At 41.2% G+C, this 72089-nt stretch overlaps 1 protein-coding gene across 1 annotated transcript; it reads left to right on the top strand.

Annotated features, from left to right (window-relative positions):
• Nucleotides 1-37048: 37048 nt before the first annotated feature.
• Nucleotides 37049-39800, top strand: LOC103351972 (Xg glycoprotein (Xg blood group)). Its single transcript, XM_008273213.5, has 7 exons — nucleotides 37049-37198; nucleotides 37755-37796; nucleotides 38009-38032; nucleotides 38137-38175; nucleotides 38642-38689; nucleotides 38826-38942; nucleotides 39538-39800. Exons 1-7 carry the CDS (start codon nucleotides 37138-37140, stop codon nucleotides 39552-39554), a joined length of 348 nt encoding a protein of 115 aa, XP_008271435.1. The 5' UTR covers nucleotides 37049-37137; the 3' UTR covers nucleotides 39555-39800.
• Nucleotides 39801-72089: the final 32289 nt, after the last annotated feature.

The raw sequence follows: 72089 nt of genomic DNA, 5'->3' as shown, positions 1-72089 counted from the left end.
AAAGGTCTTCCTTTGCCGTTGGTTCACCCTCCAATGGCCACCGCGGCTGGCGCTCTGCGGCCGGTGCACCGCGCTGATCCAATGGCAGGAGCCAGGTACTTATTCTGGTCTCCCATGGGGTGCAGGGCCCAAGCACTTGGGCCATCCTCCACTGCCTTCCCAGGCCACAGCAGAGAGCTGGCCTGGAAGAGGGGCAACCAGGACAGAATCTGGCGCCCCGACCGGGACTAGAACCCGATGTGCTGGCGCCACAAGGCGGAGGATTAGCCTAGTGAGCCATGGCGCCGGCCCCAACATATAATTTTTTAAGAACTCCTGAAAGTGTGGAAAGACAGAATAGATCAGAAGGCCTATGCTGTGAAATAATTACAGAAAACTTCCCCAATTTGGAGAAAGAAAGGGATGTCCAAGTACAGGAAGCACATAGAACCCCTAATAGATATATCCAGAAACAATCTTCACCACACCATATGATAGTCAAATGTTCAACAGTAAAACATGAAAACAGAGTCTAAAATGTAAAAGAGAGAAATGCCAGATTACCTTCAGAGGATGTCCAATTAGAATGACAACTGATTTCTTATCAGAAACCCTGCAGGCTGGGAGAGAAGAGACATAGTCCAAGTCTCAAAAGAGTAAAACTGTCAGCCCAGAATAATAGACCCTGCAAAGCTCTCATTTATGAATGAAGGTGATATAAAGACCTTCCATAACAATCAGAAATTGAAAGAATTTGTCACCACTCATCCAACCTTACAAATAATGCTTAAGGATGTGCTACACACAGAAACACACAGAATGACGCTCATCATTATGAAAGAGAGCTGGATCAGAAGTGGGGCAGCTGGATCGAGAACCATTGCCCATATGGGATGCCGACACTACAGGCAGCAGCTTTATCTGCTGCGCCACAGCATCGGCCCCACATCTGGCTATTTAAAAGCAATGTTAATGGATCTAAAGGGAAATGTAGACTCCAGTACAACAATAATGGGGAACTCCAAAACCCTCCTTTCAGCAATGGACAGATCAACTAGACAAAAAAAAAATCACCAAGAAAACAACATAGCTAAGCTACACTATGGACCAAATGGACCTTATTGATATATACAGAACATTTCTTCCCATTGTTGAAGAATACACATTCTCTTTATCAGTGTATGGACATTTCTCTAGAATAGACCATATGCTAGGCCATAAAGCAAGCTTCAACAAATTAAAAAAGTTGAAATCATACTATGTATCCTTTCTGACAACAATGAAATGAAGCTGGAAATTTACAACTAAAGAAACTCCAGAAAAGTATGCAAACACATGGAGACCGAACAACATGCTCCTGGATGAACAATGGGTCATAGAAAAAAAAAAACAAAAGGGAAATAAAAAAATTCCTGGAAATGAATAATGATGACAACACAATATATCAAAGCCTATGCAATACAGTAAAATCAGTCTTAAGAGAGAAGGTTATCACAATCAATGTACATCAGGAACTTGGAAAGGCATTAACAACACATCTCAAAGACCTAGAAACACAAGAACAAATCAAATCCCAAATTTATAAGAGGAAAGAAATAAAATTAGAGTAGAAATAAACAAAATTGAGATAAAAATGATATAGAGATCAGTGAAATGATGGCTTTTTTTAAAATAAACAAAATTGATATACCACTGGCCCAACTAACCAAAAAAGCTAGAAGACCCAAATTAATAAAATCAGAGATGAAATAGAAAATGTTTCAATGGATACCACAGAAATAGAAAGAATCATCAGGAATTACTACAAACAGCTATATGCAACAAATTGGAAAATCTACAAAAATGGATAGATTTCTGGACACATACAACCTACCACAATTGAGTCATGAAGACATAGAAACCTAAATAGGCCAATAACTAAAATGGAGATTAAATCAGTAACAAAGACACTACCAAAAGGGAAAAGCCCAGGACCAGATGGCTTTACACTGAATTCTAACAAACTTTTAAAGAAGAACTAATTCCAATGGTTCTCCAATTATTCAAAATAATTGAAAGGGAGAGAATCCTCCCAAACTCCATCCACAAGGCCACCATCACCTTAATTCTAAATCAGAAAAAGATAAAGAAAGAAAACTATAGACCAACAACACTGATGAACACAGATACAAAAATACTCAACAAAAATACTAGGTAACTGAATCCAGTGATGCATTAGAAAGATCATTCACTTAGATCACATGGGGTTTATCCCTGTCATGCCTGAATGGTTCAACATATGCAAATCAATCAGTGTGATACATATCATTAACAAATTGCAGAATAAAAATCATATGATTATCTCAATAGATGCGGAGAAAGCATTTGATAAAACACAACACCCTTTCATGATGAAAACTTTAAACAAATTATGTACAGAAGTAACATTACTCAATACAATCAAGGCAATTTATGACAAACCCACTACCAGCATCTTATTGAATGGGGAAAAGTTGTAAGCATTCCTATGAAGATCCAGAATGAGACAAATATGCCCAGTCTCACCATTGCTATTTAATATAGTCCTGGAAGTTTTAGCTAGAGCCATTAGGCAAGAAAAAGAAATCTAAGGGATACAGGTTGGAAAGGAGGAACTCAGCTTACCACTGTTAGTAGATGACATTATTAGATATACAAGGGAACAGAAAGACTCCACTAAGAGACTATTCGGATCTCATATGAGAGTTTGGTAAATTTGCAGGAACATAAAATCAACACATAAAAATCAATAGCTGTTATATAAAAGACAATGCCATGGCTGAGAAAGAACTTGTAACCTCAGTACTATTCACAATAATGACAAAAAATTTAAATACATCGAATAAATTTGACCAAGTAGGTGAAAGATATTTACAATGAAAATTACAAAACATTAAAAAAGGAAATAAGCTTTTCAGCCAGCTCCGAATGCCTTTAGGGCTGATTCTGAGGCCAGAGTGCTATTTAGGACATCTGCCATTCTATGAGTCTGCTGAGTATCTCACTTCCCATGTTGGATCACTCTCCCCTTTATTTACTCCATCGGTTAGCGTTAGCAGGTACTAGACTTGTCTATGTGCTCCCTTTGACTCCCAGTCCCTCCACCATGACCAACTGTGAACTGAAACTGATCACCTGGAACAGTGAGATGGCATTGGTACATGCCACCTCGATGGGATTGAATTGGAATCCCCTGGTATGCTTCCAACTCCACCACTTGGGGCAAGTCAGCCTGAGCATGTCCCAAATTATACATCTCTTCCCTCTCCCATTCCCACCACCATGTTCAACAGGGATCACATTTCAGTTAATTTTCAACACTTAAGAATAACTGTGCATCAATTACAGATCTAAACCAGTCATTAAGTAGAACAGATAAAAAAAACTACTAAGAGGGATAATGTATTAAGTTGTTCATTAACAGTCAGGGCTATGCTGATCAAGCCACCATTTCCCATAGTGTCCACCTCACTCCAAGAGGTTTCCCTCTTGGTGTTCAGTCAGTCGTCACCAATCAGGGAGAACATATGGTATTTGTCTCTTTGGGACTGGCTTATTTCACTCAGCATGATGTGTTCCAGATTCCTCCATTTTGTTGCAAATGACTGGATTTCGTTGTTTCTTACTGCGGTATAGTATTCTAAAGAGTACATATCCCATAATTTCTTTATCCAGTCTATCGTTGATGGGCATTTAGGTTGGTTCCAGGTCTTAGCTATTGTGAATTGAGCTGCAATAAACATTAGGGTGCAGATCTCTTTTTTGTTTGCCAATTTAAATTCCTTTGGGTAAATTCCAAGGAGTGGGATGGCTGGGTCGAAGCTGGCTGAAAAGCTCATGAGAGTATTTCAGGCATGGAAAGCCAAGACACTCTGGCAAAAGATCTCTGTGAGTGAGATCCCAGTGGAAAGAACAGGTCATCAAAGAAGGAGGTACCTTTCTCTGAAGGGAGGAGAGAACTTCCACTTTGACTATGACCTTGTCTAAACAAGATAAGAGTCGGAGAACTCAGAGGGCTTCCATAGCCTTGGAAACTCATGACTGGAGCATAGGGAGATTACTGATGCCATAGACAGGAGTGTCAATTGGTAAAGTCAACAACAGGAGTCACTGTGCACTTACTCCTCATGTAGGATCTCTGTCCTTAATGTGCTGTGCATTGAGATTTAATGCTATAACGAGTACTCAAACAATATATTTCACTTTGTGTTTCTATGGGGGTGCAAACTGTTGAAATCCTTACTTAATGCATACTAAACTGATCCTCTGTAAAAAAAAAAAAAAAAGAAATTATCAATTCCCAACTTGACTCTCACTGGGATTAAACATGACAATAGGTCTGCTCTGATTTCATCATCATTTAAAAAAAATCATCTATTATTTTTCACTTTATGTTTCTGTGTGGGAGCAAACTGTTGAAATCCATACTTGATGTATACTAAGCTGATCTTCTGTATATTAAGATAATCGAAAATGAATCTTGATGTGAATGGAAGGGGAGAGGGAGTGGGAAAGGGGAGGGTTGTGGGTGGGAGGGACGGTATGTGGGGGAAGCCATTGTAATCCATAAGTCGTACTTTGGAAATTTATATGCATTAAATAAAAGTTTAAAAAAAAAAAAGAAAAGAAATTATCAACTCCCAACTTGACTCTCACTGGGATTAAACATGACAATAGGTCTGCTCTGATTTCATCATCATTTAAAAAAAATCATCTATTATTTTTCACTTTATGTTTCTGTGTGGGAGCAAACTGTTGAAATCCATACTTGATGTATACTAAGCTGATCTTCTGTATATTAAGATAATCGAAAATGAATCTTGATGTGAATGGAAGGGGAGAGGGAGTGGGAAAGGGGAGGGTAGTGGGTGGGAGGGATGGTATGTGGGGGAAGCCATTGTAATCCATAAATCGTACTTTGGAAATTTATATTCATTAAATAAAAGTTAAAAAAAAAAGAAGGAAATAAAAGAAGACACCAAAAAATGGAAGAATCTTCCATGTTTGTGGATTGGAAGAATTAATGCCAACAGAATGTCCATACTACACAAAGCAGTTTACAGATTCAATGCAATCCAAATAAAAATTCCAATGACATTCTTCTCAGATCTAGAAGAAAAGATGCTAAAATTCATATGGAAACATATGAGATCCCGAATATCTAAAGCAATCTTAACAAAACCAAACCCAGAGGCATCACAATACCAGATTTCAAGACATAATACAGGGCAGTTACAATCAAAATGTCCTGGTACTGATACAAAAATAGACATGTAGACCAATGTATCCGAAAAATTAATCTAAGCATCTATAAGCAACTCATCTTTGGCAAAGGAGCTAAAATCAGTTCCTGGAGAAAGGACAGTCTCTTTAACAAATGGTGCTAGGAGAATTCCATCTTTACATGCAAAAGTGTGAAACAAGACCCACTAATTACCCTACACAGAAATCAACTTAAAATGAATCAAGGACCTAAATCTACAACCTGATACCATCGAATTACTAGAGGAGAACGTTGGGGAAGCTCTGCAAGACATTGGCATAAGCAAAGCTTCTTGGAAAAGACCCCAGAAGCACAGGCAGTCAAAGCAAAAAATAGACAAATAGGATTACATCAATCTATGAAGCTTCTGCATTGCAATGGCAACACAACAAAGAGAAGAAGGAACCAACAGAATGGGATATTTGCAAACTATTCAACTAACATGGGATTAACACCCAGAGTCTATAGAGAGATCAAGAAACTCAATAACAATAAACAAACAATCCAGTTAAGAAATGGGTGAAGGATTTTTCAAAGAATGGAATTCAAAATTTCAACAGACATATGAAAAAATACTCAGGATGATGGCCATCAGGGAAATTCAAATTGAAACCAAAGTGAGGTTTCACCTTACCCCAGTTAGAATGGTTCTCATACAGAAATCAATAAAAATTAAATGTCGGTGAGGATGTGGGGAAAAAGGTACTCTTAATCCCCTGTTGGTAGGAATGTAAATGGTACAGCGCTGTGGAAGATAGTATGGAGATACCTCAGAAATCTGAATATAGACCTATCATATGACCCAGCCATCCCAATCCTGGGAATTTACAAAGAAGAAATGAAATCAGCATATGGAACAGTTATCTGTATCCCTATGTTTATTGCAGCTCAATTCAAAATAGCTAAGATATGGAATCAACCCAGATGTCCATCAACTGATGACTGGAAAAAGAAAATGTGGTATATATGCATTATAGAACATTATTCAGGTTTAAGAAACAATGAAATTTTGTCTTTTGCAATAAAATGACTGTAACTGGAAACCATTAAACAAAGTGAAGTAAGCCAGTCCCATAGAGACAACTATTACATGTTTTCCCTTATCAGTGGCATCACAGTCCAAGGTCATGTAATGTATATGAGCAAAATTGACATTTTGAGATTTCATTATTGTTTACAGCCCTTGTCGCAGCTGTTTAGGAACAGTACTTAGTGGAGGGTTAAGATTTTGATTATAAAATAAGCTGAAAGTATGTCATTGTAAGAATTAAAAGAAAGACTAAGAAAGGATGGAGGAGGCAGGGTGGAAACATTGGCAGGATTGAGGGAAGGGTGAGAAGTTTCACTATGCTCTTAAATTTGTATACATGAAATACATAAATTTGTTCTCCTCATATAAATTTAAAAATTATTATTAAAAATAAAAATTATTACATAAAAATTGGTGATCTGTTATCAAAGTTGATTGGGGGAATTGAATAATCAGGTAGCTAACTAACAATCTCTGTTACAGAACATAATCTCTGTGTTATTCATTTGTTGTAAAGAATATATGAAAGGGAAAAATAAACACTCAGAATATCTGTACAATGACTTGTAATTTAGAGAAAAGAAAAGACAACTGGGGGAACAGGCATTTTGGAAAGCAAACTGTCTTTGGAGAAAAGTCTTAAGTTTTTTGGAAATTTTTAGTTGAGTCATTTGTTTTGCTATTGAGTTTAGATATTTTGGAAATGATCAGATATACGATCCCCAAATATTTTCTTCCATTCTATAGCATGCCTTTCACCCTGATGATTATTTCCTTTATTGTGAAGAAGTTTTATAGTTTGATATAGTCTCACTTGTCTATTTTTGCTCTTGATGTCTGTGCTTTTAGTGTCATAGCCAAGAAATCATTGCCAGGATCAACATCAAGACAGTTTTTCTTGAAGAACAGTAGTTTTTCTACTTCCTACTTGTTGAATTCTGAATTTAGTGGAGCTTGTGATTATGACGAATATTGAAAATATTCCATTGTAAAAATTAAAAGAAAAATTAAACATGAGGTAGTGTGGGAGAATGAGAGAGGGATGGAAGGGTGTGTAGTATCATTATGCTCTTAAAACTGTATAGATGGGGCCACTGTTGTGGCATAGTGAGTAAAGTCACTGCCTGGAATGCCAGCATCCCAAATGGATGCCTGTTTGAGTCCTAGCTGCTCTGTGTGGGAGTCTAGGAAGAAGCTCCTGACTCCTGGCTTCATATTGGTGCATCCCTGGCCATTGTGGAGTCAACCAATGGACGAATGAGTGAATGAGTCTCTCTCTCTCTCTCTCTCTCTCTCTAACTCTTTCAAATAAATAAATAAATAAATAAATAAATAAATCTTTTTATACCTGGATGTATATGAAATACATGAAGTTTGTTCCCTTTTTAGAAATAAAAAATATTTAAAAGAAAACTTTTAAAATGGGGAGGGGATTAAATGGTGGAGTAGGGAGGGAGGGAGCTGCTCTGGTCTAGGAGAAGATAGTTTAAAAAAGTTGTAAGAGTGAAGTCTCAGGGAAGAGATAGGGAGAAAACAGCAGAGGAACTGTACACAAATTGAAGGAACACAGTAGACCTATGTGAAGGGCAAGGAAATGCACAACTCAGGACCCTAGAAGCTAGGAGCCTCCACAGCAACGTTGGAGAGTAAGGTGAGACCAGACTGCAGCAGCCCAAGCAAATGGTGAAAAAGCTGTAGGAAGAGCATGAAGGGAATCCAGCTTGGATCCCCATGGGAGATAGTTTATCTGCCAAACTAGAGGAGAAAAAACAAAGGGGGAGGGCACATATCTCTCTTCCAGATCACCCAGCAACTGTGCCCTGTAACAAACGTATAGAGAGCAGGCATCATCTTGGACATATGTAACAGTTGCACCAGCTCTTTTCTGTGCCCAGCAACCAGCTGAGTGGAGACTCTTGAGTCTGGTGGAGAGAACAAACACGGGGCTGGGTGCTTGGCACTGTGTGCTGGGGTTGTGAAAACACTGAGGGTGCTCAAACAGTATTTTTCACTTTGTGTTTCTATGTGGGTGCAAACTGTTGAAATCTTTACTCAATGTATACTAAACTGATCTTATGTATATAAAGAAAATTGAAAATGAATCCTGATATGAATGGAAGGGGAGAGAGAGCGGGAAAGGGGAGGGTTGCGGGTGGGAGGGAAGTCATTGTGGGGGGGAAGCCAATGTAATCCATAAGCTGTACTTCGGAAATCCATATTCATTAAACAAAAGTTAAAAAAAAGTCGATTCATCTGAAATCACAATTAGGATTACACTAAATTGAGAAGATTCTATACTGCAAAAACACTCAGGAAAATGAAGAGGCAACTGAAAGAATGGGAGAAATTATTTGCAAAGTATGCAACTGATAAAGGATTAATAACCAGAATATATAAAGAGATTAAGAAACTCCACAGAAAAAAACCAACTCAGTTAAGTAATGGGCAAAGGACTTAAACATTTTTCAAAGGAGGAAATCCAAATGGCCAACAGACTCATTAAAAAAAATGTTCAGGATGAATAGCTGTCTGGGAAATGCAAATCAAAACCACAATGAGGCTTCACCTCACTCCGGTTAGAATGGCTTACATACAGAAATCAACTAACAACAGATGCTGGTGAGAATGTGGGCAAAAAGACACACTAATCCACTGTTAGTGGGAATGCAAACTGGTAAAACCACTATGGAAGTCAGTTTTCAGATACTTCAGAAATCTGAATATAGACCCACCAAATTACCCTACCATCCCATTCCTGGGAATTTTCCCAAATTAAATGGAATCAGCAAATAAAAGAGTTATCTACACCTTCACGTTTATTGCAGCTCAATTCACAATAGTTAACTCATGTAATCAACCTAAATGCCCATCAACTGAAGACTGGAATAGCAAACTATGGGATATGTACTCTATAGAATACTATACATCTGTAAAAAGTGAAAACCAGTAATTTGCAACAAAATGGATGAATTTGGAAAATATCATAGTTAGTGAAATAAGTCAGTCCCTTAGCTGGAGCCGCGGCTCACTAGGCTAATCCTCCGCCTTGCGGCGCCGGCACACGGGGTTCTAGTCCTGGTCGGGGTGCCGGATTCTGTCCTGGTTGCCCCTCTTCCAGGCCAGCTCTCTGCTGTGGCCAGGGAATGCAGTGGAGGATGGCCCAAATCCTTGGGTTCTGCACCCGCATGGGATACCAGGAGAAGCACCTGGCTCCTGGCTTCGGATCAGTGCAGTGTGCCAGCCGTAGCACGCTGGCCACAGCAACCATTGGAGGGTGAACCAACAGAAAAAGGAAGACCTTTCTCTCTCTCTCTCTCTCTCTCTCTCTCTCTCTCTCTCACTGTCCACTCTGCCTGTCAAAAAAAATAAGTCAGTCCCAAAGGGTCAAATTCTATATATTTTTCCTGATCTGTGATAACTAGTAGGTATATACAAGTTATATATTTTTTCATGTATCTGTTGGATGTTTGGATTTCCTCTTTTGAAAAATGTCTATTGAGGTCCTTGGCCCATCTCTTAAGTGGGTTGTTTGTTTTGTTGTTGTGGAGTTTCTTGATTTCTTTATAGATTCTGGTTATTAAACCTTTATGAGTTGCATAATTTGCAAATATTTCCCCCCATTCTGTCGGTTGCCTCTTCACTTTCCTGAGTGTTTTTTGTAGTACAGAAACTTCTCAATTTGATGAAATCTCAAATGTTAATTTTGCCTTTGACTGCCTGTGCTTCTGGGGTCTTTTCCAAGAATCTTTGCCAGTACCTATATCTTGCAAGGTTTCTCCAATGTTCTCTAATAATTTGATGGTGTGGGGTCATAGATTTAGGTCTTTAATCCATGTTGAGTGGATTTTTGGGTCGGTGTAAGGTAGGGGTCTTGCCTCATACTTCTGCACGTGGAAATCCAGTTTCCCCAGCACCATTTATTAAATAGACTGTTGTTACTCCAGGGATTGGTTTTGGATCCTTGATCAAATATAAGTTGGCTGTAGATGTTTGGATTGATTTCTGGTGTTTCTATTCTGTTCCATTGGTCTATCCATCTTGTCTAAACATGCTGTTTTGATTATAACTGCCCTGTAGTGTGTCCTGAAATCTGGTATTGTGATGCCTTTGACTTTGTTTTTGTTGTACAAGATTGCTTTAGCTATTCGAGGTCTCCTGTGCCTCCATATGAATTTCAGCATCATTTTTTCCAGATCTGAGAAGAATGTCTTTGGTATTTTGATTGGTATTGCATTGAATTTATAAATTGCTTTTGGGAGAATGGACATTTTGATTATATTGATTCTTCCAATCCATGAGCATGGAAGATTTTTTCATTTTTTGGTATCCTCTTCTATTTCTTTCTTTAAAGTTTTGTAATTTTCATCATAGAGATCTTTAACATCCTTGGTTAAGTTTATTCCAAGGTATTTGATGTTTTTGTAGCTATTGTGAATGGGATTGATCTTAGAAGTTCTTACTCAGGCATTGAATTGTCTGTGTATACAAAGGCTGTTGATTTTTGTGCATTGATTTTATATCCTGCTGCTTTGCCAAACGCTTCTATGAGTTCCAATAGTCTCTTAGTAGAGTTCTTTGGATCCCCTAAATAAAGAAGCATATCGTCTGCAAAGAGGGATAGTTTGACTTCTTGCTTCCCAATTTGTATCCCTTTAATTTCTTTTTCTTGTCTAATGGCTCTGACTAAAACTTCCAGTTGTATATTGAATAGCAGTGGTGAGAGTGGGCATCCCTGACTGGTACTGGATCTCAGTGGAAATGCTTCCAACTTTTCCCCATTCAGTATGAAGCTGGCCGTGGGTTTGTCATTAATTGCCTTTTTTGTGTTGAGGAATTTTCCTTCTACACCGAATTTGCTTAGATTTTTTTTATCATGAAAGGGTGCTGTATTTTATCAAATGCTTTCTCTGCGTCTATTGAGATAATCATATGGTTTTTCTTCTGCAGTTTTTTAATGTGGTATATCACATTGATTGATTTGCAAATGTTGAACCATCCCTGCATACTAGGGATAAATCCCACTTGGTCTGGGTGGATGATCTTTCTGATGTGTTGTTGCATTCTATTGGCCAGAATTTTATTGAGAATTTTTACATCTGTGTTCATCGGGGAAATCCTGCAGATTTATTTCTAAGGGTACAGGTTAAAAACTTGCCATGGGACCCGAAATCCCACTAAGCTGGGTGATCAAAATGCCATCTTAAGTGTTAAAGTGATCATATACATAGGATTAATTGCTAACTGATCATATAAATAAGATGAAGTTTTTGGTAATAATACCTGATAAAGTAAGTTAATAAGGAGAGAATGTTCCAACATGGGAAGCAGTCCACCCAACAGACTCAGGGAATGACAGTTGCTTTACATAATATTCTGACCTCAGAATCAGCCCTTAAGACTTCCTGTTCTGACTATGAGAAACGGTGACTTGATCAGCCCTCACCCTGACTGTTGATGAGCAGCTTAATATGTTATCCCTCTTAGTATTTTTTTGTTTGTTCTACTTAATACTTTTGGTTGAATACTGTAATCAATACACAATTCTTCTTAAGTGCTGAAACTTAACTGAAAAGTGATTGCTGTTAAATATAAGAGTGGGAATAAGAGAGGGAAGAGATGTGCAATTCGGGACATGCTCAAGCTGACTTACCTCAAACAGTAGAGTTAGAAACATACCAGGGGATTCCAATTCAATCCCATCGAGGTGGCATGTACCAATGCCATCTCACTAGTCCCAGTGATCAATTTCTGTTCACAATTGATCCTAATGATAGGACTAAGAACCAAAGGGATCACATAAACAAGAGTAGTGTCTGCAAATACTAGCTGATAGAATCAAAAATGGAGAGAATGATCCAACATGGGAAGTGAGATACACAGCAGACCCATAGAATGGCAAATGTCCTAACAGCACTCTGGCCTCATAATCAGCCCTTAAAGCATGCAGATCCGGCTGAAATGCCCATGAGAGTATTTCAGGCATGGAAAGCCAAGACACTCTGGGGGGAAAAAAAAAAACCTAAATGAAAGATCTCCATGAGTGAGATCCCAGTGGAAAAAATGGGTCATCAAAGAAGGAGGTACCTTTCTCTGAAGGGAGGAGAGAACTTCCACTTTGACCATGGCCTTGTCTAAAAATAATCAGAGTCAGTGAACTCAGGGAGCTTCCATAGCCTTGGCAACTCATGACATGAGCCTAGGGTGATTACTGATGCCATAAACAAGAGTGTCAATTTGTTAAGTCAACAACAAGAGTCACTGTGCACTTACTCCTCATGTAGGATCTTTGTCCTTAGTGTGCTGTACATTGAGATCTAATGCTATAACTAGTACTCAAACAGTATTTTTCACTTTATGTTTCTGTGTGGGAGCAAACTGTTGAAATCTTTACTTAATGTATGCTAAACTGATCTTCTGTATATAAAGAGAATCGAAAATGAATCTTGATATGAATGGAAGGGGAGAGTGAGTGGATAAGGGGAGGGTTGCGGGTGGGAGGGACGTTATGGGGGGGAAGCCATTGTAATCCATATTCTGCACTTTGGAAATTTATATTCATTAAATAAAAGTTAAAAAAAATTCAAAAAAAAAAAAAAAAGAAACAGCAACAAAAGACTTCCTGTTCTGGCTGAAAAGGCTGTGAGAGCATTTCAGGCATGGAAATCCAAAACACTGAGGCAAAAAATTTTGCACATGAAGGATCTTTGTGAGTGAGAACCCAGAAAAGAAGTGGCCATGAAAGAGGGATGTACTTTCCTCTAAAGGGAGGAAAGAAGTACTACTTTGCTTACGGCCTTATCCATATACTGACAGAATTTGTGGACTCAAAAAGCTTCCATAGCCAAGCCAGCTCATATCAACAGCCTTGGGTGATCACTGATGTCATACATTAAAGTGTTAATTGTTAAATAACAACAGGGTTCTCTGTGCACTAACTCCCCATGCAGGATCTTTTACCTCAGTGAGGTGTATTATGAGAGTTAACTGTAAAACTAATTCTCAGTTTTGGTGTGTGTATGTGTGTGTATGCAAATTGTTGGAATCTTTACTTAGTATAGAGTTGGTCTTCTGTGTATAAAGTAAATCGAAAATAAATCTTAATGGAGAATGGGATTCGGAATGGGACAGCGAGGAGGACGTGGGGTGGGAGTGGTGGTTGGAGGGTGGATATGGTGGGAAGAATCACTATATTCCTAAAGTTGTACTTATGAAATTTGTACTCATTAAATGAAAGATTTCTTTGGGAAATAAAAGGAATGACAGCTTTTCACTTTCATATCTTACATTAAGTCTTTAATTCATTTTGAGTGAAATTTTGTGTATGGTGTAAGATAAGAATTCGTTTTCATTCTTTTGATTGGGATACACAGTTTTGTCACTGAAAAAGCATGTTACTCACCCAGTTATATATTCTTGGCACTGTTGTCAAAGATCTGTTTACCATATGTGAGTCAATTTATATCTCGGTTCTCAGTTATGTTCCATTTGTTTATATACCTATCTTTATGTCAGCACCCAATGAACAAGCATATGAAAAAAATTCATGCAGCAATTAAATCTCCCACCAAAGAAATGTCCACGACCTGATGGGTTTTCAATTGAATTCTGAAGAATATTTAAAGAGCAAATAACTCAAGCACTTTGCAAATTATTGCAAAATATTGGAAAATATGGAATTCTGTCAAACTCTTTTTATGAGACCAGCTTTATTCTATTATCAAAACCAATGAAATCCACATCAGAGAAAGAAAATTGCAGGTGAATATCCTTGATGAACGTTGATGTAAAAATTCTCAACAGAATCTTAGTATACTGAATCCAACATTATATTAATGATCATACATCACAATCAAGTGGGATTCATTCCAGGGACATAAGGGTGTCTCAACATCCACAAATAAATAAATGTAAATCTCATCAACAGAAGGATGAAGAAAAACCATCTTATGAACTCAATAGAGGCAGAAAAAGCATTTGACAAAATTTAACATCCCTTCATGACAAAAGTTCTCAGCAAATTCGGTACAGAATAGCATGCCTCAAAATTATTAAAGCTGTATGTGATGAACCACAGCCAGTATCATACTGAATAAGGAAGTGCTTAAGACATTTCCCCTCATATCTGGAATGAGACAAGGACATCCACTTTCACCACTCTTATGCAATATAGTGTTGGAAGTACTCCAGAGCAATTAGAGAAGAGGAAATAGTAAAGGGCATCAAAATTGGAAAGGAGGAAGTCAAAATATCCATGCTTGCAAATGACATGATGTAGTACATGGAAAAATACAAAATCTCCACCAAAAAGATGTCAGCAATAATAAACCAGTTCAGTAAGTTTTCAGGTTAGAAAATCAACATAAAATGCTAGCATTTTATACACCAATGATGAACTTGCTGAAAGAGAAACTAACAAAGAAATCTCATTCATGATAGTCACAAAATATTTTAAAAATTTCAGGAATAAATTTAACCAAAGAAGTAATAGATATCTACAGTGAAACTTATAAAACATTGATGAAAGAAATCAAGACACACTAAAGATAGAAAGATATTTCTTGTTCATGGATTGCAAGAGTTTATATTAATAAAATGTGCATACTACCTAAATCAGTCTACAGATTGAATGCAATCCTTATCAAAATACCGATGGTATTCTTCACAGAATTTTGATAAACTACAGCACCCTTTCATGATAAAAAAAAAATCTAAGCAAATTCGGTGTAGAAGGAAAATTCCTCAACACAAAAAAGGCAATTAATGACAAACCCACGGCCAGCTTCATACTGAATGGGGAAAAGTTGGAAGCATTTCCACTGAGATCCAGTACCAGTCAGGGATGCCCACTCTCACCACTGCTATTCAATATACAACTGGAAGTTTTAGTCAGAGCCATTAGACAAGAAAAAGAAATTAAAGGGATACAAATTGGGAAGCAAGAAGTCAAACTATCCCTCTTTGCAGACGATATGCTTCTTTATTTAGGGGATCCAAAGAACTCTACTAAGAGACTATTGGAACCCATAGAAGCGTTTGGCAAAGCAGCAGGATATAAAATCAATGCACAAAAATCAACAGCCTTTGTATACACAGACAATTCAATGCCTGAGTAAGAACTTCTAAGATCAATCCCATTCACAATAGCTACAAAAACATCAAATACCTTGGAATAAACTTAACCAAGGATGTTAAAGATCTCTATGATGAAAATTACAAAACTTTAAAGAAAGAAATAGAAGAGGATACCAAAAAATGAAAAAATCTTCCATGCTCATGGATTGGAAGAATCAATATAATCAAAATGTCCATTCTCCCAAAAGCAATTTATAAATTCAATGCAATACCAATCAAAATATCAAAGACATTCTTCTCAGATCTGGAAAAAATGATGCTGAAATTCATATGGAGGCACAGGAGACCTCGAATAGCTAAAGCAATCTTGTACAACAAAAACAAAGTCAAAGGCATCACAATACCAGATTTCAGGACACACTACAGGGCAGTTATAATCAAAACAGCATGTTTAGACAAGATGGATAGACCAATGGAACAGAATAGAAAAAAAAAATAGAAAAAAAAAAGAAGACCTAAATGGAAGATCTCTGCGAGTGAGATCCCAGTGGAAAGAATGCGGCCATCAAAGAAGGAGGTACCTTTCTCTGAAGGGAGAAGAGAACTTGCACTTTGACTATGACCCTGTCTGAAATCAATCCAAACATCTACAGCCAACTTATATTTGATCAAGGATCCAAAACCAATCCCTGGAGTAACAACAGTCTATTTAATAAATGGTGCTGGGGAAACTGGATTTCCACGTGCAGAAGTATGAGGCAAGACCCCTACCTTACACCGACCCAAAAATCCACTCAACATGGATTAAAGACCTAAATCTATGACCCCACACCATCAAATTATTAGAGAACATTGGAGAAACCTTGCAAGATATAGGTACTGGCAAAGATTCTTGGAAAAGACCCCAGAAGCACAGGCAGTCAAAGGCAAAATTAACATTTGAGATTTCATCAAATTGAGAAGTTTCTGTACTGCAAAAGAAACAATCAGGAAAGTGAAGAGGCAACCGACAGAATGGGAAAAAATATTTGCAAACTATGCAACAGATAAAGGGTTAATAACCAGAATCTACAAAGAAATCAAGAAACTCCACAACATCAAAACAAACAACCTACTTAAGAGATGGGCCAAGGACCTCAATAGACATTTTTCAAAAGAGGAAATCCAAATGGCCAACAGACACATGAAAAAATGTTCAAGATCACTAGCAATCAGGGAAATGCAAATCAAAACCACAATGAGGTTTCACCTCACCCCGGTTAGAATGGCTCACATACAGAAATCTACCAACAATAGATGCTGGAGAGGATGTGGGGAAAAAGGGACACTAACCCACTGTTGGTGGGAATGCAAATTGGTTAAGCCACTATGGAAGTCAGTCTGGAGATTCCTCAGAAACCTGAATATAACCCTACCATTCAACCCAGCCATACCACACTTTGGAATTTACCCAAAGGAAATGAAATTGGCAAACAAACAAGCTGTCTGCCCATTATGTTTATTGCAGCTCAATTCACAATAGCTAAGGCCTGGAACCAACCCAAATGCCCATCAACAGTAGACTGGATAAAGAAATTATGGGACACGTACTCTATAGAATACTATACAGAAGTCAAAACCAACGAAATCCGGTCATTTGCAACAAGACTGAGGAATCTGGAAAACATTATGCTGAGTGAACTAAGCCAGTCCCAAAGGGACAAATATCATATGTTCTCCCTGATCGGCGACAACTAACTGAGCATCAAAGGGGAAACCTATTGAAGTGAAATGGACACTATGAGAAACAGTGACTTGATCAGCCCTTGTCCTGACTGTTGATGTACAATGTAATACTTAATCCATTTTAGTATTTTCTGTTTGTTTTGTTCTAGTACTATTGGTTGAACTCTGTGATTAACACACAATTATTCTTAGGTGTTTAAATTTTAACTGAAAAGCGATCCCTGTTTAATATAAGAGTGGGAATAAGAGAGGGAGGAGATGTACAATTTGGGACATGCTCAATCGGACTTGCCCCAAATGGTGGAGTTAGAATCATGCCAGGGGATTCCAATACAATCCCATCAAGGTGGCATCTACCAATGCCATCTCACTGGTCAAAGTGATCAATTTCAGTTCACAATTGATCCCACTGATAGGTCTAAGAGTCAAAGGGATCACACAAACAAGACTAGTGTCTGCTAATACTAGCTGATAGAATCAAAAAGGGAGAGAACAATCCATAATGGGAAGTGGGATACACAGCAGACTCATAGAATGGCAGATGTCCTAAATAGCACTCTGGCCTCAGAATCAGCCCTTAAGGCATCGGATCTGGCTGAAGAGCCCATGAGAGTATTGTATGCATGGAAAGCCAAGACACCCTGGAAAAAAAAAAAAAGAAGACCTAAATGGAAGATCTCTGCGAGTGAGATCCCAGTGGAAAGAATGGGGCCATCAAAGAAGGAGGTACCTTTCTCTGAAGGGAGGAGAGAACTTCCACTTTGACTATGACCCTGTCTGAATAAGATCGAAATCGGCGAACTCAAAAGGCTTCCATAGCCTTTTCAACTCATGACTAGAGCGTAGGGTGATTACTGACGCCATAAGCAAGTGTGTCAAATTGTTAAGTCAACAACAGGAGTCACTGTCTACTTACTTCTCATGTGGGATCTGTCCTTAGTGTGTTTTCCAATGTGAAGTAATGCTATAACTAGTACTGAAACAATATTTTACACTTTGTGTTTCTGTGTGGGTGCAAACTGATGAAATCTTTACTTAATATATACTGAATTGATCTTCTGTATATAAAGATAATTGAAAATGAATCTTTATGTGAATGGAGTGGGAGAGGGAGCGGGAGAAGGGAGGGATGTGAGTGGAAGGGAAATTATGGGGTGGGAAGCCATTGTAATTCATAAACTGTACTTTGAAAATTTATATTTACTAAATAAAAAATAAATAAAATAAAATGTGGACATCCAAAAGAAAATATCTCCCAAAATATCTCTATGTAGAATATATCTCCCAACTTAAGATGGATCAATGACCTAAATTCTAAACATGAAATTATAAAACTACTAGTAGAAAACGTAGTGGAAACATTTCAAAAATTTTCAAAACATTTTCAGAACATTAAAAAACATTTCAAAGTAATTTTTCTGGATAAGACATAAAAAATGTACACACCAAGAGCAAGTCTAGACAAATGCTATTGTATCAAATCAGAAGCTTACACACAGTAAAGGAAATAATAGAGTGAAGAGACATTTGACAGAATGGTTAACATATTTGAAAGCTACTTATCTTACAAAGGATTGATGTCTAGGACATATCAGGAACTCAAAAATCTCAACAAAGAAGCTAGCATTGTAGAGTAGTATGTAATGCTGCCACTTACATCTCTGGTATCCCATATGGCATAAATCTGAGTCCTGGCTTCTCAACTTTTGATGATAATGGCCTAGGAAAGCAGCAGCAGATGACCCAACTGCTTGGCCCTCTGTCACCCATGTAGGTGACATGGAAGGAGCTTCTGGTTTCAGCCTGGCCCAGCTGTAACCACTGAAGCCATTTTGCAGGAGTGAACTAGCAGAGGAAAAATCTTTTTCTGTCTCTCCGTCTCTCTATATAACTCTCACTTTCAAAACAACAAAAGATCTAATTCAGGTGATAAATGGGCAAAGAACCAGAATAGACAGTTCTCGAAAGAAGAAATACAAATGACCAACAAATATATGAAAAATGTTCAATATCCCTAGACATCAGAGAAGTGCAAATCAAAAGCACAGTAATATATCAGCTCACCCATGTTAGAATATCTGCTATTAAAAAGCCAAAGTAACAAATGCTGGCCAGGATAGAGAAGGGTGAACTCTTATACACTGTTGGTGAGAATGTAATTTAGTAGAGCTACTATGGAAACAATATGGAGATTTTTCTAAAAACCGGAAATAGAGCTGACATATTATCCAACGGTTCCATACTGGATATTACATATGTCCAGAAGACATGAGCACATTGTATGAAAGAAATAGCTGCTCCAACATGTTTGTCACAGCACTGTTCACAATAGCCAAGATAGGTAATTAACCTAGGTGTCCATATCAGATCAACAGATCAAGAAAATATGCTATATATACACATAATGGACCACTATTCAGTCATAAAGGGAATGAAATTCTGTCACTTGCAGCAAAATGGGTAGAACTGGAGGACATGATACTAAGCGAAGCAAGCCAGACACAGGAAAGACCAAGTTTTTCATCTTATGTGGAAGTTAAAAAAAACTCAGTTTTAATATATAATGGTGATTACTAGTGGCTGTGAGGAATTGGTGGGGATAGATGGAGTTTGGCTTAAAAAAATAAGCCAAGCTGGGTGTGGTTCACTAATTGTGCTAAATACACCAATATAAAATACTAAAAAGAGAAGGATCTGGTTGTGGATCATTAACTGTGACAAATGTACTGATATGAGATGTTAATAATTGGGTAAGTTGTGTGTGGTTAATTAATTGTGACAAAGATATCACACTAATATAAGTTGTTAATAATAGGGGAAGTTGAGTATGAGATATATGGGAACTCTTTGTACATCTTCACAATTTTTGTTTTTCTTTTAACTTTTATTTAGTAAATATAAATTTCCAAAGTATAGTTTATGGATTACAACAGCTTCCCCCCCCCCATAACTTCCCTCCCACTTGCATCCTTCCCATCTCCCGTTCCCTCTCCCATTCCATTCACATCAGGATTCGTTTTCAATTATCTTTATATACAGAAGATCAATTCAGTATATATTAAGTAAAGATTTCAACAGTTTGCACCCACACAGAAACACAAAGTGTAAAATATTGTTTCAGTACTAGTTATAGCATTACTTCACATTGGACAACACTTTAAGGACAGATCCCACATGAGGAGTAAGTAGACAGTGACTCCTGTTGTTGACTTAACAATTTGACACTCTTGTTTATGGCGTCAGTAATCTCCCTAGGCTCTAGTCATGAGTTGAAAAGGCTATGGAAGCCTTTTGAGTTCGCCGATTTCGATCTTATTCAGACAGGGTCATAGTCAAAGTGGAAGTTCTCTCCTCCCTTCAGAGAAAGGTACCTCCTTCTTTGATGGCCCCATTCTTTCCACTGGGATCTCACTCGCAGAGATATTTTGTGCTGGCCTGCAGCACAATGAACCGGGTTTCCTGAAACAGAGAGTGGGAATGCGGGGACAAGTGCGCAAAGAATGGAGCCAGGACAAATCCTGATCAAGGCTCGTTTATTCAACAAGTCCAGTAGTATTGAAACATGACCAGTTGTACACAAGAAGGCACACAGAGGATTTACACATCTAAAAGACTTTTGGGGTTACAAAGAGTTCCCGATAAAGTTCTTAACAGATCACAAAATGTTATCAATCATAGATTACAAGGGTATAATAAAACACCTAGGTAATAAATGCTGGTTTCAGGCGTGGCTGATTATCTACATCATCTCTTGTGAGAAGTCTAGCAGTGAGATACTGTTCTTTCTGCCTCTTCCTGGAATCTCCTTAGCCTAATTGTCTGTGCCGGGATGTCTCCATCCATATGTTTAAGTGTAAACAAAAGGGCGACTGCCTGTGGCTGCCCACAATCTTTCATTTAGGTTTTTTTTTTTTTTTTTTTTTTTTTTTTTTTTTTGCCAGAGTGTCTTGGCTTTCCATGCCTACAATACTCTCATGGGCTCTTCAGCCAGATCCAAATGCCTTAAGGGCTGATTCTGAGGCCAGAGTGCTATTTAGGACATCTGCCATTCTATGAGTCTGCTTGTATCCTGCTTCCCATGTTGGATTGTTCTCTCCCTTTTTTAATCTATCAGTTAGTATTAGCAGACACTAGTCTTGTTTGTGTGATCCCTTTGACTCTTAGACCTATCAGTGGGATCAATTGTGAACTGAAATTGATCACTTTGACTAGTGAGATGGCATTGGTAGATGCAACCTAGATGGGATTGTATTGGAATACCCTGGCACATTTCTAACTCCACCATTTGGGGCAAGTCCGATTGAGCATGTCCCAACAATTTTTGCTTTGTAAAATAAAACTATTCTGAAATAAACAGTTTATTAAAATATTCCATGTGTTAAGAAAATACAGCATTATGCTTTGACCTATGTATGAGTGTATGTTGTGAAATTATTACAAACCAATTGATTAACAAACCAATTAACCAATCACCTCACAAAGCCACTTAGTTTTTTATTAATTCGAGAGAGATGAGAGAGAGAGAGAGAGGGAGAGAGAGAGAATCTCCCATGCCCTGATTTACTCCTCAAATTACCCCCAACAGGTCGATGGTTCAGGCCAAATCTGGGAGCCAGGAACTCAATTGAGCTCTCAAATGTTCCAATATTCAAGGACTGAAGTACTTGAGCCAAATATCTGCTGCCTCCCAGGGTGCACATTAGCACAAAGCTGGAATTAGGAGTGCAGCTTAGACTCAAACCAAGGCAAACCTATATTGGAAGCTTGCATATCCAGCATTTTAACCACTAGGCTAATGTTAGCCACTCCACACCCCCCCCCTTTTGTAGTGAGAGCACCTAGGGTCTATGTACTGGGCAAATTTCAATACAGTATTATAGTCACCATGATGTACATTAGATCCCTAGAGCTGTACTCATCATAAAACTGAAGGTTTGTGTCATCTGATCACTATCTTCCATTTTCTCTCACTCCCAGCTCTTGATAACTGCCATTCTAGTCTCCATTTACTATGAATGTGACTATGCTTTAGATTCCATATATACATGAGAACGTGCAGTATTTGTCTTTCTGTGTCTGGCTTATTTCATAATATAATGTCTTCAAGTTTACCCATGCTATCACAATTGGAAAGATTTCCTTCCTTTTAAACGCTGAGTAACATTCTATCACACACACACACGCACACCACAATTTCTTTTTGAAACTTTTTATTTATAAAAGGGAAAAACTTTGTGTATTTCATACATGCAGTTTTAAAAGCATAATGATATTTCCCACCCTACCACCCCTCCCTCCCTCTTTTTCACCCTCCTTCCTTCCTTATTCATTAATTTGTTGAACAACACTGACATTGTTTCTATGTCTTCCCTACTGTGAATAATGCTGCAGGGACTGCGGGAGTGAAAATATTTCTTCGAGAATTTGATGTCAATTCTTTTGGATATATAGTCAGATGTAGGATTGATGGATCACACGGTAGTTGTATTTTTGAAGAACCTCAATAAGACTTTGCATGACATCTCTACCAAGCAACATTCCCACCAGGGATGCACAGGGGTTCTCATTCTCCACATGCTTCCCAACATTGGTTTTCTTTTGACTTTTTGTTAATAGCCATATTAACAGGTATGAGGTAATATCTCACTGTGGTTTTTGATTTTATTTCCTTGATGATTAGTAATTTTGATCATCTTTGATTTAAAAAGTTTCCTAACTATTGTACATATTTTATGGGCTACATTGTGGCATTTTAATGCATATATAAATATATACGAATTCAAACAGTGTAATGAACATTTCCCTTTTTTAAAAAATTATTAATGTAAAGAGAACAGATTTCATAGATACAATTCTAAGACCATAATCATAGTTCCCTCCCTCCATCCCTCACCACTTCTCTCCCTCCCTTCCTTTCTTTCTTTCTTGATCGTGATATAAGATCTTTTTCATGTGTTGTTGGATTTGGTTTGCTATTTTTTGTCAAGAATTTCTGCACTGAATTAATCAAAGACATTGGTCTGTAGTTTGTTTTTTATGCCGTATCTTTGATTGGTTTTGGTATCAGAGTAATGCTGGCCTCATAAAAAGTTTGACAGAATTTCATACTTTTCAGTATTTTTGGAATAGTTTGAAAAGTATTGGACTTAGTTCCTCTTTACATGTTTTATAGAATACAGTTGGAAAGCCATCATGTTCTGGAGTTTACTTTGATGGGAATTTTTTAAAAGAAATATTTATATATTTGAGAGCCAGAGTTACAGGGACAGGGAGAGGCAGAGAGAGAGAGATCTTCAACCTGCTAGTTCACTTCCCAAATGGCCACAACTGCTTTGGCTGGGCCAGGCCAATGCCAGGAGCCAGGAGCTTCTTCTGGATCTCCCATTTGGGTGGGTTGCAGAGGCCCAAGTTGGGCCATTCTTCACTGCTTTTTCGAGGCTATTAGCAGGGAGCTGGATTGGAAATGGAGCAGTTGAGACTCGAACTGGGTCCATATTGGATGCCGGTGTCACAGGTGGTGGATGTACTCACTATGACACAACACCGGCCACAATGGAAGATTTTTAAGTACTGCTTCAGTGTTGTTGACTGTTATTGATCTGTTTAGATTTTCTATCTCTTCTTGACTTAGTCTTGGTAGGTTATATGTATCCAGGAACTTATTCATTTCTTTGAGGTTTCCCAATTTGTTAGCATACAGTTGTTCATAGTGATTTATTAAAATTCTTTGCATTTCTGTGGTTTCAATTGTAATATCTCGTCTCCTTTTTCATTTTTTTTCTTTAAATTTTTAACAGACAGAGTGGACAGTGAGAGAGAGAGACAGAGAGAAAGGTCTTCCTTTTGCGGTTGGTTCACCTTCCAATGGCCACCGTGGATGGCGCGCTGCAGCCGGCACACTGCGCTGATCCGATGGCAGGAGCCAGGTACTTATCCTGGTCTCCCATGGGGTGCAGGGCCCAAGGACCTGGGCCATCCTCCACTGCACTCCCGGGCCACAGCAGAGAGCTGGTCTGGAAGAGAGGCAACCGGGACAGAATCCGGCGCCCCGACCAGTACTAGAACCCGGTGTGCTGGCGCCGCAAGGTGGAGGATTAGCCTAGTGAGCCATGGCGCCGGCTCTCGTCTCCTTTTTCGACTCTAGTTTTACTTATTTAAATTTTTTCTCACTTTTTTTCTTTATTAGTCTGGCTAGAGGTTGGTTTATTTTGTTTGTCTTTTCAAAAAAACCAGCTTTTTAAAAAGCTTTTATTTAGTAAATATAAATTTCCAAAGTACAGCTTATGGATTACAATGGCTTTTTTCCTCCCCATAACTTCCCTCCCACCCACAACCCTCCCAACTCCTGTTCCCTTTCCCAATTCCATTCACATCAAGTTTCATTTTCAATTATCTTTATATACAGAAGATCAATTTAGTATATATTAAGTAAAGATTTCATCAGTTTGCACCCACACAGAAACACAAAGTGTAAAGTACTGTTTGAGTACTAGTTATAGCATTACTTCACATTATAACACATTAAGGACAGAGATCCTACATGAGGAGTAAGTGCACAGTGACTTCTGTTGTTGACTTAACAATTTGACACTCTTGCTTATGGTGTCAGTAATTTCCCTAGGCTCTTGTCATGAGTTGCCAAAGCTATGGAAGCCTTTTGAGTTCGTGGACATCGATCTTATTTAGACAAGATCATAGTCAAAGTGGAAGTTCACTTCTCCCTTCAGAGAAAGGTACCTCCTTCTTTGATGGCCCGTTCTTTCTACTGGGATCTCACTCGCAGAGATCTTTCATTTAGGTCCTCTTTAAAAACAGCTTTTCTTCAGCCGGCGCCGCGGCTCACTAGGCTAATCCTCCGCCTAGCGGTGCCGGCACACCCGGTTCTAGTCCCGGTTGGGGTGCCGGATTCTGTCCCGGTTGCCCCTCTTCCAGGCCAGCTCTCTGCTGTGGCCAGGGAGTGCAGTGGAGGATGGCCCAGGTGCTTGGGCCCTGCACCCCATGGGAGACCAGGTAAAGCACCTGGCTCCTGGCTCCTGCCATCGGATCAGCGCGGTGTGCCAGCCGCAGCGCACCCGCCGCGGCGGCCATTGGAGGGTGAACCAATGGCAAAGGAAGACCTTTCTCTCTGTCTCTCTCTCTCACTGTCCACTCTGCCTGTCAAAAAAACAAACAAAAAAAAACAGCTTTTCTTTTTGTTAAACTTTTGTGTTTTTTAAATTTTATGTTCTTTTATTTGTGTTCTGATTCTTACTATTTCTCACCTTCTACTGTTTTGGAATTTGGTATTCTCTTGTTCTTCTAAATCCTTAAGATACAGTGTCAGTCATACTTCAATAAACCTATCATGTGTGTCTTGGGGGTAGATCTGTACTTAATAGTTTCACTTCTCTTAAAGAAAAAAAAAAAACTAAGCAGTCTTAGCTAAGGTTGCTATAATGTACCAGAGACTGGGTGCTTAAACAACAGATAATTATTTCTTGCAATTCTGGGGACTAGAAGTCCAAGATCCAGATACCAGCATGGTTGGTTCTCATCAAAGTCCTCTTCCTAATACTTTCCTCAAATGACCTTTCCTTGGTGAGTATATGGTATACAGAGAGAGAGAGAGAGAGAGAGAGAGAGAGAGAGAGAGATGGTGGGGGGTGAGGGAAAGAGAGGGTGAGGAGAGGGAGGGAAAGAGAGGGAGAGAAAGAAAAGGGCAGAGTAAATATCTTGTGTCTGATTTTTTTATAATGGCACTAATTCTATCATGGTTGCCTCACACTGATATCTTCACGTAAACTTAATTACATTCCAGTGGCCCCACCCCCTAAAAATCTCATTGAGATTTCACCCTCCAACATGTGAATTTTCAGTGGACTCAAACATTCAGTCCATAGCATTCCCCTCCAGTATATCAATCAATTTACATCTACTGGAAAGACTCAGCAGCAAGCAGAAGGGTCCCAATCCCAACTTCCTGCTTCGGTGATAGAGTAGTAATTCATTGCTAGTAGTGATGGTGAAAGACATTGATTTACAGAAGGCACACTGAGGTCTGACACCTAGAGTGAGTGGTATGCTAAGCAGGTATCTAATGAAGAGATACATTATGGGGCATATTGTTCGAGGGAAGAACAGTAAGACTAGATGTTGAGTGTCAGAGAGGGATCTTAGAGCAGCAGTTCAAACATTTTGAATTTTATATGAGTACATTTTTAAACTTTTATTTAATAAATATACATTTCCAAAGTACAGCTTTTGGATTACAGTGGCTTTTTCCCCCCATAACCTCCCTCCCACTTGCAACCTTCCCATCTCCCACTCCCTCTCCCATCCCATTCACATCAAGATTCATTTTCAATTATCTTTCTATACAGAAGATGGATTTAGTATATACTAAGTAAAGATTTCAACAGTTTGCAACCACACAGAAACACAAAGTGTAAAGTACTCTTTGAGTACTAGTTATACCATTAATTCACATAATGAGCACATATATTTTTAAGTGATCTTGCCAACTTTTTATTTTGGTACGCAAAACTTTGTTAAAAACAATATAACCAAATATCTACCCTTTATTAACCCTCTTCTTTTGCCTTAAAATAGTATTTTAAGGCAAAATGGAAGCAAATTAAAAGCAAAGAATAATCATTGGTCAAAATTCAAAACATACATAAGAAAACCATGTTCATGAGACTAGACAAGAAAAGGGCTCCTTTTTATACCCTTTGCTTTCATCACTCAATTTCCTTCCCATAAGGCAACCATCGTTATTTGTTCCTTGAGCATCTTGCCAGAGATACTCAGTGTTTACAAAAGCAAATACACACATGTGTGTGCATGAGATGTGTTTGTACGAAGGTTTCTTTTCACACTGTTTTTTCCTAAAAGAAAGTCTTGAAAAGCATCCATGTCTGTACATAGTTTCCTAATACTTTCTACAGCTGCATAGTTGTCCCTTACATGTATGCACCAACTTTGTTTAAATAGTCACCTTATTATTAGATGTTTCTAACCTTAGTGCTTCAACTGATTACCTTAGAATACTCTTTGAAAGTGGATTAAACAAGGGTTGGCACTGTAGTGTAGTAGGTTAGGCCACTGCCTGCAATGCTGGTATCCCATATGCACACCAGTTCAAGTCCTTGCTGCTCTATTTCCAATTCAGCTCCATGCTAATGCATCTGGGAGAGCAACAGAGGGTGCCCCAAGTTCCTGAGCCCCTGCATTCATGTGGGAGACTCCCATGAAGATCCTGGCTTCCTGGTCCACTCCCCAGTCCTGGCCACTCCCCAATCTGCACCTCATCAAGTCCTCTGCCATAGGAAGTGAACCAGTGGATAGACGATCCCTCTTGCTCAGTCTCTCATCTCTTTGTTACTCTACCTTTCAAATAAATGAATAAATCTTTTAAAAAAGAAAGTGAATGAAACAATGAAAAGCTCCTATTTTACTTCTGTTTCTTTTCATTTCAAAGTTAATTGACCAACACTTTGCTAATAATAGTTCATATATCAGCCTTTGTGAGATACTTGTATACAGTCCTCCATATTCTTGAAGCCATTTAGTTTTTTAAATGGGCTATTTATTTTTGCCTGCTAGACATTTCCTTACAAAATGAGAAAGTCATCCAAAAAGGTGGCTTACCACAGCAGATGGGTCGCCACTTTCCTTTTACCAACTTGTTCTTTTTCTAACTGTTGTCCCTGTTTTTGACTTTTTGTTGTTTTTTTTTTTTTGCTATTATCATTTATAACCAACCATCCCTGTGACATGTAGTTATTTATTATTTATTTATATTTTGATATAGCATTTCAATTTACATGATAATCAAAGGCTTTATTGGGTACGTTAAATAAAAAGTTCAACAAACAAAAAGTTAAAAAAAATAGTCCAGAAGTAACAGGTAAGATAGGTAAGGTTTATAAACAATAAATGTCAAATGAAAAGATGTTTAACTTGACTCATATAAATTTTGAAATAGCAGCACTGTTAATTATAGCCCAAATGTGGAATCTACCATCTTCAGATGAATGCATACATAATATGTGATATACAGATATTTATTATGCATACAGATGGGCTAATTCAAGATGCCAAGTGTAGCAAAAGAAAGAACAAGAGGATTTTACTCTAGCATTTGTGTGATTCTGACACAGTGTGAAAAGTCTACCTTCAAGTACTGGAATATATTAGGCATCTTGTTTCTGCATTTTGGCTTCACTTCTACATTGTTCTAGCTGTCATTACTGCAATCAGTTGTGTGTGTTTCAATATATATCATTCAGGTGTCACTTGAGAATACCTCACCTTATGCCCTTGATGTGTTCTTCCTATCTCCTGCTATGGGATTGACTTGTAAGACTACACCTGATACCTATATGTGTACAACCTGGAAGTATAAATATTTTGGTCAATGGGTAAAACTTTGCCCATTAGGATATAGCAGATGGAAGCTAAGTTCATCCCCCTGGTCATTACCCATGAGTGGGACTGAGTTTACACAATCTCTTTTTTTTTAAATTTTAATTTTAATTTTTTTTATTTTTAACTTTTATTTAATGAATATAAATTTCCAAAGTACGGCTTATGGATTACAATGGCTTTAAAAATGTAATGTATTTAAACAATCAATCTTTTTAACTCAGGTTACTTCAGTAGCACTACTCAAATTGGCTCTCCCTATTTCCTTGAATTCGTTACCTATGTCCTTCATTCTAACTCCTTGAAATTATACTCCAATACAACTTGTACCTAGTGCAAATACAAGCTGATATGAAATAAAACATGATATGATATGAAAAATATGATATGAAATAAGACATGGTAAGCAAGGAATGAATTAAGCAAGCATGATAAAAACAAACAGACAATGCAGATCAGCAATCAGAATCAGGGGCTTAGCAAAAATGAAAGTTTATCTAAGTGTTTTGACAGGGCATGGCCAAGAGAAATCCAGTGAAGTACTCAGCAGTCTAGGCAGGCAGTCATCATTTAGAAGTTTTGATAGTGGAAAGTAATACTCTATGTCAGGTAGGATTCTAATCTCTGTAAAGATGGCAGGAATGCTGCTGGCAAAAGCATTGACCAGAACCCAGGGGACTAATGATGAAAATGTTAGTGATGGCCGGCGCCGCAGCTCACTAGGCTAATCCTCCACCTGCGGCACTGGCACCCTGGGTTCTAGTCCCTGTTGGGGTGCCGGATTCTGTCCTGGTTGCTCCTCTTCCAGTCCAGCTCTCTGCTGTGGCCCGGGAAAGCAGTGGAGGATGGCCCAAGTGCTTGGGCCCCTGCACCCGCATGGGAGACCAGGAGAAGCACCTGGCTCCTGGCTTCGGATTGGCGCAGTTTGCCAGCCGTAGCAGCCACTTGGGGGGTGAACCAACGGAAGACCTTTCTCTCTGTCTCTCTCTCTCTCACTGTCTAACTCTGCCTGTCAAAAAAATTAATGAGGTCAATTGAGGCACATAGTCAAATATGAAATCAAAATTTAATGTCTTGATAGTGAGTCACAAAAGTATTTAAATTTCTTCTATATCCATCTTACCTAAGTTCAGAATAGAAATTGAGATGGAGGTTAGTATGTAGACAGGTGGGCAAAATAGTCCCTGCCATGGGGAAATTAATACTTTCAAGACCAAAGATTGGGAATGACACAGAAATTGATAAGAAAACCGGTATTCCTATACTTTATGACCCCCTGGTGTGTGTGTATGGGTAAACTAGTAACATCTTCCTCATACAGGCTTCACATTTTCTTTGATTCCTACAAATTTCTTCTCCTGTTTGATGAGAATAGTTGGAAGTGCCAGAAAAAAATGGCAATCAGGAATTTACCTTACAATAAATTAAGACGTAATTTTAAATGTATGTTGAACACTACATTGGATTTATAGTCAGGACATCTGACTGTAGGTTGTGACCTTTCATGAGTCATTTGCTTTCACCTAAGTCTCTCTCTGTTTTTGTCTTGAAAATGAGGCGAATACAAAATAAATCTCTGGAAATACAAGTTCTCAGATTTTTTCATTAGACTTGTGTATCAGTATCTATACCTCATCAAGATTATCTAGGTGATTCACAAAGGTTGAAAGGCAAGGGTCTACAACAACCTGCCTTTTAAAATCCGTCTAATTCAATCTTTTCAGCTCTACCTGTAGCCTCTGTTCTGGTGCCCCACCCTACTTTGTTTTGGGGATCTTTATGTATCAATTCCTCTGTCTAGTTTTCTGGACTTGTCAGTTCCATGTATGTATGTATTCCCATACGGGTATGAAATTCCACTTTTTCTTGTGGGTCTTGTTTTGATCCACCAGATTTGTGTTTCTATTGATTTCAATGTATAAATATATATTTCTATATTATACCTATTTCTCTTTAGAACACAATGTCACATCCCTACCCATTCCCCTCAGTCAGCAGTGGTGGGTGAGACCAACTCCCCAAGAAGGAAGTTGGAGAATGTCAGTTTGGATTAAGAAAGCATCACTGAGGTGAGCATGTGACACAGCAGGTTAAACCACTGCTTGGGACATTCTTATTTCATATTGGAGTGCCTAACTCAAGTCTCAGCTCCTCTGCTTCTGATCCAGCTTCCTGCTAATGTATCTAGAAAGGCATCAGAAGATGGCTCAAGTGCTTGTGTCCCTAATACCCATGTAGTAGACTAGATAGAGTTTCTGGCTCCTGGCTTTGGCCTGCCCCAGCCTCAGCTGTTGTGGATTTTCTGTCTGTCTGTCTCTTGCTCTCCCTCTGTCTCTCTGTCAGATGGCTTTTCAAATATGTAAATCAACAAATAATCCCTAAAAAAGAAAAGCATCATTGGGTCATTGTCATGTAAGCCATAGGATTCTGAGTGATGTGCAAGGCAGACGTGTTTCCTCTGTAGAAAACCTTGTTTATTCTCAGTGTTATATAAAAGCATTAGAATCATGAAATAAATTGTCTCTCTGTGTTGTCTCAAAGTTGTCTAGATTAGGTGGGGTGTATTCATTTGTGCTTTATTAAATATCTTATTCCCCTAGGATTAGCTTTTCAGGAGTCATCTAATCCCTTCAGAGTTCCTGGAAGAGAAGCAGAAATCTCCCTTTACTTCCTGGAATCTCGTTTCTGTATATAGGCAAGGAGAGGCTTGGGTGGGTGACTTATACAAAAGTTATTTGGATCTGGCTCTGGAATGTGAGATTACAACTTGTTACAGCAAGCTTTCAAAATGAAATGACTTAGAGAGGTGGTGGAGAGTATGCCTTCCTGCCTAACTTCCTCTTCCATCAGGTGAACACCATGGTTACTTCACTGTTTTAGAGCTAGTGTGTGCAATTTGTTTTTAGTTATGGGTTAGCAGTACAAGTGTTGGTTTTTATTTCTTCTCTGGAAAGGGGCATTTTATAAGCAAGGACTACGCATATTGAGGTATACTATTTAGTCTATATACAGAGTTTAATTTTCTTCCTTGCGTGGTACGACAGAGGCTGTACTATCCACTCCCCCCAAATCACCTCTCTCTCTCAGTACTGTGAGTGTGAATGCCCTTGAGTGTAATATACTTAAGGCCTACAGTTCTGAAATGTGTGTGTATATGTGTGTGATTTATTTTAGTGTCTGTAAAATATAACCCAGGATCTAGTATCACCTGCTTCTCCTTAGTTATGATTATAGTAGGAAATAAATTCATGCACTTAGAATTATATTCACTAACCATGCCTAAAGTTTTCTTAAGGATGAAACTGTCATGGGCAGCACTGTGGCCTAGAGTGTAAAGCTGTTGCTTGCAATGCTGACATCTCATGCGGGTGCCAGCTTCAGTCCCGGCTGCTTCACTTCCCATCCAGCTCCCTGATAATGTGCCTGGGAAAGCAGCAGAAGATGGCCCAAGTGCTTGGGCCCCTGCACCCACATGTGACACCTGGATGAATCTCCTGGATCCTGGCCTGTGGCCATTTGGGGAGTGAACCAACAGATGGAAGATTCTCTCCCTCTCTCTCTCTCTCTCTCTTCCACTCTGCCTCTTCTTCTCTGTAACTCTGGTTTTCAAATAAATATATTTTTAAACTTTTATTTAATGAATATAAATTTCCAAAGTACAGCTTATGAATTACAATGGCTTGCCCCCCATAACGTCCCTCCCACCCGCAACCCTCCCCTTTCCCCAAATAAATATTTTTTTAAAAAAAAAGATAAAACTATCATGGAAAATGCCTTTTGAAAATGACTGAACTCCATTTAATCCAATTCTGCTTTGTGGAGAATTCAGACAGACCAGACAACTAGTGACTCTCTGAAAAGGATGCTTATCCAGGCACGAAAGGTCTTCAGACTTGTGTTGTCTCTTTGATCACCTTCATGAAGGCGTCTTTCACATCCTATTTCCTTAGAGTGTAAATGAGGGGTTCTGCATGGGTATTACTGCTTCGTACATCACTAGATTGATCTTGTGCTTATTCTGGGAAGAATGAGAGTGTAGGCACATATACATGAAGATTGTTATCATGTAGCAAATGATGACCACAGTCAAGTGGGAGCCAAAGTTAGAAAGGGTATTGTCTGGTCTTTACAGAGTGGATTTTCAGAATAGCCATAGCAGTACAGAACAGGAGAGTGCGATGAACCCCAAAGGCAGGCACAGTACTAATACATCCCTGGCAAATATCAGGCTCTCCTTGGCTGGTACATGAGAGCAAGTAGCTCTGAGGATTATTTGGAGCTCACATGTAAAATGGTCTACTGCATTGTAGCCACAAAAATGGATTGGTGTGATTAGGGCAGGAGTCACACTAGAAGAGGCATGAGCACACCATCCTTATAGACTATTTGCATTTAAAGGGACACTGTTATGTTGAATTTTTGGTGGTGGCTATACTTGATTTCATGTCTATAATGAGGGTCAACTTCAAAGGAAGTTGACCACTTAAAAGGCATTTAATCAAACCAGAATGATGTTAGAAGCCATCAGATGCAAGGGCAGATAACTCAGATCCTACACAGAGCATTTCCCTTATCTTTGCCTAGATAACAAAACCAAAATTATTTTGATTATAGTCAGATTTCAGGTTTTGAGCATCTACCATTTTTAGAGAATAATTTTTTTTGTACATGAGGCTAAGAGTTACAGTAGAAACTTCAGGTACTAGTTGCAGAACTCAAGGAACTTAAAAAGGAATTTGCCCATGAAGAGAATTCATGGATGTGCCAAAGAGAGTTTTAGAACAGCTTTGGATTTTCTTTCCTGTGAAAGTGTATGCAATCCTTGCCCATGCGGCTTAATTATTACTTAAAGAATCAACATGAATCATAGGAAAGACTACTGAAATAAGGACATTTTAGTTTTGGCTTGACCATTTATTTCCTGTGTGACCCAAATGTGTTGAGTTTCTCTATCTTCACAAAATGGTGAGGGTCCATCTGGATAATGTGTGTGGAGATGCTGTGAAAATTACAAAGATTTGCAAAGAAGTGACCATTGTTTCTTGAAAAAGGAATACAACTAAGACTTTCCCCAGTCACCCTTCTTTTCAAGGTAATGGAGCCTAGGAATTCAGCACCCTTCCTCATTCTCTAATGTTAGGAACAATACTCAGAGAAGAGCTTAGTAAACAGTTTCTTTAAGTGTCAGAACCCAATTCCCACCATTTCTGCATTCTTGACAATATTCCCTTATAGGAGTATCAGGACAGCCCATGCAAGCCAACCATTGAACATGTGATGGGATCATGGAGGAGAATTTAAGGAAGTACAGTGTGAGTGATGTTCTCTAGGCTCCTTCAATCCCTTAGTTAAGCCACATGGAGCTCTCATCTTGAAAGTTACGTAAATTAGATTTAAGAAGCATTTTCCTACTGAAGATAGCTGATCCAACTCCCACGTATCAATCAGGGGTCATAGAAAAAAAGTAGTAAAAAGTAACTTTGAAATTTTTAATGGTTTTATTTGTGAAAAAGACAAGATGAATTAAAAATGTTCAACCTAACTCCTTCTTTACCAAATTAAACAGCACTTCTTGAGCTTTTTTTGAAAAAGCTTTTTCATTTACTTGAAAAGCAGAGAGAGAGAGAGAGAGAAATAGAGAGAGAGAGAGAGAGATTCTCCACCCACTGGTCCATTCCCCAAATACCCACAACAGGCAGATCTTTCCCAGCCAAAGCCAGGAACCAAGAACTCTACCCAGTCCCTCCACGTGGGTGACAGGGGTCCAAGCACTTGAGCCATCATCTGCTGCCTTGCAGAATACACTAGGAGGAAGCTAGATCAGAAAGGGTGGGGTCAGGACTAGAACTGGTAATCTGATATAGGATGTGGATGTCCGAAGTAGCAGCTTAAGCTGTTGTGCCACAATGCTCACTCCACTTCTCTTTTTAAGATTTATTTATTTATATGAAATGCAGAGTTACAGAGACAAAGAAGCAGCAGCAGCAGCAGAGAGAAAAGTCTTCCACCTGCTGATTCACTCTCTGGCCACAACAACCAACACTGGGCCAGAATGAAGCCAGGAGCCAGTAGTTTCATCCTGGTCTCACCTGAGTGCAGGGACCCAAGCACTTAGGCCATCTCCACTGTTTTCTCAGGCTCGTTAACAGAGAGCTGGATGGGAAATGGCACCGCTGGATTTGAACTGGAACCCATATAGATGCTGGCACTGCAGACAGTGGCTTAACCCACTGTGCCACAACGCTGGCCTCTCTCTCTCTCTCTCTCATTTTAAAAAGGTTAACAATTCTTTAAATAAGACTTACCTCCCCCCACACACATACATACCAACAAATAATTTAAAACACATTAACCTAAGTCATTTTCATGGCTACAAATGCAATATTTTAAACAAACAAGCCTTTTGAATATTGACATCTATATTTCTGTATTTACATTTATGTATATTTAAAAAAAGAACCACTTGGTGAAAACTGAGGATATCAAGTATAAAATGAACATTTTATTTCTAGCTCAGGGTCACCCCTGGGAGATAACTGACAGTGAGAGGTGAGGATGGAGAGCAGAGGAAAGACGGCAGAGAGAAAAGAGAGAACGAATATTAAATCTGAAGTATAGAAAATTATAGTTCAGGGTTTTCCTCTCTTGGAAGCCCCCTTCCACACTGCTTTGGCTGGAGGTCCTTCATTCTAATAAATACTTTTAAATCTCTTTGCTGTCCACTTGGAAATTCTTCTTCCATGTGAGACAAATAACCGAGGTAACAAATCTGCCGCCATATTCTTGTAGTATTTTTTGATGCCATGACTTGGATAGCAACTCCAACATGACTTGGATAGTAACTCCAACATGACTTGGATACCAACTCCAACGTGACTCGGATTGCAACTCCTACGCGATGAGGATCCAACTTCGGATCATCCTGCCAGATTGGTGAGTACGCGACTGCTGTTGCTTTTTTTCAGAGAGCCTTTCTCTCCTTCATAGTAACTCTCATTTTTCTCAAAATGCTGGGTCTGTGTCAGCCAGTTAAAAGCAATTGGCACGGCTGCCGGTCTTAGGTCTCAGGGGCGAGGCTTGCTGACTAAGGCCAGATCAACCTTCTGGAGCTGGGACTCTGTCCTAATATCTTCCCGCCCACTTGCGTGCATTGGCCCTTCGCATGGGACTAGAAGAAGGCCTAGAGACAACTGATGGATTCTGGCTGGGGCTACACTCTAGCGTTTTCAGAAGGTCTCCTGGCTGGGCACCAGGCTCCCACTGCCAGAAAGGTGTTGGGCTGAGAAATGCAGTTTCTAGCAGGAGCAAGTCCCCTGCCCTTTTAGAGTTCTCACGAGCTGCAAAGCCAGAGGCTTCACTCTTCTTGCTTCTCGTCGCAGCTCTGGGAATGTTGATCTGGCCCAACTCAGCTTCCTTTCATGGGGATTGGCCCAACATACGGGACTGGGAGAAAGGTTTGTAGTAACCTTGAAACTCAAGCCAGGGCCACTCTCTGGTGTTTTTCAAGGACTCCCTGACTGGACACCAGATCCCAATGGCCTGTTAGGGTGTGGGTTGAAAACTGCATTCTGTTCTTCCTTCCCAGAGATTAATCTGTCGGTGAGACTGGGCACAGCCTGGAGTGAGGCCATGGACAGGGGGCGGGAACTCGGAGACCACGGGCGCCGGGCAGGGCTGGAACATTCCAGAAAGTTCCTAAAACGACTCCTGGCATGCACCGCCGGCTCCATCCGTGTCTCCAGCAGGTGCACGGGGCCCCCAAGGGCTTTATCCGGGTATCCCAGGGTTCATGTGGAGCTCCCCAGAGCTCCATCCAGGTCCCTTGGAGCTGTATCCAGGTCCCTAGTTGCTGCATCCGGGTCTCCAGCAGGTATACGGGGGCCCCCAGGAGCTCCTGCTGGGTCTCCTAAGGCTCCACCCGGGTCTATCAGGGCTCATCCGGGTCTCTCAGGGCTCCATCCGGATCTCCAGGGGCTCCATCCGGGCCTCCATCAGGTGCTCGGGTCCCCAGGAGCTCTATCCGTGTCTCTAGGGGCTCCATCCGGATTTCTAGCAGGTGCACGTGGCCCCCAGGAGCTCCATCCGGGTCTTCAAGGACTCCATCTGGGTAACTATGGGCTCCATCCGGGTCTCCAGCAGGTGCACAGGGCCCCCAGGAGCTCCATTCGGGTCTCAAGGGGCTCCATCCAAGTTCCTATCAGGTGCATGGGGCTCCATCCGGCTCTCCAAGAAGCTCCATCCGGGTCTCTAGCAGGTGCACAGGGCCCCCAGGAGCTCCATCCGGGTCCCTAGAGCTCCATCTGGGTCTCCAGCAGGTGCCCAGGGCCCTGAGCCTGTACAGAAGCTCCATCTCGGTCCCCAGCAGATGCTCAGGGCCCCCAGGAGCTCCATCCGGGTCTCCAGCAGGTGCACGGGGCTCCGGTTCACCCCCAGGAGTTCCATCCGGGTCCCGTGGGAGCAGCAATGCCAGCTCAGGCCCCTGTGCACTTGCTGGAGTCCCGGATGGAGGCCCTGAGAGAGCAGGATCTAGGTCATTGTGGGCGTTCTGGGCGGGCAGAGCGGCTGGACTGGTCCAGCTGGTTCCACACGCCCCCGCCCAGAGCTCCAGAACGTTCCAGGACCTTAGCCAAGGCCCGGGCGCGCGATGCCGAGCCGCTGGGGTCTCCTGTGCCTGGTGCTGCTGTGTCTGCTGCCCGGCCCGCGAGGTGAGACGGGGGTCAGTGGGGGCGGGGCTCCAGCAGAGAGACCCGGAAGGAGCCCTGGGGACCTGGATGGAGACCTGGAGCCATGGATGGAGCGCCCGGGGGACCCGGATGGAGCCCCCGCGGACCCAGATGGGGCTCCTGGGGGACCTGTGCCCCTGCTGAAGACCCGGGTAGAGCTCCTTGGGGACTTGTGCACCTGCTGGGGACCCGGATGGAGCCCCTGGAGACCCGGATGGAGCCCCTGGGGAACTCAGATGGAGCCCTGAGGACCCGGATGGAGCCCGGGGAGACCCGGATGGAGCTCCTGGGGTCCCTGTGCACCTGCTGGAGACCTGGAAGGAGCCTCTGGGAGACCCGGATCCGGGGCTCCAGGGATCCATCCATGTCTCTCAGGGGCACCCTCTGGGTCTCCCACAGCTCCATCCGGGTCCCCAGGACTCCAGGTCTCCCAGGAGCTCCATCCGGGTGCACAGGGCTCCATCCGGGTCTCCCAGGGCTCCATCTGGGTCCCAGCAGGTGCATGGGTCCTGACTCTGCTCCCTTCCCCTCCCCCTAGGCCAAGCCGACTTCGATCTGGCCGATGCCCTGGACCCCGCAGGTGAGTGCTCCGGTCACGTGACTCCCCACGGACCCCACATGACCTGGCTGGAGCTGGGGGGAGGGAGCTGAGAAGGTTATAAAACGCGGGCACCCCTCCAGTAGGCTTTGTACTGGAAGTGGAGCCCTGGCTTTGCCCCTTCTTGCCATCAGGGCCTGAGTGACAGCTGTCAGTCACTCCTCATGGCCCTTGTGTCTTTTTTCCACCCCTAGAGCCCAGCGCAAGTCCGAGCCCAGGTGAGTAACAACTCGAGTGCCTTACCCACAATTCTCTGCCCATTTTTCTTCTCCTGTGCCCTCTGACCTCGGAATGCAATCGAATTTTGTCTCCGCACACCCAGGTCCCCTCCTCCCACCCGGACATGTGGACCCCGGCCCAGGTGAGGCTCCAGAATTCCTGTGGTGAAGGGGGCGGGGCGTCTGCTGGGAACCTGGATGTAGCTCCTGGGGCCTCCTTGCACCTGCTGGGGACCCGGATGGAGCTCCTGGGGGCCCCGTGCGCCTGCTGGGGACCCGGATGGAGCACCAGGGAGCCCCGTGCACCTGCTGGGGACTGGGATGGAGCTTCTGGGAGACCTGGATGGAGCCCTGGGAGACCCAGATGAAGCCCTGGGGACCCGGATGGAACCTCTGGAGACCCAGATGGAGCCCCTGGGAGACCCGGATGGAGCCCCCAGGGGTCCTGTGCACCTACTGGAGACCAGGATGGAGCCCTGGGGGTCCCTGTGCACCTGCTGGAGACCCGGATGGAGCTCCTGGTGCAGACTCAGGGCCCCTGTGCACCTGCTGGGGACCCGGATGGAGTTACTTTTTGCCCATGGCCCTAACCTCGTCCCCTCCCCACAGATCAGTACCCACGCCCTGACGGAAATCCCGCCCTCGCCGACCCCCAAGGTAAGGCTGCTGCCTTCTGGAAGCTTCTACCACACTCACAGGACCAGTCCCTGGCCCCAGTGGTGGGGGGAGGAGGAGGGCAGGGCTCTATCCTGGTCTCCCCAGGGGTCTCTGACTGACCGTCCCCCTCCCCCAGGGAGCACAGTAGCCCGAGTGCTGACCCCCGTGGCGTCCCTGGTGCTGCTGGCCCTGCTGGGGGCTGGGGTCTCCTACTTCCGGTCACCCCGGGCCCGGAGCTGCTTCCGGAGGAGCCGTGAGTTGTCCTATGGGTGAAATGCTGCCCTTTCTGTAACTTCCTGAAACCTTCTAGAACTTTCTGGAATTTTCTAGAAGGAGCTTCTTGGACGATTTCTAGAGTTTCCTGGACTTTCTAGAAATTTCTAGAACCTTCTGAATCTGGAACTTTCTAGACCTTTCTGAAATTTTTTGGAATTTCCTAGAACTTTCTGAAACTTCCTATAACATTTTAGAGTTCTCTGGAACTTCCTAGAACTTTCTTGGGGAATTTCTAGAATTCTCTGGAACTACATAGAATGTTCTGAGATTCAAACTTTGTGGAACTTTCTAGAACTTTCTGGGATTTTTCCAGAAAAATCTTTGGGTGCTTTCTAGAACTTCCTGGAACTTCCTAGCACTTTTAGGCCTTCTAGAATTCTCTGGAACTTTACAGAATTTTCTGGAATTTTCTATGACTTTCTGGAATTTTCTAGAAAAAGAGTTCCTGAGTATTTTCTAGAGATCCTGGACCTTTTTAGAAGTTTCTGGAACTTTCTATAAATATTTCTGGAACTTTCTAAAACTTTTCTAGGACTCTCATGATGCTTTGCTGCCCATTTTTCCCCTTCTAGAACCTCCAAGCGCCTGAAGACCCTGGAGAGGGAGCCAAGGAAGCCCCCGCAGCCTTGTTTAGAAAGTACTACAATGTTCCACGTGACGGAAAAACACCGCAGCTCCCAAAATTCCCCTAGGTGGGCTCAGAATTGTAGGATGAGACACAAAATCCAGATTTCTTTTTTTGCCATTGATTTTGACTTAATTCTTGCCAAGATGAGCTGTCGGCCCCTTAAGTGCATTCATCGAATTGAAATAAATAAAAATAATTAAAAATAAAGGCACCAGGGCTCCATCTGGGTCTCTAGGGGCTCCATCCAGGTCTCCAGTGCTCCATCTGAGACTCCCAGAGGCTCCATCCGGGTCTCTAGGGGCTCCATCCAGGTCTCCAGTAGGTGCACGGGGCCCCCAGGGCCTCCATCTGTGTCTCCAGCAGGTGCACGGGGCCCCAAACTGCTGCCTGTCCATCACAAAGCCCCACCCTGTCTGGCCCCTGCCCATTATCCTGAAATTTTTCTACTGTAGAAGGTTCCAGAAGTCCATTTTTTTTTATTCCATTTCTGGCTGCCATGTCCTAACCCCGCCGCCAGGCCCCTGCAGCGCGCCTGCGCACTTCACCTATCAGTCAAAACCTGGAAGTCCACCGGAAATCCCACCCTCCATGCCTCAGTGAGTTTTTCCTTTACCCCAGATCTCGGCAAGATCTCCATCTCTTGCTCTCTGCCTCTCTAAATGCTTTCTATACCTCGTAAAATCTTTATAATTCTGACAAACTCTATTTCCTGGTCTCATTAGTGGGTATTTCCCAGAAATTTTGTTCATTAGTTCTGGGTTAAGTCTAACTATCTCCTTTGCAGACAGACAAGTCTCTCAATCTAGACTTCCATTAGATGCAGTCCCCACGTGACATAGACAGGACTCAGCAGGTCTCTGGTATCCCCCACCTTCCTTCCCCAGTCTGCTCTTTTGGGTCCCCACTGTCAGCTACCTCAGGGGAGTTTTACTGGGGAGAACTATATTTCCCCACTCTGCTGCTTTGTAAATTCATCTGCATAGTCACTAATGTAGGTGGTAGCCAGGGCTGTCACTCTAGCTTACAAACATCTCTGCTAAGGCTATCTTCATGAAAGCTCATTGTTGAAATCAGGCCCATTAGTCTAAACTCAAGGTTAAGAGGCATAGAACAACTATTATTCCTCAAGTATAAGAACAAAGCTACAGTATATATTTGACCAGGCAGAGGTCCAGTCTAGCACAGCGCCAGTAAGGGAACAGATCACTCCCTGCATGCGCTATTCTGACAAATATAAACCCTAGGCTACAGGTGTGGAAGGCTGAGTGAGAGTGGGTGACATGTGCTAACCCCACCCTCACCTTCCTCCCTTCCCTGTGGGCTTTAGTGCATGCCTGGAGCCACAGGCAGCAAGACAGTTTTGAGAAATGTCTCATACTCAGGAGACGTAAGACCTGAAGGACACTTCTGTTTTTATGCTTGTTCCAGCCAGGAGGTAAACTGTCTACCTTTATTTCTTTGGTCTGTGAACTTACAGAAAAATGCCTCATCGTTTTCTGCATCACTGCCTGGCCAGTTTACAAGTAAGAGGATGGACAAGTTACTTAAGTGAGTTATAAAAAGTGCCAGCCCCTCTACTCTAACTCCCCATCTCAGAATTCTGTCTCCTAACAGATCTCTTGCCTCTATTTCCCTGCATATGCTCTGATATGCATTAAATTCTTTTCCAGAGTGTCAGAGTCCCTGGGTGTGTTCAGTGAGCCACCAGCGTTCTTCTGTTACTGCTTGTGACTGTTGAGATTTTAATCCTAGTGGAGTTTTTTTTTTTTTTTTATCAAGTGACAATTGCTCCCCTTGTTTTAATTTTGCCTGGGGGTTTATAGGCAAGAATCTAGGCCCAGTAACTTCAGATGCTATTGAATGCATATGGATTAATCCACATGATGCCTTCTTGAGACACTTCCGGACCTGACTACTCATCCCTGAGACTGGTTTAAGTGACAGCCTCACTATTGGGCACGTCCAGTATTGGCTTTTGGTTTTAGAGTATGAGGTTATTGTCTCTTGCAAGGCCTCCAGTTTTTCTCCACCCTGCCCCTTCATGGGCTCTTACAGGAGCCTCCTTGTAGTAATTGCTCTATTCTGTCACCTGTCAGATTCTCTTTAGGACTCTCTGGATGTCCTCTCCCATGAAAGCCTAACAATGGTGAGCAATCTCCGGTGGATTTCTTGTCCCTGGCGCATGGTCCCTAGCCTAAAGTCACCCTTGAGACTCATCTCACAGCTGCTAAATCTTTTGTTTCAGAGGCAGTCCCAAGTAGCTGACTGCTGACTAGGCATCCATGGCCTAAGGTATTTTTTCTTTGAGTAAAAGGAGTAGAATTTGATACAATTGTAACTTCAACCTTCATTCAGATAGAGGTATGATATAATATCAGCATCTTCAGTCATCTAGGTGTGATCACTAAATATAAATCGGGTAAAGCAAGTGAGATAAATGTGTCTAAATGTAAACTTTGGTACTCTCAGGACCTATTCTAAAGGAAAACTATTTGGTTTGCTAACATGTTTTCATAAATTGTCCATATGAAAATAGTTCAGCACCACTTGAAAGTAACTAAGGCATGGGGCCAGCACTGTGGATCAGCAGGTTAACGCCCTAGCCAGAAGTGCCAATATCCCATATGGGTGGGCACCGGTTCTAGTCCTGGCTGCTCCACTTCCTATCCAGCTCTCTGTTGTGGTCTGGGAAAGCAGTAGAAGATGGCCCAAGTCCTTGGGGCCCTGCACCCACGTGGGAGACCAGGAAGAAGTTCCTGGCTTTGGATCAGTGCAGCTCTGGCCGTTGCGGCCATCTGGGGAGTGAACCAGCAGATGGAAGACCTCTCTCTTTGTCTCTACCTCTCCCTGTAACTTTTTCTTTCAAATAAATAAAATAAATCTTTAAAAAAAGAAAATAACTAATGCTGAAACTTGACGTGTTACCTTATTTAAAAATTATAGTGTTTTTGGTGATATGGGGAGGGTAGAACAAGGACTGGGAAAAGTGAAAGGGAGACTGGGTTCAGTTGAGTAGGAAGACAGATTTTTCTGTGTCAGTGACTAGAGTTGTCCAATTAGGATGGAACAAGGTGCTTCATGAATCAGTGTGTTCATTCCCTCACTGAGGCTGCATTCAATTTCAGTCTGGCCAGCTATAATATAGTACAGGGATATTTTGTATCTTAATAAAGGCTACAGCAGGCCAAATCTGCATAACTGTGAGAATCTATGATGCCATCACTATGAGGGGAATGAAGGGGTGAAGAGACACAGGGGCATACTGAAGGCAGGACATGAGAAGAGGCAGGTTGGGGAGGAAGGGTGACTCAGGGAGCTAAACCAGGGCAATTGTAGAGGAAGAGGATGAGCAGAGGTGGAGAGAGAATCATGCTTATCCAAAGGGAAGTAGATTAAGCCACTTTGCCTCTGCTCCAAGATTGTAAATATAATTGCTCTCATTAACTTGTTCCGCTTCCACACTCCCTGTTAATTCCTCAACTCCAGCTTCTGTTTCCAAATGAACTTACTAGAAAGTGACTCAATGGGCTACTAACGAACAGATGCAATGCTCTAACTCAGTATTTGATTCATTCCATATAACATTAGTTACTACTCTCACTACTTGAAAATGTTCCTTCCCTTTCATTGCTTTTTATAATATTAAGTAAATTGGAAGTACGCTATCACAAAAAAATTATAAGAAAAAAGAAGAAAGGAAGGAGGGAGGGTGGAAATTATCATTGTGGGCTTAAAACTGTATATATGAAATACATGGAGGCTGGCACAGTGGCATAGCAGATGAAGGCGCAGCAGGTTAACACCCTGGCCTGAAGTGCCAGCATCCCATATGGGTGCCGGTTCTAGTCCTGGCTGCTCCACTTCTGATTCAGTTCTCTTCTATGGCCTGGGAAAGCAGTGGAAGATGGCCCAAGTCCTAGTACATATTGTACATAAATTGTACATATATATGGGGTAATATGATGTTTTGATACATGTAGACATTGTGTTATGTTCTATAGAGGTAAACATATCTATATCTTCAAAGAGTTAACATTTCTTTGTGATGAAAATAATCAAAATCCTATCCTATCTTCTATTTTTTTATACACAGAAACATTCAGTACATTAATATTATCTCTTAACTTTTAACTTGTTTGATTTTCATTTTTTTCTTTTATTTATTTGTTTATTTCTTTTTTTAACTTTTATTTAGTAAATATAAATTTCCAAAGTACAGTTTATGGATTACAATGGCTCCCCCCCCATAACTTCCCTCCCACTTGCACCCCTCCCATCTCCTGCTCCCTTTCCCATTCCATTCACATCAAGATTCATTTTCAATTATCTTTATATACAGAAGATCCATTTAGTATATATTAAGTAAAGATTTCATCAGTTTGCACTATAAAATCAACAAGAATCAGTGATTTTTATCACTGCACTCTATTCAATATGGTTCCTCTGCTCCATCCCTATTAAACCTACTGTTGTAAAGGCCTTCTGTCTTTTGGATAGACTTTTGTGATTAACTCCAAACTAGTATTTAACTTTCATCTGCCTTGGACTTTTATTTTTTTAACCAGAATAATCTCATAATTTGATTATATCTCTTCCCTACTCAAAACTACTGTTCCATTCTCAAATATCTATAAAGAGAAGTTACAGGAGTCAGTGTTGTGGCTCTGTGAGTGAAGCTGTTCTGTGTGATGCTAGCATCCCATTTGGGCACTGGTTCAAGTCCCATCTGCCCCACTTCCCATCCAGCTCCCTGCTAATGCATCTGAGAAAGCAAAGGAAGATGAATCAAGAGCTTGGGCCCCTGCCACCCATGTAGGAGACTCAGATGGAGTTTCTGGATCCTGGCTTTGACCTAGCCTAGACCAGGTAATTGTGGCCATTTGCAGGAGTGAATTAGTAGAAGGAAGATTCTTTCTTTCTTTCTCTCTCTCTCTCTCTCTCTCTCTCTCTCTCTATCTCCCTCCCTCCCTCCCTCCCTCCTAACTCCTGCCTTTCAAGTAAATAAATACTTCTTTAAAATAATATTAAGTCGTAACTTTTTAGGCTGGTATTCAGTATTCTTTATGATCTGCCACCAACCTAAGTTTTTGTAGGGCACCTTCACTGACCCTTGGTTTCTCCTTCATTTCTTTGCTCTGTATGATGTATAGCTCCACAGTCTCATACATATTTAGAGTGATCCATCATTCCTGTCTGCTCAGGACTGAGAGGTTTGCAGGCTGCAGGACCTCTACTGTTAAAACCTGGGAAATCTCAGGCATACTAAGATGAGTTGGTCTCCCTACATATTCCATTCCTACCACTCCACAGACACACCACACGAGAGCTTTGCTTTTGTAATTCTGATCAATGGGGCTACCCATCCTTATTTTGTCCATTGAAATTCTAACCGTTATTTGTCTTTGCTCAGTTTCCTCCACTATTCCCTTTTTCACAATCAGAGTTAATACTATCTTGCAGTTTCTCTCACTATATGTTGAGACTCTCTCCTTCATTTTAGTACATACTACTTACCTGCTACAATGCTTTGTCCACAATGGACATTAATAAATATTTGATAGTTACTAAAAATCGGAAAGAAAGATGATGGTGAAGAAAGAAACATTAGTACAGAGGGGGTACAGAATGAGACAGAAAAAGGAGATCAGAGGATGTCATGCATAAACTGCTCCCCTTTTTTCCTGCATGATGCCAGATCTTTTCCATTCCCCCTGGTACATCACCCATATATTTTTCCTAGTAGCCATCCCGAACACAGTACTGGTTTTCATCAACTGCATATTGATTGCATAGTCCTGCTTACTCTTTTTTTTCAATGATTTATTTATTTATTTGAAAGGCAAAGTTACACAGAAAGAAGAGAGGCAGAGAGAGAAGTCTTCCATCCCATGGCTCACTCCCCAATTTGCCATAATGGTCAGAGCTGTGCCAATCCAAAGCCAGGAGCCAGGACCCTCCTTCAGGTCTCCCATGTGGGTGCAGGGGTCCAAGGACTTGGGCCATCTTCTACTGCTTTCCCAGACCACAAGAGAGAGCTGGATCAGAAGTGGAGCAGCCAGGTCTCAAACTGGAACCCATATGGGGTGCCGGCGCTTCAGGTCAGGGCGTTAATCCACTGCGCCACAGCACCTGTCCCAGTCCTGCTTACTCTTTACCTCTGCTGGCAACATCAGTTATTTATTGTCTGTTCTCTACTGTCTATTATCTGTCTATTCCATGTTTTCAGAGGCTTATACCTCTATATCCCTCAGAGCTTATCTCTTCATCTACTCATGGTAAGCATCTGCCACTTGCACCTTGTATAACTCTAAAACTTTAGTGCTGAATAGGAAAGTTTGGGAAAGTTTGGGTTTTCTCACTTCTACCACAGTGGAGTTCCAACCGACTCAAATGCAATCATATAACATTCCCCTGTGAGATTACATTTACAGAATGAAATGTTATGGTTGAAAATGTTTATGGATAAGGAATAGTGTCTTGCATTTTTATACAGAGAGTACTCTGTATGCTGGTTTTTAACTTGCCGTCTTAATTTGCTGCTCTTACTGGAGAGATGTGGAGAAACTTGAACTGAGAGACAGTTGGTTTCAGATACCTGATATGGCCTTGATCCAGCTCATAAGTTATGGTTCCCCTATAGTGGGCTGAGCACTTCTCTTTGAGTAAATTAAATTTATCAAGTGAATATCGAGCACAACCAGTGTGGATGGCAGTGTGCTATCTGCTATATTCTCACAACATACTGGGCATATTTTTATAAGAACACTTTTTATTCAATTATGGTGAGTGGTTTCAATTTCTGTTTCCCCACTAGATTGAGACATAGATTTTTTCTATGTGTATCCAGTACTCAGTATAATATTAAAGCTAGAAAGTGTTCTCAGTAAATGTTGGAAAGATAAATATATAGACACTTTAAAGGAAACAGAGATAAATGAAAGACCTGGTCTCTTCCCTGGAAGAGGTCACACCCAGCAGGTAGAAGGGGAGATGAGCTCTGAAGACAAATAACTTTAAACAAGTCAGAAAGACAAATTTTGCTGCTCTGTTATGGTATTCAGTGAACAGGAGAGATGTATTTTAACCAGGAGATATTTAGTTTATTTAAAAGTGAACTTGATGAAACTTTGGGGGTATTCTTATTTATCGTTCTGATGGGTCTATCTTTGGCTCCAAATTTACCCTGCTGCCTTCAAGAGGCATTTTTATTTTGTCTTTGAATTTTATGATTTGATTACCAATAATTTTTCTCACTACAGAATGAATGATTAATATTAAAAATAAAATATATTGGTTGCTGTTGTTAGGTAGGAAGTCAGAAATGAGCTTACATGTGTGACAAAGGCCTAAGGAGTTGACATCTAGGTCCAGCATCTGCATCTCAAAGTTATCCCAATAACCTTCCAGGTGCAATCCAGTATCTGCACTTCAAATTCCTTGCCCCTTCTACCCCATTAACCATCCTTCCTCAAAGGATCCTCTAAGGTGGGGCGATGCTAGCCAGGCTTCCCCCGTCTGATAACTTCAGGGGGAAAACTCAGAAAGGAATTTTTCATATTTACATCCAAAATGTCCTTTGTTCCAGGAGGAGAAGAGGCAGGAAGGCAAGGCCCATCCCCTTAAAAGCCCCCGACCTCAACCGGACTGCGAGCTCAGCCCTCTGCCTCTCTGCTGAGTTGCCCGCCTGGCCTGCCCAGGTGTAATCTCTCCACTCAACCATGTAACCTCACTATCCCCCAGTCTGAGCAACTGGGCACTCTCTCTCAGGCTCTGTCTGGAGAGGTGCCCACCTGTTCTTATGAATGTCCCTACCCTAATAAACCTTGCTATTTTGCTTTCCACTACTCTCTCATGTCTGAATTTTTTCTTGCGCAAAGACAAAAACCCTGCCTTCTCCAGTAACACTATTGCTGGGCAAAGAAGGGGGAAAAAGAAATATGAAGCATGGTAACCAAATTTTCTGAATGCAACATAATGTAGACCTTGCGACAAATATGGGTCAATTTTTAGAAACAATATGATGAAATATTAAAGGTTGATGTTATCCTAGATATTTAAGTTGTGAAAAAATATGGTTTTTAGAGTCATGATCTCTGTAGACAGACCTGGGTTTGAATCTTGGCTTTGCCATTTCCATGTGAACTTGGCCAAACCACCTGACCTCTCTTAGTTTAAGTTTTGTCATCTGTAAAATAATCTCCATCTCAGTGAGATTAAGAACATTAAATTAGATTATACATAAAATATTACCTCTAATGCATAGTGAACACTTAAATTTACTTCTGTTCTATTATTATTGTTATTATTTTAATTATAGGAGCCTAAATGTGCTGCTTAAGTGGCAGAGACATTGGGTGTAAGTTGAAAAAGATAAACTTTTAGGTTATTACAAGCCTATGACTCTGAGTTTATAATTCCTTGGATGGGGGGTTGGTAAACTTACTCTCCAATGCTTGTGCTGATCAGATAACCCCAAAGGCCAGACACACTGTGTAATTCTCTGACAGCAATAACTCAGCTGGCAGTTCCTAGGCAGAGATGTGGGAGAAAGTCCAATATCCGGGCAGTGCTAGGATCTGCAACTTCCTGTGGTCTGCCTGGTGAAATCTGACCAGATAAGAGCCATTAATAAGAAGCTCTCCAGAAGGAAAGACTCCTTTTATCTCTGAAAGGGAGTATATTGCTGTTAAATACCTGAATAGGTGAGGTTAATTTGAATAGCCTTCTGATGTTGCAAGAAATATGGAAAAGTGTTTAGGCAAGCTTCTAAAACTCTTTGTAATTTTGGCACAAACTGAAAGACCTCTCCTTTGATTCTGAAAAAATGATAGCTACACTGCCTGTATGAAGTTAGACCTATCAGCTTTTAGTAGCTGGACCCAGAACTGCCTCTGTGTAGTGTCCAAGAAGAAACCACACCTCATATCCTGCTTACTGTAACACCACATTCCCATAGAGGCTTTACCTGGGAGTCCCCAAGGTATTTCCAACTGGAGTCAGTCACTTGAATAAGGAAACATGCACTGAAATAGAAAGCAAATATTTAATGGTTATGAATTTAATTGCCATAAAGTTCTTTCTTTTGGATACTCAAGGGACAGAGTCCCTTGGACAATACTTCTTATTTCCCTTGCCTGCTGTATCATGATACTGAGACTACCCAGGTAAACATTTTGATAATCAGATTCCCCTAGTGATCCATTCACCCCTTACTTTCCTTCAAACAATTTCCTGAGTGTGATCATCTGCTCCCTCCTCCCCTCCCATCATAGAGGAATGAACTGTTATGGTGGTTTCACTATCAATGTGACAGGCAGCATTCATTGTTCAAACTCTTTTTTTTTGCTTGTTTCTTATTTTTTAAAACTTTTATTTAATAAATATAAATTTCCAAAGTACAAAATTGTATTATAGCGGCATTTTCCCCAAAAACCTCCCTCCAACCCAGAACCCTCCCATCTCCCACTCTCTCTCCCATCCATTCACATCAAGATTTATTTTCAATTATCTTTATACACAGAAGATCAATTTAGTATATATTAAATAAAGATTTCAACAGTTTGCACCCACACAGAAACACAAAGTATAAAATACTGTTTGAGTACTAGTTATACCATTAATTCACATAGTACAACACATTAAGGACAGAGATCCTACATGGGGAGTAAGTGCACAGTGACTACTGTTGTTGATTTAACAATTGGCACTTTTTTTTATGGTGTGACTAATCACCCGAGGCTCTTGCCATGAGCTGCCAAAGCTATGGAAGTCTCTTGAGTTCACCAACTGCGATCTTATTTAGACAAGGCCATAGTCAAAGTGGAAGTTCTCTCCTCCCTTCAGAGAAAGGTACCTAGTTCTTTGATGGTCTATTCTTTCCACTGAGATTTCACTCACAGAGATCTTTCATTTAGGTCATTCTTTTTGGCTGATCTTTTGTAATGTTTTTTGGATTCAATTCTGTTGATTTCTTCTCTAGCTTTAATTATTTCTCTTCTCCTACTAGTTTTGGGTCTGGTTTGGTGCAGTTTTTCTAGATCCCTGAGATGCATTGGAAACTCATTTATTTGGTGCCTTTCCATTTTCTTGATGTAGGCACCTATAATCTTTCCTCTTAACACTGCTTTTGATGTATCCCATAAGTTTTGGTATGTTGTATTGTTATCCTCATTTACTTCCAGAAAATTTTTGATTTCTCTTGATTTCTTCTGTGACCACTGTTCATTCAGGAGGATGTTGTTCAATCTCCATGTGTTTGCATATGCTCTAGGGATTTCTGAGTTGCTAATTTCCAACTTCATTCCACTGTGGTCTGAGAAGCTGCATGGTATGATTTCAATTCTTTTGAATTTGCTGAGACTTGCTTTATGGCCTAGTATGTGGTCAATCCTAGAGAAGTTTCCATGTCCTGCTGAGAAGAATGTAAATTCTTTAAGTGTAGGATGAAAAGTTCTGTGGAGATCTGTTAAATCCATTTGGGCTATAGTGTCGATTAAATCTGCTGTTTCCTTGTTGATCTTCTGTCTGGTTGATCTGTCTGTTTCTGCATGTGGAGTATTGAAGTCCCCGAAAACTATTGTATTGGAGTCTAAGTCTTCCTTTAAGTCCCTTAACATATCTTTTAAATAAACCGGTGCCCTGTCATTTTGTGCATATACATTTATAATAGTTACATCTTCCTGTTGAATTGATCCCTTAATCATTATACAGTGCCCCTCTTTGTCTCTCTTAACAGTTTTTGTGTTAAAGTTTATTTTGTCTGATATTAAGATGGCTATGCCTGCTCTTTTTTCATTTCTGTTGGCATGGAATATCTTTTTCCAACCTTTCACTTTCATTCTGCATGCATCTTTGTTGGAAAGGTGTGTTTCTTGTAAGCAGCAAATAGATGGGTTTTGGTTTTTAATCCATTCAGCCAGTCTGTGTCTTCTAACTGGAGAGTTAAGGCCATTTACATTCAATGTGACTTTTGATAAATAGTGACTTTGCCCTGCAATTTTCCCAAAGATATTCCTAATATATGCTTTGACTTTCCTGTGATCTTTTACTGGGAGGTTTTCTTCATTTACCTTCATTTATATTGATGGCTGTGTTTCTGTGTGTAACACATCTTTAAGCATATTTTGCAGGACTGGACGAGTGTGACAAATTCTTTCAATTTCTGTTTGCTATGAAGGGTCTTTATTTCACCTTCATTCACAAATGAGAGGTTTGCTGTATATAATATTCTTGGATGGCAGTTTTTTTCTCTTATTCCTTGGGGTATACCTCACCATTCCCTCCTAGCCTGTAGGGTTTCTGATGATAAGTCTGCTGTGATTCTAATTGGAGATCCTCTGAGAGTAATCTGACGTTTCTCTCTTGTACATTTTGGAATCTTTTTTTTTATGTTTCACTGTGGTGGGTTTGATTACAATGTGTAGTAGTGAGGATCTCTTTTGGTTATGTTTATTGGGGGTTCTATGTGATTCCTGTATTTGGATGTTTCTTTCCTTCTCCAAAACCAGTGAAGTTCTCTGCTAGTATCTCACTCAAAAGGCCTTATAATCCTTTCTCCCTCTCCATGCCTTCAGGAACTTCTAGAACCAATTGTTGGGTTTTTAAATAGTGTCCTGTAGATTCCCAACAACACTTTTTAGATTTCTAATTTCCTCTTCTTTTCTTTGGTTTGACTATATACTTTCCTGTGCTCTGTCTTCTAAGTCCAATATTCTCTCTTCTATCTCACTGATTCTGTTTTTAAGGCTCTCAAATGTGTTTGTCATTTGTTCTACTGAATTCTTCATTTCATTTTGATTTCTCTTCAATATCTCAATTTCATGTTCTACTAAATTCCTCATTTCATTTTGATTCTTCTTTAAGATTTCATATTCATATGAGAGATTTTCTATCCTGTCCTGTATGGATTTCTCTAGTTCATGAATTTGTTTTTTTTTTTTTTTTTTTTTTTTTTTTTTATTTTTGACAGGCAGAGTGGACAGTGAGAGAGAGAGACAGAGAGAAAGGTCTTCCTTTGCCGTTGGATCACCCTCCAATGGCCGCCGCTGCAGCCGGCGCACCGCGCTGATCCGATGGCAGGAGCCAGGATCCAGGTGCTTTTCCTGGTCTCCCATGGGGTGCAGGGCCCAAGCACCTGGGCCATCCTCCACTGCACTCCCTGGCCATAGCAGAGAGCTGGCCTGGAAGAGGGGCAACCGGGACAGAATCCGGCGCCCCAACCGGGACTAGAACCCGGTGTGCCGGCGCCGCAAGGTGGAGGATTAGCCTATTGAGCCACGGCGCCGGCTCATGAATTTGTTTTTGAGAACTTCTAAATGTTCTTATCATAAATTTTTTGAAATCCGTATCTTGTCTTTCTTCTATCTCATAATCTTCATAATCTTGCATTGGAGTGTCATGTTCATTAGGGAGCGTCATGATGTCTGCCTTGTTCTTGTTTCCTCAGTTTCTGCATTTGTTGTTTGGCATTTTAGAGATATTCTTTGGTTTCTTCTTTTTTTCTTGCTGTGGTGGCTTTTCTCGTGATACTATGACTCTAGATTTAGTGGACTGTCTGCTTTTGGTAAATCTCTAGAGGCTTGTGGTGGGTGTGGCCAGAGAGATCTGTTCAGTTCTTCAGGGTTAAGGGTGTGCCAAAGGTGACACACCCAAGTTTGGCATGGTAAATCTTCTCTCTCTCTCTTTTTTTATTCAGAAGGGAAGTAATTCCACTCAACTGAGCTTTTCTCCTTGATGGCAATCAGTGCCTGAGTGCTAGCCCCAGTGGGTATAATATTTGTCTGCTCTGTCTCAAGGACCACACAAAGGATCTGTGCAGTCCTCAGTGTAAGCTCAGATTCCCCTGCAGTGTCTCTCACCAGGTTGCCAAGGTTACTGATCTTGTGGCATCTCCCACAGAGACTACTCATGTCTCAGCCACACCCTGAGTTCTCACACACACCCTCAGTTTTTTTTTTCACAGTCCCAGATCATAAGCTCCACACATTCTTAATCTCCTGTTATTTCTCACCACCAGAATCATGTTTTTTCTGCTTGGGTGAGGGCTGGTGCAGCCCTGAGCTAGCGCAGCTCTTACGTATGTCCTAAATGGCTCCTGCTCTGTTTTCTTCTTAACCTTTGTAAGGTGAGTGGAGAGAGAGAATCTTGTCAGTACAGCTCCCTTTTATTTTTTTTCTCTCCTCTAGTTAGGCTGGTGTACTTCCCCCATGGGGCTTCAAGCCTTGTTCCCTGTAGGCTCTTCTTGCCGCTTTCCTGCCATTGTCTTGGGCTACGGTGGTTTTGCCTCACCTCCCTTTCAGCATTGGTGCGTAGACTCAGCGGCTGGGGCCCCAAGCCATGGGTGCCTGTGCCCTCCACGTACGTTCTATGCCACAACTTTGGCCCCATCTTAAACTTTCCATGCCTTATTTTACACTTTGCTGGTGTGAGTCTTACTTAGGTTTGCTTAGTGTCATGATGGATCCTTAATCTTTTAGTATAACCTTTAAAATCCTACGGTATTTAGTACCATTCTCTAAATTGTTTGAATTCAAGCTCTACTCCCTTATTGTGACAACTTCAGCAAGAGCTGACTTGTTGTTTGCTGCAAGTTTTCTTATTATTTTCTCTGGACATGTCTATTTCAGGGGTCCTCTAAACTGGTGGGAGTTTCACATAAGAATTGGGGCTCACCTCTCTGTTGCACTCTCCTTTTTAAAATTATTCCCTTAAATTTGTAGCTACTCTGGTAAACCTCAACCCCATACTCTAATACCTTCAAGCATCAATATCACTTGAGATTTCTGTTTGTGTACTGGCTACCTCACATCACGTCTCCTGAGAAGTGCCCTTAGGGAAAAGCTGCATAGCTATGGATTTGGCCCAGTGTGGTTTCTTTATTTCAACATTTGAATGCACTCCAGTTTCTACCTGCTTTTGCATGCTCTCCAATATTTTCAAATAGTTCATTTTTAATGCTTTGTAAAGAGGTTTCTTTTTTTTCACAGGCAGAGTGGATAGTAAGAGAGAGAGACAGAGAGAAAGGTCTTCCTTCCGTTGATTCACCCACCCCAATGGCCGCCGCGGCTGGCGCACCACGCTGATCCAATGGCAGGAGCCAGGTAATTATCCTGGTCTCCCATAGGGTGTAGGGCCCAAGGACTTGGGCCATCCTCCACTGCACTCCCTGGCCATAGCAGAGAGCTGGCCTGGAAGAGGGGCAACCGGGACAGAATCTGGCGCCCCGACCAGGACTAGAACCCGGTGTGCCGGAGCCACAAGGCACAGGATTAGTCTAGTGAGCCATGGTGCCGGCCAAGAAGTTTCTTTTTTAAACCTATGAGACAATGGTCCAAAACAGGTCACTCTGCCATTACCAGATTCCAAATTGATTTTCTTTTTGAAAAATATTCCAAGGAGATAAAATAACAATTGTATTATATGTCTCACAGGATGAAATGTGTAGATGTGTTTACATGCAAAAACTGAATACATCAAAAGTGATGTGTGGAATGCCAGCACTGCAGCTGGCAGCTTTACCTGCTAAGCCACAGTGCTGGTCCCAGCAGTAGCAGTTTCATACACCAATAATGATCTTGCTGAAAAACATCAGAAAAGAAATCCTATTAGCAATAGCTACAAAATCAAGTATTTTGGACTAAGTGTAATCAAAGAAATGAAAGATAGCTGCAATTAATAATAAAACATTAAGGAAATCATCAAGGACACATAAAAAGTGGAAGGATGTTCCTTGCTAATGGATTGGGAGAGTTGATATTGTTAAAATATCTGTACTACCTAAAGCAATCTATAGATTCAATGCAATCTTTTTCAAAATATCAATGATATTCTTTACAGAATTAGAAAAAATCTATTAAAAAATTCATATGGAGTCATAAAAGAGCCAGAATCACTGAAGTGATCCTGAAGGGAGAAAATAATCAAGTTAGAGGCATCACAACATTCACTTCAGAGCATACTACAGCCCAGCGCCGTGGCTCACTGGGTTAATCCTCTGCCTGTGGCGCCGGCACCCCGGGTTCTAGTCCTGGTCAGGGCACTGGATTCTGTTCCGGATGCTCCTCTTCCAGTCCAGCTCTCTGCTGTGGCCCGGGAAGGCAGTGGAGGATGGCCCAAGTGCTTGGGCCCTGCACCCGTATGGGAGACCAGGAGGAAGCACCTGGCTCCTGGCTTTGGATCCGTGCAGCGTGCCGGCCTTAGTGGCCATTGGGGTGGGTGAATCAATGGAAGGAAGACCTTTCTCTCTGTCTCTCTGTCTCTCTCACTGTCTAATTCTGCCTGTCAAAAAAAAGCATACTACCAAGCTTTCTTAATGAAAACTGCATGATACTGATGTAAATACTGGCACAAACATCATTGGAACAGAATGGAGAGCCAAGAAATTAATCCTCATAAATACAGCCAACTGATTTGTGACAAATGTGCCAAGAACATGTTGGAGTAAGATTAGTGTTTCCAAAAGATAATGCAGACAATACTGGATTTGTATAAGTAGAAGAATGAAATAAGATCCCTACCTCTAGCCAGATACAAAAATCAACTCACAATTAAACACCTGAATCTATAGAATTGCCAGAAGGAAACATAGGGCACACACTTCAAATCATTCTTGTAGGTGATGACTTCTTGGATAAGACCTGAAGATGCAGGCAACTAAAGCAGCACTAGACAAATGGGATTATATCAAATCCTGAAGCTTCTTTCAGTAAATGAAACAAGCAGTAAATGAAACAATCAGTAGAGTGAAGAGACATCCAACATAAGGGGGGAAACAAGCTACTTATCTGACAAAAGATTAATATTCAGAACATATCAGCAACTCAAAGAAATCAACCAGAAAAAAGCAACCAATCCAGTTAAGAAATGGGCAAAAGTCCTGAGTAGACAGTTCTCAAAAGAATAGCGAACGAATATATTAAAAATGCTCAACATCATTAGCCATCAGGCAATGGAAATCAAAACTACAGGGAGATATCACTTCATGCCAGTCAGAGTGGCTCTTGTCAAAAAGGCAGAGAGCAACAAAATTCATGAGGATGTAGAGAAAGGGGAACATTTATACACTCTTGGTTGGAATGTAAATTAGTGTAGCCACTGAGGAGAACAGTATGGAAATTTCTTCAAAACCTAGAAGTGATACTGCCACAAGATCCAGCAAGGTATATACTTGAAAAACATCTACTCATTGTATCGAAAAGGCAGCTGCTCCACCATGTTTATAGCAGTGTGGTTCACAACGTCCACAACTTGGAATCAGTTGATCAAGTTATCCATCATCACATGCATGGATAAAGGAAATGTGGTATATACACAATGGAATATTGGTCAGCTATATAAAAAGAATGAAATTCTCTCACTTTCAGCAAAATGGATGGACCTGTTAGGGGAAATAAGCCAGACACAGAAATACAAATACTGCATGTTATGCCTTATATGTGGGAGCTAAAATTAAAAAGACAATCTGAACATAGAATGTCTATTATTAGAAATTTGGAGGTGTAGAGGGGATAAAAGGATTTGGGGATAAAAACACAAGAAGCTGAGTATGGTTCATTAATTGTGAGAAATATACTAATAAGCATTGTATATTTACACATATTTGCAAATATATTTAATGTCACTAGACTGTATAATTTAAAATGTAAATTTTATGGTGCGGGAATTACATCTCAATGAAGGGTTTTAATTAAAGTTCTTACAATGGTCTACAAGTACCTAAAGAATCTGACCCCTTGTTCCCTTCTGAACTTATCTGCTACTTTCCTCTGTTTTGCTTACTCCTCTCTAGTCACACTAGCTTCCCTTGTATTCCTCAAATTCATTTTGCATTCTTTTGTCTTAGTGCCTTTATTTGGAATGTTGTTTTCTTCCACATTCACATAATTCCTCCCATCCTTGTTCAAAATTCAAATTCTTGATTAGACTTTTCCTGATCATTGTGTTTAAAATTGAAATCCCTATCCTGTTTCTCTTCAGACTCTTCCAATTGCTTTTATTTTTTTTAAATACTGCATGGTTTATTGTTATGGTTTATTACCCCTGTCCTAATAATATAAGGTTAATTACTGTGAAGACATATTTTTTTTTCATTAATGTATTCACAAAGCCTAGGCTAATATACACATAGTAAGGTCTCTCTCTCTCTCTCTCTCTCTCTCTCTCTCTCTCTGTGTGTGTTTATACATGTCTGCATTTGTGTATCTGTGATCAGTTGTTATTATTGAAGAAAAGAAGAAGGGAAGGGGGAAGGAAAGAAGGAGGAAAGGAAGGAAGGAAGGTCACACCACCCATCCATACCTTTGCTCTCGTAGCCCTATACCTATTTCTGTTCCTTAAACATAACCAGTGCTTGCTTTTTTTAGGGATTTGGTACTTTTTTCCTTTATTATAGTATATTCATCTCATCACTCTTCATAGATCATAATAAATATTTATTTATTGTATTTTTTATTATTTTTTAAAAATTTCATTTAAGGTATGCAAATTTCATGTACTTCCTATGTACAGATTCATGGACATAGTGATACTTGGCACCTTACCCTCCCTAGCACCCACACTCTCACTCTTCTTCCTCTTCTTTCTTTTATTCAGAGTCTTACTTTTTACAAAGATCTATTTTCAGTTTACATTATAATCATAAGATAAACCCTACACTAAGTAAAGAATTCAGCAAATAGTATGAAGAAAAGAAACCATTGTTCCTCAGCAGTCAAGACAAGGGCTGTTAAAAATCATTGAATCTCAAAGTGTCAATTTCATTCCTATGGATTGCCTTTTAGGTACTCTATTAGTTACCACAGATTAGGGAGAGCATATGCTATTTATCTTTCTGGGACTGGCTTATTCCATTAAGTATAATGGTTTCTAATTGTGCCCATTTTGTTGCGAGCGGCAGGATTTCTTTTTTTATTGTTGTGTAGTATTCCATAGTGTATATATACCATAATTTCTTTTTTTTATTTTTTGACAGGCAGAGTGGACAGTGAGAGAGAGAGACAGAGAGAAAGGTCTTCCTTTGCCGTTGGTTCACCCTCCAATGGCCGCCGCGGCGGGCGCGCTGCGGCTGGCGCACCGCGCTGATCCGATGGCAGGAGCCAGGAGCCAGGTGCTTTTCCTGGTCTCCCATGGGGTGCAGGGCCCAAGCACCTGGGCCATCCTCCACTGCACTCCCTGGCCACAGCAGAGAGCTGGCCTGGAAGAGGGGCAACTGGGACAGAATCCGGCGCCCCAACCGGGACTAGAACCCGGTGTGCCGGCGCCGCTAGGCAGAGGATTAGCCTAGTGAGCCGCGGCGCCGGCCCATAATTTCTTTGTTTAAGCTTTTTATTTATTTGAGAGGCAGAGTTACAGAGACAGAAAGAGAGAGAGGGAGACAGGGGGAAGAGAGAGAGAGAGAGAGAAAGGTCTTCCGCCAGCTGGTTGACTCCCCAGATGGCTGCAGCAGCGTGAGCAAGGCTGATCCGAAGCCAGGAGCCAGGAGCTTTTTCTGGGTCTTCCATTCAGGTGCAGGGGCCCAAACACCTAGGCTATCTTCTACTGCTTTCTCAGGCCATAGCAGAGATCTGGATTGGAAATGGAGCAGTTGGGACACGAACCGGCAACCATATGGGATTCTGGCCCACTACACCACAGTGTCGGCCCCTATATCATAATTTCTTTATCAAGTCTTCAATTATTGGACATCTGGGTTGATTCCATATCTTAGCTATTATGAATTGAGCTTCAATAAACATGGGGGTAGAGATAATTCTTTCAGATGCTGATTTATTTTCCTGTGGGTAAATTCCCAGTGGTAGATCTATATTCAGATTTCTGAGGTATCTCCATACTGTTTTCCACAGTGGCTGCACCAGTTTACATTCCCAACAACAATGGACCAGGGTACCTTTTTCCTCACATCATTGCCAGCATTTGTTCTTTGTTGATTTCTGTATGAGAACCATTCTGACTGGGGTGAGGTGAAATCTCCTTGTGGTTTTGATTTGCATTTCTCCTTTTCCCTGATAGCTAGTTATTCTGAGCATTTATTCATGTGTCTATTGGCCATTTGAGTTTCCTCTTTTGAAAAATGCCTGTTCAAGTCCTTTGCCCATTTCTTAACTGGATTGTTCATTTTGTTGTTGTTGTTGAATTTCTTGAGCTCCTTATAGATTCTGGTTATTAACCCTTTTTCAGTTGTGAAGTTTGCAAATATTTCCCCCCATTCTATCAGTTGCCACTTCACCTTGCTGGATGTTTCTTTTGCAGTGCAGAAGTTTCTCAGATTGATGTAATCCCATTTGTCAATTTTGGCTTTGATTGCCTTTGCTTCTGGAATCTTTTCCAAGAAGTCTTTGCCTATGCCAATGTCTTGCAGAATTTCCTCAATATTCTTTAGTAATTTGATGGTATCAGTTTGTAGATTTAGGTCTTCAATACATTTTGAGTGGATTTTTGTGTAAGGTGTAAGGTAGGGTCTTGTTTCATTCTTCTTCATGTGGAAATCCAATTTTAACACCAAGTATTTAAAGTGAATCCTTCATTCCAGTTTTAAATATTACTCATTTTGAGAACTGTTCCCTTATAATAATATCCAAAATAAATCATACCTATTACTCTTTGTTCCAGGTTCCTGTTTGTTTCCTTTAGAGTACTTAAACTCTTTAAATTGGTGTTTGATTGATGTGATAACCTGTTTAATATCTGCCTTTTTATTAAAATTTGTATTCCCTAAGATCAGGAACTTTTCCTTTTTCTAATGTAGATTCCTAAGGTGGAAAACTGCCTAACATATAGAAGATGTTCAATAAACATTGCTGAGTAAACAAAGTAAGGAATAGATAAAGGCAAAGTGCAAAATATCCTCCACCATGCAAATGCCTGTGTGTCCATAATTCTGGTTACAGACTTCAGTCAAGGAAAGTGCGATATATGGGAGAGCTGGATGAAGCTCTGGGATCTTGGCTTCCACTTGACTGAGACCTGGCCATTGTAGCCATAAAAAAAGAAAGTGGGATATGGCCTGGTGCTGTGATCCAGCGGGTTAAGCTGATGCTTGTGACACTGGCATCCCATATCAGAGCCTAGGTTTCAGTCCTGGCTATTTCATATCTTATCCAGATCTCTGCTAATGTACTTGGGAAAGGGGTAGATGATGGTCCAAGTATTTGGGCTCCTGTCACCCATTTGGGAGACCCGATGGAGTTCTGGCTTCCTGGCTTTTGCCCAGAGTAACCCCAGTTGCAGCCATCTGGGGGAGTGAATCAGCAGATAGAAGATCTCTCTCTCTCTCTCTCTCTCTCTCTCTCACTAACTCTGTATGTAACTCTGCCTTTCAGAAAAATAAACAAGTTAATAAATAAATATAATAACCCTGTTGCACACAGAATAAACTAGACCCTTTGATATACAGGTATCTCTAGTATCAGGATTATGTAGCATTAATGATGATGATGGTGAGAATAGTAGTGATGTTTTACTGTTTTAAGACATCTCCTATTTACCAATTCAGTGCTATATTGGATATTTTACATGGTTTATCTTTCGATCCTCATAGAAAATCTATGAAGTAGAGACCATTATATCCTTGCTATGCAGATGAAGATGGGGGTGTCAGAGAGGTTAAAGTAAATTGCCCAAGATTGCACAGCCAAAAAAAAAAAAAAAAAAAAAAACCCTGGCCTTTTTGATGCCATAAACGTCTGGATTCAAATCCAGGTCATTCTGACAACAAAGTCTGTGTGTGCTTGTCTATGTCTATGTGTGGGCAGGCAGCTATGGGCATACAGGGCCATGACTCAAATGTGCTAGTGGAAAGCTGTATTTGGTGATGATTTTAATTGAGCCAACAACAACAACAACAAATTGCAGGAACAAAGGAGCACTTCTGTGTGCTCCTTTCCATATGATGAAAATGATAGTTTTAATCGTTATGCTTTCATGACTTGTTAAAGCTCCAGGAGCATTCCATAGTGATTAATTTTATTCTCTTACTACTTAGCCCTGGCATTGTTGACAAAGTCACTAAAAAACTAATGACATAATCTTAGCCTTTTCAAGTTTTAAATTTCTCTCTGTGAAACACATCTCAGAAAAGTTGTGGTTCTGGCTCTCAATTGCATGTTCTTTGCTGCTGCCAGTACAAAGCAAGAAGCTCTTTTTTCCAGTGATGTTGATTTTCAAGGGGTCATTCCAACCTTCTAAGATGCTGCCTTGTGATTTTGGCACACCTTATGGGGAGATGATGGGCAGAGAGGCAGAGTTGCCCATTATCAGCTGCAAGTCATAAGTGCTGTTTGGCAGAGATAAGACATTGACGCAAGTCTCCAAGGTGTGGTGTCCTTCCAAAGTATTGCTTGTTTATTAGACTTCAGACTTGCTTATTTAGTAATACAGGGAAGATTGAGGACTGAAATTCTCACAGTAAATATTTAACATAAAGGCACCTAACACATTGCATCTCTGACTGATTAGTTGTTCTTATAATCTCTTATGCTTTCTATTCATCCAGAGTCTTGACTTCATGTCAGCAAGCTTCCTGCAGCTTGCTCTCCACTTCCAGATGTAACACATTTCTCTCAAGAGAGGGCCCTGTCTAACTTCTCCCAGAGGGAATCAAAAGGAAAGACATTAGTTTACCTGGCTAATTTTCTCACAGCTAAAAAGGTCTCTGCCTCTCCCCAATAAATTTCTCTCAGTTAGCACCAGGCACATCTTGTTGCTTGTTCTTCTTTACCACCTCTTAGTCCCTAATGAAAAAGATCAAACGCCAATACGTATTAGCCTTGCAGTTTTACTCCATTTTTCCTTTCAATTTGAGGAATCAGGTTTTTCCCCACCTCCACCCCAAGCGTGTCCCCTCTATTTTCAGAAAGCCTTCAGGGGTAAATGAGGATTAGAAATCATCAGAAATTAAAATGACACCAAAATACGTTCCAGGTTAAATTAGTAATTTTGTGACAAAACTTTTAGAACATCACAGATCGCCTTTCTGAAGATTTCTCTGTTGGGGTTCTCATAGTTTTCTCATTTCCGTTTGCACTTGCAGTAGATTCAAGTGAGCTTCTGCTGTTGACCAGTAAAGTACTAATTGCAGGTGTGTTTAGTGGAGTGAAATAGAATCGGGGGTTTGTCTGTCAGGATGTATCTGGAAGCAGTGATGGAGTCAATCAAGGTTGAAATGAGTTTGGAGGCTTTTTATTAGTCATATATCACTCAGAGCAACATTTTTGTTTTTCCAGTATTGGGCTGGTTCTCATCATTTGGTCAAAAGACTGACTTTTGAAATACAAATGACCAATGAGCATGAGAAACATATTCAACCTCATTTCTAATGAGATAAATTCAAATTAGGGTAACATTGAGACTATCACTTTTTTAAGATTTATTTATTTATTTGAATGTCAGAGTTACACAGGGAGAGGAGAGGCAGAGAAAGAGAGAGAGGTCTTCCATCTCTTGGTTCACTCCCCAATTGGTCCCAATGGTTGGAGCTGTTCCAATCTGAAGCTAGGAGCCAGGAGCTTCTTCCAGGTCTCCCATGTGGGTGCAGGGATCTAAGGGCGTGGGCCATCTTCTACTGCTTTCCCAAGCCATAGCAGAGAGCTGGATCGGAAGTGGAGCAGCTGGCTCTCAAACCTGTGCCCATATGGGATGCTGGCACTGCAGGTGGCGGCTTTATCTTCTATGCCACAGCGTTGACCCCAGGGCCTGAGTTCTAAGAATATTTGCATCTATTCTCTCTGACCCTGCTTCCTCATATCCCAGGGGGCACTGACTGGGCTGAGGGGGAAAAAGTGGCTGTGTAGGCTTCAGTCAGGAAATTATTTGGCAAGCCAAAGGCTGACAACTGGAAAATGGAACTACCATTCTCAAAATTCAACTGTCTCAGGAGGTGAAATTGTAATGGTCTTTAAAACCCTAACTTTTTAGTTCATTAGGCAAATTTGTACTCTAAAGCTTAGGGTTTTATTTTGACCTGTGGTCTATCTGCATACTGGCTAATTTGCACAATTTTTCTGACAACAAATCAGGCTTTACAACAAATTGTGCAGGCTGTTAGCAATACAACCTTTTGGTGTCATATATTCAGAATTTTTAAACATTAGACATATGACTGAGAGCTACACTGGTCTCTCATAAAAATACTGTAATCATAAGTACAAACTGCTAAATTTCTCTCTTTCTGAATGAAATCCCAGATGACCTATTAATCACTCTATACACACACACACAACAAATGATCTAAAGTCATTCTAGGTTACACTTTGCAAGTTGTGTTTCTGAATTTATCATGGAATAGTTCCCCTTCATGCTGGAGTGGGTTGGTGGGAGTGGGAACACCCCAGTTTTAAAACAAATACATTCATGAGAAGAAGTCAACAAATAACAGTTCAAAGGAATGCTTTACATTGAAGTAAAACTGGAAAAATGAAATAATTTTTAATTATTTGCAGGCAGTGGCTTTACCTGCTCTGCCACAGCACTGGCCCCGATATTTGCTTGATTTTAAAGCCTGTGCAATCCTCACTGAGTTCTGGGGCTACAGATGATTTTTTGATTTTTAGTTTTTTTCTGTATTCCTCTATTTTAAAATGATACGCATTATAATTTTTAAAATCCAAAAATATAGTTCAATATTTTCATGTTTTTAAAGATGTTCTCCTTGAGTTCAACTTGATCTATGTTTGCAAGGTCAACACCTATAGGAGGGGCTGGCGCTGTGGCACAGTGGGTTAACGCCCTGGCCTGAAGCACCGGCATCCCATATGGGCGCTGGTTCTGGTCCCGGCTGCTCCTTTTCCAATCCAGCTCTCTGCTATGGCCTGGGAAAGCAGTAGAAGATGGCCCAAGTCCTTGGACCCCTGCACCTGCACGGAAGACCCAGAAGAAGCTCCTGGCTCCTGGCTTTGGATCGGTGCAGCTCTAGCCGTTGTGGCCATCTGGGGAGAGAACCAGCGGATTGAAGACCTCTCTCTGTAACTATGTCTTTCAAATAAATAAAATAAATCTTTAAAGAAAAACACCTACAGGAAATCTTTGAAAGTTGGAAGGAGTAGTGTACAATGAGAGAAAATATCTTCCTATCTTCTGATCAAGGCAAGCAGTTTCAGGTTCCGTACAGTCATCCGGTCTGACACTCAGTATGGACACTTGTATAGAGGGACACCTTGCTTCAGCAAAGGATGTTCTATGCAGACTCTCACCAGTGGAGTAATTTCCTCTCTCTACTCATTCACATTCATCACTTAAAATCCTGGGTCATGCATACTTTGTACAAAAGCATGAAAATTGTCGGTGCTGCGGCTCACTAGGCTAATCCTTCGTCTTGCGGAGCTGGCACCCTGGGTTCTAGTCCCGGTCGGGGCGCCGGATTCTGTCCCAGTTGCCCCTCTTCCAGGCCAGCTCTCTGCTGTGGCCCGAGAGTGCAGTGGAGGATGGCCCAAGTGCTTGGGCCCTGCAGCCACATGGGAGACCAGGAGAAGTACCTGGCTCCTGCCTTCGGATCAGCGCGGTGCGCCGGCTGCAGCGCGCCAGCTGCGGCGGCCATTGGAGGGTGAACCAAAGGCAAAAGGAAGACCTTTCTCTCTGTCTCTCTCACTGTCCACTCTGCCTGTCAAAAAAAAGTATGAAAATGAGGATTGTCCATTTTGCAACTTTCTTCTCCATCACCTATGAAAATGAATCTTAAAATATTGGAATATTTGCCACTTTATAAAATAAAGTCAAAATATTCAAGCTTAAAGCATATCAATTATTATTTCATTTTTTAAAAGCTCTCTGGTGAGATTGTCCTGTGTAATATACTACTTAAATGGGTGGCATTATAAAAGTTTATCATGCTTTTCTTAGTGGAAGGATGATCTGTTTTACATGCCTGTTGGAAATAGGAAAAAAATGCCTGAAGCTAATTACCTTACTAACATATTCTTTAGTATTTCTACCTTGTTATTTTTATACATCAATATCAAACTACTGGTTAGGTGAGCCTGCATGGAATATCCTCATCCTTTTAGGAATCTTCCACCCTAAATAATTTTCTTAGAACATGTTTCACAACGTTGTTCTTCAATGTGTAAATAGCAGAGTTCCTCAAGGGATCACAAATCCATAAAATATAGAAATATTACACTGCTCCTGGACGCTGTTTACTGCTTTAATTATATGTAGATGGCTGTCCTATAAAATATGGTGACCACAGTCAGATGGGATTCATAGGTGGTGGAAGCTTTGAACCTGGCCTCTACAGCATAACAACTGTGATGTGAGGATAAGAGATAAGAATGGAGGTGAAGGGCATGGGCATTGTGACTGTGTTGATTACCAGACCCAGAATAAGTCTGCCTGGGTTATCAAAGCAGGAGTTCCATCAGAGTCAGCATCTCATAAGTCAAATGCCTGATGACATTGGGTCCTTTAAAAATGAGTGGGAATTATGATTGGTGTTATTGACAAAAAGAAGGCATGGGCCCAGTTCATCATGGTCAGTTGTATGCCTTCCTGGTTGTTTGTAAAGATGCTATAATGTAGGGGATTTGAGATGACACCAAATTTGCCATAAACCAGGACAGCCAGGGGAGACATTTCGTTATGCCCAGAAAAAGAGTGACGGTCATCTAGACATGACAGCTATTACAGGAAATGGTAGGATAGTCTCTTAAGCCATTGAACAACACAAACCACTGAACTGCTGGAGTAGATGTTAAAGAAGGACAGATTGCTTTAGAAAAACATATGCTGAGGTGTGAAGCCTCCAATCAATTCTAACTCCAATGATAATGAGACTGTTACCCCCATGTGATCTGGTAGACCACTCTCATGGCACAATAAAAGGCAATCTGGGATTTTGGATGATTGGACAAACACATCAGGATGAACTCTTATCTCTTCGGTATTATTATCAGCAATCAGAATATCCATTTATCCATTCTATTCTGTCTGCTGAGAAAGAAGAAGAAATTTAATTCATTTTAATTTGGGAAATATTTATTATTTGCTGTGTTCTCAGTCCCTTTATCAGGTGCTATTAGAGCATGTGGACAAAACAAGGGATGCCACTTGAAGGTTTATGTTCTAATTTGGGAGATAAAGCATTCTTTTCAGCACAAGATTAATTTGCAAACTAGTTCAATCTATTGTGAACCTTAATTCCTTCATCTATAAAACGAGGGGGTTGGACTCCACCTGAAAAGTGCTTTGAACACTCCCCTTAGAGAAAATGTGTTCTTTTACTGCCTAAATGTAATCAGATCTCTGAGTCAGGGAATTATTAATTGTCCTGTCCTGCTGGCGATATTCGTCTTTAGTTGGTTCACCTCTATGACATAAAATGTGTTCCCAGTTCATTCTTACTTTTCCCTTGCCCCGAGCAGCAAATCAATCTTTTTTTATTTTTTATTTAAAAAAAAATTTTTTTGACAGGCAGAGTGGACAGTGAGAGAGAGAGAGACAGAGAGAAAGGTCTTCCTTTTTCCATTGGTTCACCCCCCCAGTGGCCGCTCCGGCAGCACGCTGCGGCCGGCGCACCGTGCTGAACTGAAGCCAGGAGCCAGGTGCTTCTCCTGGTCTCCCATGTGGGTGCAGGGCCCAAGCACCTGGGCCATCCTCCACTGCACTCCTGGGCCACAGCAGAGAGCTGGATTGGAAGAGGGGCAACTGGGACAGAATCCGGCGCCCCGACCGGGACTACAACCCCGTGTGCTGGCGCCACAGGTGGAGGATTAGCCTAGTGAACCGTGGCGCCGGCTCACCAAGTCTTATCGTCTGTTCTTACTACTTATATTTCAAATCTATTAACAAATCTTATCTAATGAGAGTCATCATCATCTCTCATTCTCTCATTTGGCCTCATATGTTGGCTGCCTTATTGGGCTCCCTACGTCCATTCTTTCTCTATAATTTATTTTCCACATGGCATCTAGAATCATACTTAACAAGCATACACAATTAAGACCATATCCATCTCATGCTCAGAAACCATCCTAGAGCTCCCTAGGCTTGATTTACCATGACCTACAAGAACAAAATCTAACTGATTTATCATGACCTACAGGATTCTAAATAATCTTACCCTAAACTTATCTTGTATTATCTGCTCTTGAACTCACCCTGTCCCAAGCATATTGTCTTTCTGAAGTGCTCCAAACTTGTTTCCACCTAAGGACTTTCACACATTGTAGTCTTTCTGATGGAAATACTCGGCCTGTTCTTTGCTTGGTAAACTCCTGGCCAGCTTATACAAAGATTTTCCCTAACATTGCCCCTGCTGCAATGAAAATCAGATCTCTTTGTTCCAATTGTTGATAGCACACTAAGCTTTTCCTTTATGATCCTTATTAAAGATTCTTTTTATATATTTGACTAACTATTCAGTTTCTGCACCCTTATTAACCTGGAAGCTGTGAGAGAAGAGAGACCTTGACTGTCTCACGCACTGGTCTCTCATCTACTTCACACAGTGCCTGGGATACTATATGGGTTCAGTACATTTTGGTTGAATGAATCAATGCCAGCTGTGCCAATCTTCTGTCTTTTCTCATGAAATTGATCTGATTGAAACTGTATTGAATTGGCTGAAAGCAATAGATATTTGAAGGTAAAAATCCTATAATGAGAAATAGCATTATATGAGATTTATTCTTATTAATAATGCCTTGTAACTCAAAAATGAAATTCAACAGCTTAACTTTTTTACCCCCCCCCCTTTTGAGAGAAAGTGCTGTGGTGAAGAGAGGAAATGGGAATGGGAAATATGTTTAATCTTTCGTCCTTCATCTAAATGCTTATTTACTTTTTTTGGTCTAGTTCCATCACTTAAGAGTGCTGTCACTGTCAAGCTCATTATTAAAGTCAAGATATTTTCCTGGATATTCTGTAGTATCTCTGTTGAGTCCCAGCAACAAGTCAGAATTTGGGAGCATTTATAGTATATGTCTACAGATTCATGAAGCAGGTATCAGGCCTTAGTGAGAGCAGGTTGTAAATGGATGGTTTGTCTTAGGAGCTGGGTGGAGTAAGGATTATCCTGGGTAATGATGTGGGTAACATGTCTGGATTCTCTACCCAAAACACACTCTGAATCTTGCAAGGTGGAAGATCTTGATGGACAAGTAATGTAGGAGATAGAGTAAGAGATAATAACAGGATCTTTAATAAAGCCTGATGCTTTATTAAGATAAGCTTAATAGTATAGCTCTGAATAGGAATCAGAACCAAGGGCAGACAACTGAAACAAATACTTAGCTGCCTTGTAACTTCTAGAATTGCCTTTCCCTTATTACAGAGAGTGAGCCTTTTAGAAGATACTTGGTCGCCTCTAATGAGAATTAGAAGGCTTCCTTTGGTTCTACAGAGACCCTCAAGTTTGGAATCACAAAACAGAATCAATATGAAGGGAAAGAAGGTTCTTGGAGTAGAGTTGTTAGACTTACTCTAAAGCAGTGACCAGTTGACCTGGCCTTTATGCAATGGTGACAGCCTAGCTTTAGTTTCCTAGTAGTATTGCAAGAATGAAATTTTCAGAACACACACTGTTCCAAGGGCTACTAAAAGCTCACGCTAAAGTGACAACATGTTTAATCATAAAGTCCTAGATTGGCTGATATTCCTCACTATCTTATAGTCTTAAAGATCTCAAAACAAATGCCAGTGTAAATAGCTGGAAACAAGCACATTTTTGTGCTTACATGATGTGAGGGAGTCTTACCAGACTAACTGTATTTTTTTATTGAATAATTCAGTGTCTTAACACTGTATAGGCCAGAATCTTCAGAAACTAAGTAGACATATGTGACAATACCCACACACTTATTCATGCATTTTTATCTTTTTAGAAATATTTTGGTCACACTCCATAGCTTTTCTTCACACAGGTTTCCTAAAGAAGGCTTTCCTAGTCTCACATATCATGGAAGATCCTACATCCCAGGAGGAATCATTTCCTTTTCAATATTAAAATTAAGGGACACTTGGTGCATTATCCCTGTACCCCAAGTTGTTCAGAAAGTTCCCATGAGCTCAAAATATACTTTGATTAATGGACAGTTCTTGAAGATAAGCATTTATATTATCTATATTAGATATTATAGTGCATGTTTGAATTCAGGACGCGTTTCTGATCCACCATTTAGCATTCATAGCTTGTCTAACACCTTTAGCTTTCTCAAAGATAAAATTGAGATAATTATAGCAACAATCTCAGAGTTTTAGTGCTATGTATGTATTATCTATTATTATTTTACTTTCTTATCTTTTAAAAGCATTTTTATTTGACTCAAAATAATTATCTGTATTTATAAGGCATAGTATATTTTGATACATGTATAACATGTGTGATGGTCAGATCAAGGTAATTAACTACTATTTTAAAATAAAATTTAAACACTCAAGATGTAGCACCTGTGACAAAGTGGCCAGATTGGTTGTTTTTATTCTTTGGCAGGTGGGAAGGAGAATTCAAGAAATGAGGGCAGACACAAGACACTGGTCAGATTAAACTATAAGCCCTCTGAAAGCAGAATTTACATCATATTTATTTCTCTAACTCCATTATGTGGCTCAGTTTCTGATACATGGCAGGAACACACTGAATGTTTTTGGAATTGAATTTATTATATTCACCTAAATAGCAAGGAACAACAACAAGGAAGCAAGCAAAAACACAAATCACTAAGCTCTCCATGAGTTGCACTGGTGTAATGTGGGGAGCAACTCGGACTAGACTGTTACTGGAATTAAGACTTATTCTATGCATCTGCTCTCCCACAATATGGCGCTGAGAAGGGAGTAACAACTTCTACGCAGCTGCCTCTTGCCAACTTGAGTGATGACCTGCAGGAGCTGATCCTGCTCCTGATTGGAGGAGAACAGCATACTCGGCGTGTGGGTAGCAGAGTTGGGATTGGTGGAAGAAGACTATAAAGGAGGAGAGAGACAACATGCACGAGGAACATCTAAAGGGAACACCTGAGCAGCCCCCGAGAGAGCCGGCCGGCGGTGTGCCGCTCCCCCGCGGAAGTGGGGAAAGTGGCAGGGGGAACCGCCCTTCCACGGAGGTGGAAGGACGGTAGCCAACCCGGGAAGAACCAGCAGCAAACCCGGGGAGGGCCGAGCAGACGAAAGAACAGTGCAGGGTCCTGTGTCGTTCCTCCACGAAGAGGGGGAGCGACATAATGGTGCCGTGACTCGGATAGGAAGCCTAGGAGGGATAATGGTGCCGTGACTCGGATAGGAAGCCTAGGAGGGATAATGGTGCCGTGACTCGGATAGGAAACCTAGGAGGGAAGAAGTGGGAAGAAGTGGGAAAATACCGGAGAGAGAGACTAGCAAAGAGCCTAGGGAAAAGCCAGACGGAAGAACTGCAGGAAGAAGTTAGGATTGAAAGCGAAAATGAAAGCTGGAGGAAACATAGACTCGGATACGGACTGTGGGGAGAAGCCAGGAGAAATGAGAGGGGAATATTGTTGGAAGACAAGTTAGGAAACATACCGGGTAGAGAAAAATGTTAGGGAAAATGAGGCTGCGGGGGCAGGCTGAGGCAGAGACATAAGCTAGCTTGGGATTCGTCAAGTCAGCCCGGGGAGCAAAAGGTGAAAAGCTAAAACCAGAGGCAGAGATGCGTAAGCTAGGTTGGAATCCGTCAGATTAGCCCGGGGAGCAAAAGACGGGAAGCCAAACCGAAGCAGAGACGTGAGCTAGGTTGAATTCGCCAGGTTAGCCCAGGGAACTTAGACTGAATACCAGTGGCGGAAACGTGAGCTAGGCTGTGTGACTCGCAGAAGCCGCCGTGCGCAGAGAGAGCGCGAGGGGCATGAACGGGGAGAGCGCATGAGGCGCGAGTAGAGAGAGAACTCGGGGCTGGCGCGAAGGCCGTGGTGCGGGCGCAAAGGGCGCGGAGACCACGGAGCGCACCAAGCCGGGAAGCCACGCAGAGCCGGGAAGCAGCCGCGGGGCGAGGCGCCCAGAAGCAGCCTCGGGGCGGGCGCCAGGAAGCCGCGGGGATAAGAGAAACAGAAGTTTAGAAGTAAAATGAGAGAAATAGGAATGCTGGCAGATAGAAGTAAAATAGGAGAAATAGGAATGCCCGGAGATAGAGAAATAGAGAAAAATAAGGCCTCCCCACACCATGGCAATGAGAGAGCTTGGATTCGGTCTGCCTGATTAGTAAGGCGATGAGCACCTGCGGGCGGCTAGCAGCTTATCCGCCTCAGGTCACCGAAGACAGGCACGTTATCAACACCAATAAGTCTCCCCACAATATGGCAATGAGAAGGCTTGGATTCGGTTTGCCTGATTGGTAGGGCTTGTAAGCACCTGCAGGCAGTTCTAGCAGAGCAGAGCATGCGCTGCAGGGCACCGAACACAGGCCCGCATCAGCGCCTAAAAACCTCCTCACAACATGGCGAAGAGAGGACCGGATTCGGTTTGCCTGATTGGTAGGGCTTGTAAGCACCTGTGGACAACTCCAGCAAGCAGAGCAGAGTGTGTGCCGCGGGGCACCGAAGACAGGTGTGTATCAACGCCAAAAAATAAAAAGAAAGGGGGAATTGTGGGGAGCAACTCGGACTAGACTGTTACTGGAATTAAGACTTATTCTATGCATCTGCTCTCCCACAATATGGCGCTGAGAAGGGAGTAACAACTTCTATGCAGCTGCCTCTTGCCAACTTGAGTGATGACCTGCAGGAGCTGATCCTGCTCCTGATTGGAGGAGAACAGCGTACTCGGCGTGTGGGTAGCAGAGTTGGGATTGGTGGAAGAGGACTATAAAGGAGGAGAGAGACAACATGCACGAGGAACATCTAAAGGGAACACCTGAGCAGCCCCCGAGAGAGCCGGCCGGCGGTGTGCCGCTCCCCCGCGGAAGTGGGGAAAGTGGCAGGGGGAACCGCCCTTCCACGGAGGTGGAAGGACGGTAGCCAACCCGGGAAGAACCAGCAGCAAACCCGGGGAGGGCCGAGCAGACGAAAGAACAGTGCAGGGTCCTGTGTCGTTCCTCCGCGAAGAGGGGGAGCGACAGTGTAACTCCTTGTGTATTGCAGCATCTTCAGCTCACTGAAGTGTTGGAGTTTTTAAATTGGGAGTGAGTTGCAGATGTATGTAGGAAGATTTGTATCAACACTGACCATTCTACATATTCAGTTGGTTTGTTGCAACAGATAACATGGCTTCTTCTCTTCTTGCTGAAATGTATGATTCTTCTGACAGTGGATTATGCTTTGACTCTGTACACCATTTTAGGAATCGGATCCAAATGTTCCAACATATGAACAGCAGAAGAGGAAAATTTTAAACATTCTTTTCTGCTACCTTCTGCATTTATTCACTGTGGTTCCAAAGCAGTGATTTTAGAGAACAGCTCTCTAAAAGGAGTTTAAATACCATGACTGAGTTGAAGTTGTTTATCCATTTAAGAATGTTATTTCTAAGTCATTAAAATGCATGTAGCTTTTGCCCACTAATTCCAAGAGTCCATTAGTGACAATGTGATAAAACATTGACTATGATTGTGAACTCCATTTC

The sequence above is a fragment of the Oryctolagus cuniculus genome, chromosome X, assembly GCF_051225735.1.
Source record: "Oryctolagus cuniculus isolate XC-2025 breed Fujian yellow rabbit chromosome X, ASM5122573v1, whole genome shotgun sequence".
NCBI classification, from domain to species: Eukaryota; Metazoa; Chordata; class Mammalia; order Lagomorpha; family Leporidae; genus Oryctolagus; species Oryctolagus cuniculus.
Note: the sequence above shows the minus strand (reverse complement) of the source record. Positions and strands in the feature narration are given on the sequence as shown.

Coding starts and splice junctions, on each gene's coding strand:
- LOC103351972 (XM_008273213.5), top strand. CDS start 37,138: ATGCCGAGCCGCTGGGGTCTCCTGTGCCTGGTGCTGCTGTGTCTGCTG. Junction 37,797..38,008: donor CGATGCCCTGGACCCCGCAG/GTGAGTGCTCCG, acceptor TTCCACCCCTAG/AGCCCAGCGCAAGTCCGAGC. Junction 38,176..38,641: donor ACATGTGGACCCCGGCCCAG/GTGAGGCTCCAG, acceptor CCCTCCCCACAG/ATCAGTACCCACGCCCTGAC.